At 34.8% G+C, this 72089-nt stretch overlaps 1 protein-coding gene across 1 annotated transcript; it reads right to left on the bottom strand.

Annotated features, from left to right (window-relative positions):
- Positions 1 to 39222: 39222 nt before the first annotated feature.
- MANEA (mannosidase endo-alpha) lies at positions 39223 to 62385 on the bottom strand. Its single transcript, XM_049772170.1, has 4 exons — positions 61809 to 62385; positions 45598 to 45707; positions 41323 to 41399; positions 39223 to 40177 (listed from the first exon to the last, which is right to left on the bottom strand). The coding sequence occupies exons 1-4, from the start codon at positions 62350 to 62352 to the stop codon at positions 39535 to 39537; spliced, it is 1374 nt and encodes a 457-aa protein (XP_049628127.1). The 5' UTR covers positions 62353 to 62385; the 3' UTR covers positions 39223 to 39534.
- Positions 62386 to 72089: the final 9704 nt, after the last annotated feature.

Raw genomic sequence — 72089 nt, 5'->3', positions numbered from 1 at the left:
TTAAAAATTAATTAAAAAAAATAGCGGGCCAGAGCGGTGGTGCTAGAGGTAAGGTGTCTTCACCAAATTCAATCCCCCGCATTCCATATGGTCCCCCTCTAGCCAGGAGCGATTTCTGAGCGCATAGCCAGGAGTAACCCCTGAGCGTCAATGGGTGTAACCCCCCAAAAAAGAATAAACCAAACCAAACAAAGAAATACTACAACAATAAAAAATAACTAAAATATTTTTCATAAATTTTGCCTGGAGAGATAGTACAGCGATAGGGCTTTTGCCTTGCTTGCAGCAATTCCGGGACTGATGGTGGTTCGAATTCCAGCATCTCTTATGGTCCCTTGAACCTGCCAAAAACGATTTCTGTGAGCAGAGCCAGGAGTAACCCCTGAGTACCACTGGGTGTGACCCAAAACCCAAAAAAATAAAAAATGTAAATAAGATATTAAGATACAGAATATACACAGAAAACCCTATATCATATCTAAGTAACCTCTTAGAAATAATTCACCAATAGGGAAATTAGGGTATATACAAAAATATTTAGTATTTCTAAATAAAAATAATAAATTAAAAAATAAATAAAAAATACAAGCCATTTGAAATAGTACCCAGAAAATTCAGCAAAAGAAATGAAACTTATACATTGAAATTATTAGAATCTACTGAAATAAATAGAGGAAGGAACCAGACATGCAAAACACTTTTTGTTTATTGATTGGGAGAATCAGTTATGTCAAAATGACCTACTTCAAAATTATTACACAAATTTAATACAATTCTCATTAAAATTCCAATAATGTTCTGTGAGGTCATGAAACAAACTCTACTTTTAAAAAATTATAGGTCATTTCATTTCTTGAATTTGATCTGTACTTTAAAACTATAAGAATAAAAATTATGTGGTACTGAGCTAAATATAAACATTCAGACAATGAGACAGAACTGACCGTACTGAAATAAGCCTTTAGACATTAAAAGATAATCTACAACAAAAAAAGCTAAAATCATGAAGTGGAGCAAATAAAGTCTCTTCAACACATAGTTTTAGAAAACTGGATATCCACATATTAAAAACTAAAGCTAAAAATACATTTTACACAATTCACATGTCAATATTAAGTGGATCAAATACCTAAGACTAGACACATATCTATAAAATATAAAGTGAAAAAAATCTCTTTAGGACAAAGGAAAAAAGATAGGACCTCACAGATTTACTTCACAATCTCACCACAGAAACAAAAAGACAAAACTAAACATATAGGATTACATCAAATAAAAAAGTTTGCATGATAAATGATACTTGAGCTAAAATTAAAATATACCTTACTAAATGAAAAAATATTTGCATATCATATTCCAGGTAAAGGGCTAATAATCAAGATTAATAAAGAACTCACAAGGATCAACTACAATCAATAACATCATAGAAAACTGGGAGCAGGAAGAAACAGACATTCATCAAAGAAGACCTATAGATATATAGGTAGATATATAATAGATATATAAAATTTAATAGCATTAATTTTTAGTCTGTAAATTCACATAATAAACTAAAAAGAGGTAGTATTTCATATAAGTGAGAATAATGTATATCAAAATGTCTGGCAATAGGTATCATTGGCAGAGATATCATGAAAAAGGAATTGCTATTTTATGTTGGTGGGTATATCATCTGATTCAACTCCAATGGAACTGTTTGAATAATTCTTATAAAAGTAAGATTATAGGGGCTGGAGCGATAGCACAGCGATAAGGCATTTGCCTTGTGTGCAGCAGTTCCAGGATGGACCTGGTTCAATCCCTGGCATCCCATATGGTCCCCCTCACCAGTAAGATTTCTGAACACATAGCCAGGAGTAACCCTTGAGCATCACTATGTGTGGCCCCAAAACAAAACAAACAAAAGTAAAATTACAACTTGCCTATAACTTAATATTACCACTTTTGACTCTTATACCAAACATAAAACATTAATAAAAAAGGATATATGTGAAATATTAATTATAGAACTTAATACACAGACAGAATATTATGCACGTGTAAGAAAAGATGATTTCTTGTACAAAACTGTAAGTTGAGACCCCACAGAATTGTCTTCAAAGTATGGCACCCGAACAGAGATAAGAATAATTCAAACCAACGAGTGGAGTAAAAAAATTCTCAGTGTATTGAATAACAAAACTTTTATCACCATTTCAGCCCCCTCTTGCTGCACTGAATGTGCTGTACCAGCTTCTGGATTATTATTATTATTATTATAACCTTCCTTATGAGTTGCCTCACACTGCTCTAAGTTATTTACCAACATTTTTCAAGGTGAACTGAACCTTGGCATAGTCATGCCATGCACATGTCCCAATTGGCTCACTTTGGTCCACCAGATCTCATGGACTGGCTCTTGGGGTCTGGATTCATGAGAGGTTTTCTTTTGAGTCCTCTTTGAGGAAAGTGAATACACAGATGGCAAAATATGAAGAAAATGAGACAACACAGTGAATGTATGGGGAAACACGTTCTGGCAAGCATGTTACAAATTTTAATCTCAAAGCTTTGAGTATTTAAGGGGTAAAAGCCAGTTATAGGTATTGAGAAAAATGTTTACAATTACAAATCAGAGTTTAAACAATAAAACAATAAAACAAGCTATGGGTGTAAGCAGTGAGTTCTGAGTTACAACGAAAAAGGTCACAACTCAAGGCAGTTCCTTGCAAACTAGCTTCAGATGAAGATAAGGAATTAGTCAAAAGTAGAAAAAAAAATCTAGGGATTCTATTTTCACTGGGATGTGCTCTATTATTTTAGAGGTCAAGTGAAAGAAAGAAAGAAAGAAATCCACTAAGGTATTGTTCTTATTTTCTGGGAAGTCAATAGCCCAAAATCTGCAATCTGGCTATGCCCTTGTATCCCAGAAGCAGAGGCTGCAAGGACAATTTGAAAAGGGAGAAAAAAACTGTCTTTGATATGGTTCTAAATATTATCCAGATAAAGGGGTTTTAATCAAGGCTAATTTTGCCTGTGAATAAAAGTATTATTGTTGTTGTTGTTTTTGAGCCACACCCAGTGACACTCAAGGGTTACTCCTGGCTATGTGCTCAGAAATTGCTCCTGACTTGGGGGGACCATATGCAATGCCAGGGGATTGAACCGCAGTCCGTCATAGGTTACTTTGCAGCAAGGCAAATGCCCTACCGCTTGAGCCTCTGCTCTAGCCCTGAGAATTATATTAAGGCCAAATAATATGAAGGGAATATGTCAGTACCATGACATGAATTTCAGAAATCTCTTTGAAATTCCTCAATTCTTCACACAGGGGTAAATCTTCTGCAATTGGCCTTTTCATGGAATTCCTTGTGGTTACCAGTTCACCACATCAGGAAAATTCAGAAATTTTATCAGACAGGTCTACTGGATCACCCCTTATTGGAAATAAGAAATTATTATCAATGGTGTAGACACCCCAAGAAAGAAAGAGTGCTTTTATAGTAGTGAAGATTTCTTACTTAAAAGACTTTCCTAAGGCAGAATAAGCAAAGTTGTGTTAAAGATGTCTGACAACTGTATATAGACAAGAGTAAAGAGTTCTCACTCAAAAAGACTTTCCCAGGGTCATTACAGGTTCTGGCAGGATGGTCAATGCAGCAATGGATAAACTAGTTCTGGCAATTCAAGTCTTATGTACTGTTAAAGGTTTCAATGTTCAAAATGACTATGGATTCATGATCAGAAATGACATTAAGCAGGTGTTTTTGTTCACAGGACTGCTATTAAGAGAAACAACCCCAGGAAATCTTAGTGCAGCATTGGAGATGTGGAGGTTGTGGATCTTGATGTTATTAAATGATAGAATGGTATAGAAGCTTTTAAAGTAAATGGGCTAGGGAAAATACCAGTGCAAGGCAGCCTGCTCCCAATTGATGTAGGTTCCAACAATTCAAACTGTGGCCACTCCCAGTGAAGAAGAGCTTGCTGAAAACTCAAAACAGTGTCCCAGATGTTGGTGACCATCACCCTTCTGCAGAAGGTATTTTTTGAGAGGTCTGAGGCCCTTCCACCAGCTGCAACCAATTGAGGGCACTGATCAACTGTGTATTTGTGGATGTGTGTATAACTGTTATGTTGTAAGCAAAACCTTTTCTCTATCCCTCTAACAATATCCTTTTTGACTCAGAACATTTCCCTCCTGTATATTTTCGGGTTCATGAAAATAGATAGTGACCACTTGCAACTGAGCTGACCAAATGAAGTGGCTTCTTCAAGTGAATTTTTTACTGATGATTCCAATCAGCAGTTGCAGGAGATCATCATCAGCTGACTGCTTTTACCAACAGATTACTTATTCAGCTTATCTCTATTCAATATTTTCCCCATCTGTGCATATTTTTAACGAATAGAAGAGGGTTCCCCCTTCTTGTCATACACTTCAATCACATTACTTTTTCCTTTCACCTTTTCTGAGTTAATTAGCACAAGTACCCTTAATTACATCAAGCTAACCCTCAGGTGACACGTTAGACTCTAGCTAATAAAAGTGGCAGGGAAAGCAGCAGAAGAGAAGCGTAGCTGACTCAGTAAGATTAAATAATGCTGGCTGAAATGTACTTTTCCCGCCATTCTCTCATATCTTGTGTGTGACTACAAACTGAGACCACACAGAATTACCCCCACAAAGCTTACCTTGACAGTGTTGAATGGGAGGGGTCTTTAGAACTCTGGTGGAGAAACTCAGTGGGCATTCTTATGATGGGTGTGGTGTTGGATGAGGTGTACATGAAACTGTCATTAATAGTATTGTAAATTATAGTACCATGATATAGTGAGGAGTGGAAATTATACAAAAATGGAAGAGATAGAAAGAAAATAAAACATAAGGATACTGTGCCAACTGAACATTGATAATAATGGGAATTTCATCTTGTTTTTGCCATTTAAAAAGCAAGGAGAGTAGTAATTTTAGGGAGAAAAAAATGAAAGAGAAGAGGAATAAGTGGTGACTGAAAAGAAATAACTGAATAATGGTGTTAAAAGGAATATGCGTTTAGAAAGAAAAATTATGTTCAGAGAAGTGTTTTGTAGAATACTGGATAAATAACAGAGCTAGAGTATTTTTGTGCTTCACAAGAAATAATGATAACACTGGAATTAAATAATTTAATAAATAAATTTGCTAGCTGCACTGAAAAATGAGTGAGAAAGAAACTAATATCTATTATTGACATTAGCAGAAATAATCACCACCTTTATGTGCTATGTATCTTATTGCCACAATTACATAAAATATATTAAGAGTTAATTGGTATTTTAATTCTGTAAGAATGCTTCTCTTTGAATTGTCTGAGTGATTTTCACTATAAACATTTGATGTAATTTTAATAGACTATATATAGTTTAAAGAAATGAAAGTTGTTTCCAAGCACTTTTTAATTGTTATTACAAAATCTAGAAATAAACCTTAAAAAAAAGGTTAAAGTTACTTACCTGGTTTTTTTTGTTGTTGTTGTTGTTGTAATGATCTATGGATTTTGACAAATGTACAGTTTTAAATGCACCATGACATTTGTTGACTTCATTTTCAGTGCTCATAAAAAAATCAATATTTGGGGCCGGGCGGTGGCGCTGTAGGTAAGGTGCCTGCCTTGCCTGCGCTAGCCTAGGACGGACCGCGGTTCGATCCCCCGGCGTCCCATATGGTCCCCCAAGAAGCCAGGAGCAACTTCTGAGCGCATAGCCAGGAGTAACCCCTGAGCATCACAGGGTGTGGCCCAAAAACAAACAAACAAACAAAAAATCAATATTTTAGGTGATTAAATTTTCTTACATATAATACATATAATTTGTATGTATTTATAATATTTACATATATATTATTTATATGTATTTATAATACATATAATTTACAATTATTTTTAAAATTTATGGTGAGGGCCCCTATTTTTATGTGCCATATAAAATTATTTTAATTTTGGTTATTTTTTCTTGATTTAATTATTCATTCTAGAATCTAGAACATTTTGGGGAAGAATTTAAGAACACGAGAGTGAATTGGATTATATACAAGAATTCTCCTGCTATAAACAAGTGTTTACAAAAATTTGCTTTGATTTTTCTTCAGAATGTGTCATAAATAAAAAGGAGAAAAAAGAGAGAGGGCTATATAAAATTTTCTATCAAATCTACAGTGTCATGTTGGAAATTCTCACTTCTTAACATTAATACCAGGATAGTCCCTTCCATAAAATCCTACTTTAAAACTTCAGTCAGCAAATGTCCAGGCAAGTACAGAATCAGAAATTACCATGGCTTGATTTCTTTACTTTAAGGGACATTGCTCTTTTACTGAAGATTAGCATGTAAGATTAAAATTATATACCTGAGGGTCTGTGTTTGTACTTTCTTTTTTGGTAGGGGCATACCTGGCTTTACTCAGGGATTACTCCTGGCTTTGTACCCTGAAATCGTTCCTGGCAGGCTTGGGGACCATATGGGATACCAGAAATTGAACACATTCAGATGTGGCATTATGCAAGGCAAATAGCCTACGGCTATTCGATCTTTCTGGCCCTGTGCTTGTATTTTTAATTCAATTCAATTGAAAGTAAGTTTTTATATTAGTTCCATGCTGTTTTGATTGCATTGTAGTACAGTTGACATTGAGAGAAGTGATGGCTTCCATCTCATTATTTTGAGGACTATTGCCATTTTGATGATATTAATATTTCCAATCCATGATCAAAGAATGTTTCCATTTGCCCATGTTCTTTTTTCTTTCTTTTTTATTAAATAATATTTTTTATTTAAATACCTTGGTTACAAACATGATTGTGATTGGGTTTCAGTTATATATGAGGACACCCCCCATCACCAGTGCAACATTCCCACCACCAATATGCCAAATTGCTCTTTCACCTCTTTAGTTAAAAGCTAATTTCTAGATATTTGACTTTCTGAGGCAAAATGGTAAAGGGGATATACTATTTTTTTCCTTTTCTTTGATTTAATTATTTGCATATAGGATTACCACAAATTTTATATTAATTTTGTAGCCAGTCTCAAAAATATAAAAGGGACAAGAAAAGCCTCTTTAACAATCAATGTTTGGAAAAATGACTAGCCTCATGAAGAAAAAAATGAACTTAATGAGCTGAATGTAAATGAGCTCTTCCTGATGCCATGCACAAAAGTTCAATCAAAGTGGATTAAATGGTTCAATATCAGACCTAAAAAATAATATAGAGAGAAAAACATAAATCTCTCCATGACATTGAACTAGAGGCATCTCTAAATATTAAAAGCTATTGTCCAGGCCATTGGAATAATACATAAACAAATTGGACATTAGCACTGGGTTACAAAATTGTTCATTGTTAGGTTTAGTTATACAATGTACACAATTCTTCAGCAGTGCATCCTTCCTATCATGGATGTCTTCCATTTCCCTTCCTTCCCCCTTCCTCAACACTGCCTTACTTTAGTGCAGGCAAATTTCCTTTGCACTATTGTTAATGGAGGACTGTCTTGCCTTTTAGTTTCTCAACTTTCAGCATTGTATTATTATACAGTCAGTGATTCCAACTATCATTTTCCTGGTAGACACTTCAGTACGCTAGCTGTACTCAATGATGGTCTTTGTGGTGAGCCATCTACCCTTTGATAGGCCTCCTAACCTTTGTCTTTATTGTCTCAGATATTGTTACCATACTATCTCTGTTATTTTCTTTGTTTGATTGATTGTTTGTTTGTTTGTTTGGGGGCTATACCAAGTGCACTCAGGGTTTACTCCTGGGTATGCACTCAGAAAAAGCTCCTGGCTTGAGGGATCATATGTGACACTGGGAGATTGAACCTCGGTCTGCGTGCAAGGCAAATGCCTTACCACTTGCGCCATTGCTCTGGTCCCTGTTTATTTCTTATATCCCACAAATATGTAAGATTATTCTATGTCTATTCATTTCCCTCTGGTTCCTTTAACTCAGCATAATAGTCTGGTTAATTTCACTCATTTCTCCATGTGTTTACATTTATAAGAAAATTTTTTGACTTCACTTTTTATAAATACTGCAAAGCATTTCTTTGTATAGATATACAAGTTAATTATCCACTCATTGTTGTCAGGCACCTTCATTGTTTCAAGATTCTGGTTATTTTAAATAATGCTGTGCTAAACATAGGAGTGAAGAGGGTATTTATTGTTTGTTTCGGTATTTTTGTTTTGGGTCATATCTGGCAGTGTTCAGGTGTTACTCTGGGCTCTGCAATCAGAAATCACTCCTGGCAGGCTTGAGAGATTATATGGGTTGCCAGATATCAAAGCTAGGTTGGCTGCATGCAAAGCAAATGAACTACACTCTGTACTATCGCTCTGGCCCCAATTTTGTATTGTGTTTATGTGTTCCATGTTATATCCCTAGGAGCAATATTGATGGATGATATGAAAACTCAAATTTTATCTGTTTGAGGAATGTCTATTTTTTTTCCAAGAAGGCTGAACCAGTATGCATTTCCACCAATACTGAATAAGAGTCCCTTTGTCTCCATATCAATGTCAGCACTGGTAGATCTTATTTTTGGATTGTTTGGTTGGTTGGTTTTTGTGATGTGTGCTAGTCTCTATGGTGTGAGATGATATAAAATTGTTGGTTTTATTTGAATCTCATATGATTAGTGATAAAGGCATTTTTTCATGTGCCCTTTGGCCATATATATTTTATCTTTGAGGAAATGTCATTCATTTCTTCTTCCCATTTTTGTATGTGGTTCAATTTATTTCTTGTAAAGTTTATTCAGTGTCTTGTAAATATTAGATATTAACCTATTATCTAATGTGTTTTGAGTGTATAGTTTCTCACATTCCATGTGCAGCCTTTGTATACTATTCAATATTTCCTTTGAGTATTTCTGAGTTTAATGCAGTCCCATTTGTTTATCTTTGCTTCCAGTTGCTTGTTTATTGGTGTTTCAGCACTGAAAATGTCTTTAGCTTAAATGCCAAAAGTACTCTTCCTACATTTTTCTCTATGTAACTTATGGTTTCAAGTCTGATATCAAGGTCTTTAATCCATTTTGATTTGACCTTTGTGCATGGTGTTTAGGTAAGATCTGAGTTCATTTTTTTGCATGTAGTTGACCAGTTTTCCCAGGATTACTTGTTAAAGAAGCTTTCCTTGTTACATTTTTATTTTCTTCTTTATCAAAGATTAATTGTTCATAAGCCTGTGGGTCCAACTCAGGATATTCAAGTCTATTCCAATGATCTAATGGTCTATCATTTCAGTATCATGCTGATTTAATGACAACTGCTTTATAATACATATTAAATGTGAGGACATTGATTTCTACTACTTTCCCCCAAGAATTAATTTAGCTATTTATGGACACTTACTTATCTCTACTAATCACAGTGGCATCTGATCCACTACTTTAAAAAATGTCATAAGGGGCTGGAGAGATATAACAGTGGTAGGGCGTTTGCCTTACACGTGGTCAACCTGGGACGAAGCCAGATTCGATTCCCAGCATCCTATATGGTTCCCTGAGCCTGCCAGGAGTGAGTTCTCAATGTTTAACCAGGAATAACCTCTGAACATTGCTAGTGTGGTCCAAAAGCCAAAAAAAGAGTCATATAAATTTTTCTAGAAAGTTTTTATATTATTCCTACCAAACCATGAGCAGGATATTTGTCTCCATTTTCCTGTGTCCTCTTTTTTCTTGAAGTTGTTTATTTTTTCTTTTATTTATATAGATCTTTCAATATATAAAAGGAAAGTACATAATTTTCTGAGGCACAATTATGAATGATAATTTTTATTTTTTTTCTCTTATTTGTGAATGGAAAGCCATGGGTATTTTTGTATTAAGTTTGTGGCCTTTACTATACAAGTCTATTGTTGTTAGACGATTTTTTGTAGAGTCTTTAGAATTTTATAGATATAGTATCATGTCATCTGTGAACAACAAAAGCTTCAAACTTCCTTTCTTATGTGGATACCCTTGATGTCTTTTTCTTGTCAAATTGCTATGACAAGTACTTCTAGTACTATATTGAATAGAAGTTGCAAGATGGAGAAACCTTGCCCTGTGGAAAAACTTGGTTGTATTTTCTCATTTAGTATAATATTGAGGCAAGTTCCTTTAAGTGCCATCTAATTGAGTGTTTTGAACATGAATGGGTGCTGGACCTTTTCAAATGCATTCTGAGCACATTAATATAATAGATTTTTCTTTTATTGATTTGGTATATAATAATGATTGACTTGTGTATGTTTAATCATCATTATATTTCTATAATTCATCCTGCTTGGTCATGGCTTATAAGCTTCTTGATGAGTTGTTATATTCGACGTAATAATCATTGCAATCCCAAAAATCCAGAATGAAAATTTTAGGAAAAAAATTAGCATCATTAAATAGAAGTTTCCCAAGATAAAGAATGCATGCATAAACATCCTGGCTGCCAAAAGAGTACCAGATAGAAAATATTCAAATAAAATACTCAAATCATATTATACCCAGAATCAATTAATACATATAGGGACCCAATACTGAAGGCAGCAAAATAAATAGGTAAATTTTACACATGAAGCATTCTTAATATTTACAGAGGATTTACCAAACACAATCATCAATGCCCAAAGACATTTGTGGAATATAGGGAAAGAAACTCAATGAAAGGATTGTTTTGTCAAGGGTACTTCACCAGCTAAACTTACCTTTAGATTTGTAAAAAAAGATACACATATTTATGGATAAACAACATTTCATAAACTTTATAGTTTCAAATCCAACTTTGAAAAAATCTGAAGGGTCTTTAAAGCAAGACATACCCAACAAACACAATAAACAATCAAAAAATGACACCCAATTCCATTACAATTATCTCTCAATGTCAATGGACTAAATTTACCAACTAAGAAACACAGAGTGGAAAAGATGGATAAAAAATTGAATCCAACATTTTGGTGCATATATAAAACATATCTGAATAATCAGAGTTAATATTGACTAAAAGCCAATGGCTGGAAAACAATTATTCAAGCAAACAGCTCCCTTAAAAAGCCTGGGGTGGCTTAACAAACATCAAAGACTCAGGCATTAGGCTTAAAAAGGTTATAAGAGTCAGATATGGGGATTTCTTACTAATCAAGGGATTTGTCAACCAAGAAAATATCACACATATAAAAGCATATGCACCCAAATATGGGCTAGTAAAATATTTAAAACAACTGCTGATAAATTGAAAGAAGGACATCAGTAGCAACACAATAATGGGAGAGATCAACATCACCTTGTCACTCCCTAATAGGCCAGCCAGTCTAAATCTTAGCAAAGATATACACGCTAGGAAGCAACTAATAGATGAGAGTGTCTTAGTATATATAAAAAGGGCGCTTCATCCCCCAGAAAACTGGATATCCTTTGTTCTCCAATGCACAAGGGACACTTTCCAAGATAGACCACATGCTGGGCATAAAACATACCTCCATAAAATTAATAGGATAGAAATCATTTCTTTTATTATCTCAGACCATAAAGCAGTGAAAATATAAGTGAATTACAAGCAGACATGAAGATTTAACTTTAAAATCTAAAAGTTAGTTCACTACTAAACAACCAGTGAGTCAGAGATAAAATCAAAGAGAAAATCAAATGATTCCTGGAAACAAATGAGAGTAAAGACACAAATTATTAGAATATGTGGGACACAACGAAAGAGGTAATCAGAGGGAAATTTATAGCTTTACAAGCACTCATAAGAAAGAAAGAAAAAGCCTATATAAATAACATCTATGGATTTGGAAAATGACCAAAAATGGGTTAAATATAAGAAAAGATATGAAAATAATAAAGCTTAGTGCAGAAATTAATAAATTGGAAATCCAAAAACAATCCAAAAAATCAATGAAAGCAAGAGTTGTTTCCTTGAAAAAGTGAACAAGGTAGATAAACCACTAGCAAAACTCACAAAGAAAGGGAAAGAGAGAAGCTTAGTAAACAATTAGAAATTAAAAGAGGGATATTATAAAAATTTAGAGAAATTTAAAGGGTAATCAGAGACTACTTTAAGAATTTCTGTGCCACAGAAGAAGAGAATCTTGAAGAAATGAATACATGTTTGACCACCTACAATCTTTCAAGGTTGAAACAAGATGATCTGGAAAACCTGAACAGTCCTATCAAATTTGAGGAAATTTAAATGCCAATCAAAAGGATTCCCAAAAACAAAAGCTTAGGTCCATATAGATTCCCTAGTGAATTCTTTCAAATCTTTGAAGAACTTCTACTACCAATTCATTTTAAGCTCTTCCCAGAAATTGAAGAAAAAGAAACATTCCCAAATAGTTTCTATGAAGGAGCATCACCCTGATACCAAAAGCATATATAAAAACACCACAAAAAGAGAGAGACAGAGAAAAAGAGAGAATTATAGGCCCATGTCCTTGATTAACAAGAATTCAAAGATCCTCAACAAAAATACTAGTAAACAAAATTGGACATCATTAACTAAGAAGTTTCTGCACTTCAGAGGAATTGAAGACAAGAATATAAACATAAAGTGCAAAGCAGAGGACATTATTTTCCTACCATTCATTTGACAAAAGATCTAATGTAAAATATATATAAAGCGCCAGTAGATCTTTATAAAAATAGATAACTAGCCCATCAAGAATTGAAAGAAGAGATGAAAAAAATTCTTCAAGAAAGAAATCAAATGATATGTTAAATAAAAGATATGTTAAAATTGATATATTTCACTTTTCACTGTACAGAGTAATGCAAATCAAAACAATGAAATGGCACCTCACACCAGAGTTCATTGCTCAACTTCAAGAATAACAACCAGGGGCCAGCATGGTGGTGCAAGGGGTGAGGTGTTTGCCTTGCCCACGCTAGCCTAGGACAGACCGTGGTTCGATACCCTGGTGTCCCATATGGTCCCCAAGCCAGGAGCAATTTCTAAACACATAGCCAGGAGTAACACCTGAACGTCACTGGGTGTGGCCCGAAAAAAAAACAAAAAAACAAAACAAAACAAAACAAAAACAAAAAATAGCAACCAGTGTAAATGTAAATGGAGGGAAAAACAGACCCTCATTGCTTCCAATGAGAAAGAAAAGAAAGTGGAAAGAAAGAAGAAAGAAAGAGAAAGAAAGAAAGAAAGAAAGAAAGAAAGAAAGAAAGAAAGAAAGAAAGAAAGAAAGAAAGAAAGAAAGAAAGAAAGAAAGAAAGAAAGAAAGAAAGAAAGAAAGAAAGAGAGAGAGAGAGAGAGAGAGAGAGAGAGAGAGAGAAAGAAAGAAAGAAAGAAAGAAAGAAAGAAAGAAAGAAAGAAAGAAAGAAAGAAAGAAAGAAAGAAAGAAAGAAAGAAAGAAAGAAGGAAAGAAAGAAGGAAAGAAAGAAGGAAGGAAGGAAGGAAGGAAGGAAGGAAGGAAGGAAGGAAGAAAGAAAGAAAGAAAGAAAGAAAGAAAGAAAGAAAGAAAGAAAGAGAAAGTAAAAGAAAGAGAAAAAGAAGGAAGGAAGGAAGAAGAAAGAGAAAGAGGGAAGAAAGGAGGAAGGAAAGGAGGGAGGGAGAAAAGGAGGGAGGGAGGATGAAAGAAAGACCAAATTTAATCAAGTGTGTGACTGTTTTGGTGATTCAATTATAAAAAATAAAAAATAAAAGATGCTTGCTAATTGCTCTAAATGTTCTAAATGTATTTGCTAATTTGCTCTTAATACCTGTTAACAGAAAAATGGATCATATATATGGAGAAAGAGATCCAGAAGGAGTGTGCAGAAATTGTGTTTAATAAGTGGTCAGCTTGGAGGCTGGGAAGGAGGTGCCAGGAAGGGCACGAGTGGGCGCTGAGCCAGGGAGCAGCGAGCAGACCTGGGAAGGTGGTGAGGTTAAGAAGGAGGCGCTGGGGGAAGCCACGCAGGCCGCAGAGCCAGGAAGCAGTGAGCAGCCCCAGAGAGGCAGTGAAGCTGGTAAGGAGGTGCTGGGAAGGGCACAAGTGGGCCGTTGGAGGGTCACCATAACAGGTAGCCCAGGAGGACCCTGAGTCCTGAGAGAGAGGCCAGAGTAAGCTCGAAAATTTTCGCCAACTAGCCAACGTGTCATAGGCAGCCCCGAGGGGACAGAGAGCCAGGAGGAGCAGTGACTAGAGGGCCAACAAGGAAGCACAGGCTGACTCCCAGGTGGAGGAGGTGACTCATCTAGGCTCAACGGTACCCTCTTCCACTGTGGCCAGGAGCGGAACTGCACTGTCTGACAAAAAGGGGGGAGATAGACCAGGCTTTACTGGAGGACGTGGGAGGGGCAAGGCTCAGCAACAAACCTACCAGTAGCAGTACTCCAGAGAAGGGACCCAGCCCCAACACACAGGTGGCAAAAGTAGTCTGAATTCAGAAGGCACTGCATTCTAAGCCACACCAGTATATGCAAAGGAATATGGGTAGATCAAGGAAGACCCTGAATTCAGAGGATATGGAAAGGATCCCTAATAAATTTCCAAGTCCTCCAAAATGCAAAGACCCAACAGAGGAAGATCTTAAAGTAGCCATGAGGAATGAAATGCAAGCCATATTAAAGGTAATAAAAGAAACATTAGCCAGCGAATACAAGAAATCCATGGATAAACAAATCAACCAACTAAAAGAATTGTTACAAAATATGAAAGACTCCATGCAAACAGAATTAAAGTAATTACATAAAACCGTAGAAAGCCAAAAGAGCAGAATTGCAGAGTTCGAGAATCACATAGAACAACTCAAAGATAAACTTCAAACAAAAGACAACAAAGAAGCCAACAAAGAAATAGAAGGTAAAGCACTGGAAGTAAAAGTCCAGTATTTAATGAACAAAGACAAAAGAAACAGTCTAAGAATTGTAGGTATACCAGAAGGGGAGAAAAGAGGGAAAGTGGAAGAACAATTATTCAGGGAAATAATACCAGAAAACATTTCCACCCTATGGAAAGATGCAGCTGAGCAAATCCAGGAGGTGAAAAGAATCCCCAATAAAATAGACCCTAACAAACCAACTCTAAGACACATAGTAATTCAAATGGCAAGAAACAAAGAGAAAGGCGACCTACTTAAAGCAATAAGGAAGAAAAAATCCCTCACATACAAAGGAAGGAACATTATAATCAAACCAGATCTCTCATATGAAATAGTTCAAGCAAGAAGACAGTGGAATGACATATTTAAATGACTGAATGAAAGAAATTTTCAACCTAGAGTCCACTATCCAGCAAAACTCTCATTCACATGGGAAGGAAGACTAAAGTCATTCTTAAACAAAAATGAACTCGCATTATTTGCGCAAACAAAACCGACACTAAATGACCTACTCAGAGATGAATTACACAATCCAAACCCCCAATTGTAACAATAACCATCCTAAAGAACACAACTGCACAACAGCCCTCTCTGTCAATAATCTCTTTAAATGTTAATGGACTAAAATCTCTCATTAAACGACACATAATAGAGAACTAGATTAGAAAACATAAACCAGATTTTTGCTGCCTACAAGAAACACACCTACAAGTACAAGATAGGCACAGGCTTAGAATAAAAGGATGGAAATCAATTATCCAGGCCGATAGAAATCAAAAAAGCAGGGACGGCCATTCTGATATCAGACCAAATTGCATTCAACCGCAAGAAAGTGATCAGAGACAAAGAGGGTCACTACTTACTAATCAGGGGAACACTAGACCAAGAAGTGCTAACACTGGTTAATATCTGCACCTAATGCAGAGCTAGCAAAATATGTACGGCAACTGCTTGCAAAACTGGAGAAACACATGAAAGGAAATGTGATAGTAGTAGATCTTAATACTCCACTATCGCCACTGGACAGATCCACCAGACAGAAAACTAACGAAGAAATAAGAGCCTTAAATAAAAATCTAGAAGAACTAGGGCTAATAGACTTATATACGGCCCTCCACTCCCAGAAAGCAGAATACACATTCTTCTCGAGTCCACATGGAACCTTCTTCAGAAAAGACCATGCCTTAAGATGCAAATCTAACCTGCATAAAATCACAAAGGTAAAGATCATTAGAAGCACTCTGTCAGATCATTATGCAACAGAGGTCAAAATTGACTGTAAAAAGAAGCAATGGAGAAAATCCAAAACCTGGAGATTAAACAACATGCTGCTCAAAAATAGCTGGATCAAAGAGTTACTCAATGAAGTAATAAAACGATTTCTTGAGACAAACGACAATGAAGAAACAACTTGTCAAAACTTGTGGGACACAGCAAAAGCAGTAATCAGGGGGAAACTCATAGCAATACAATCCTATGTCAGGAAAGAGGAAAGCAACAAAATTAGCAGTTTAAAGAACCATCTTAAGGAGCTGGAACAACAGCAACAAAGAAATCCAAACACAACCAGAAGACACGAAATAATAAAAACCAGAGCAGAAATAAACAACCTAGAAACTAAGAAAACAATACAGAAAAACAATGAGACCAGGAGTTGGTTTTTTGAAAGGATAAACAAGATAGACAAACCACTGGCAAGACTCACCAAAAAAGAGGAAAACACCCAAATAAGCAGGATCACAAATGAAAGGGGAGAGATTACAACACAATCCCAAGAAATCCAACACATCATGAGGGCATATTATGAACAACTATACTCAGTTAGGCTAGAGAACCCAGAAGAAAGTGATAGATTCTTGGAAAAATACCAGCTTCCAAGACTAGAAAAGGAGGATTTAGAAAGCCTAAACAGGCCAATCACTTCAGAGCAAATTGAAACAGTAATTAAGAAACTACCCAAGAACAAAAGTTCAGGCCCAGATGGTTTTACATGTGAATTCTATCAAACATTCCAAGAAGAATCACTTCCACTGATCCACAGGCTCTTCCAAACCATTAAAAAGACAGGAACCCTCCCCAATTCCTTCTATGAGGCTAATATCACTCTGATTCTCAAAGAGGGCAAAGATACCACCAAGAAAGAAAACTACAGACCAATCTTACTAATGAACATAAATGCAAAAATACTCAACAAAATCTTAGAGAACAGAATCCAGCACTGTATCAAAAAGATTATACACCATGACCAAGTGGGTTTCATCCCAGGGATGCAAGGATGGTTCAACATACACAAATCAATCAACATCATACACCACATCAATAAGAAAAAAGACAAAAGCCACATGATCATATCAATCGATGCAGAGAAGGCATTTGACAAAATCCAACACCCATTCATGTTGAAAACACTAAGCAAAATAGGTCTGGAGAGAACCTTTCTCAATATAGTTACAGCTATCTGTGAAAATCCACAGCCAACATTATCCTTAATGGTGAAAAACTGAAAGCATTTTCACTAAGGACAGGAACTAGGCTAGGATGTCCACTCTCTCCACTGTTATTCAACATAGTCTTAGAAGTCCTATCAATAGCAATCAGACAAGAGAAGGGAATCAAAGGAATTCAAATAGGGAAAGATGAGTTCAAACTATCTCTTTTTGCAGATGACATGATGATATACATGGAAAACCCTAAAGAGTCCACATTAAAATTCCTAGAAACAATAAACCAATACAGCAAAGTGGCTGGTTACAAAGTCATTTCTCTATACAAATAACGAAGAAGAGAGAGACATTAAGAATACAACTCCATTTAAAATAGTTTCAAAAAACATCAAGTACCTAGGAATCAACCTTACAAGGGAAGTGAAGGATTTATACCTGGCAAACTTCAAAACACGTCAGAAAGATATTGAAGAGGATCTTGGGAAATGGAAGAACATCCCATGCTCATGGGTAGGTAGAATCAACAAAGTCAAAATGACTATGCTACCCAAACTGCTATATAAATTTAATGCAATCCCCATCCAAATTCAGACATTACAACAATCAACCATAAAATTTATCTTGGACCACAAAAGACCCAGGATAGCTAAACACATACTAAAAAACAGGAACCTGGGTGGCATCTCTTCACCTAACCTGAAGCTATACTATAAAACCATAGTGATAAAAACAGCATAATACTGGTACAAGGACAGAGCCTCAGACCAGTGGGTTAGAACAAAATTTCCAGACATAATCCCCAGATATACAGTCAACTAATATTTGACAAAAGAGCCAAGAACTTGAAATGGGACAATGAATGTCTTTTCAATATATGGTTTTGGTACACCTGGAAAACCATCTGTAAGAAATTGAAAATTGACCCATAACTCACCCCATATACAAAAGTCAACTCAAAATGGATTAAAGACCTTGAAATCAGACCCGAATCTATAAAGTTTAGTGAGGAAAAGATAGGTAGAACACTCGAAGACCTATATATCAAAAAAGTCTTTGATGATAGAATGCCAATGGCAAGAACTTTAGCATCAAACATAAACAAATGGGACTACACCAAAGTAAAAAGTTTCTGCATGGCAAAAGAAACCCTACTTAAGACAAGAAGATAGTTAACTGAATGGGAAAATATCTTTGTACTCAACATATCAGATAAAGGGATGATATCCAGAATATAAAAAGCACCCAGAAAGCTGTGCCCCCCAAAACCTAATAAATCCATAGAAAAATGGGACAATGAAATGAATAGATACTTCTCTGAGGAAGACTGAAAGATGGCCAATAAACACATGAAAACATGCTCACTTTCACTCATCATTAGGGAAATCCAAATCAAGACAACAATGAGGTACCACCTGACACCAACCAATGAGGATGGCTCACATAAAATATAATGGGAACAGTCTCTGTTGGCGAGGATGAGGCATAAAAGGCACTCTCATCCACTGCTGGTGGGAATGCCCCCTAGTCCAACACCTATGGAGAATAGTCTGCAGAGTTCTAAAAGAACTCAGAATTGAGCTGACATTTGACCCGGCAATTGCTCTCCTAGGTATCTACCCCCAAGTTGGAAGGACATTCATTCCAAAGTATGTGTGCACCCCACTATTTATCGCAGCACTCAGTATAATAGCCAAGTCTTGGAACCAACCTCGATGTCCAACAACAGATAAATAGATCATCAAGATGTGGTATCTATACACAATGGGATACTACATGGCAGTCAGAAATGATACAATCACAGACTTTGCAGCAATGTGGATGGACATAGAACATATTATGCTAAACGAAGTAAGCCAGAAGATGAAAGATAAACACAGAATGATAGTACTAATCTGAAGCACGAACATACACCTTATATACAACTAATACTCAACAATAAAATAAAAGGGCTTAACAGGGTAGAAACTCCAAACACGGTAACAGTCAACATATACCGGCGAGCAGTGCATGAAAGAGGAACAACACAAACCCTTGACTACACATTATACCACAAAGAAACCAGCAACAGCAGAAACAGTAGCATAGAGAGAACAGGTATGTAATCAGCCTTCTACTACAAAGGCCCATAATAATCCCTTAGGTATCTTATACAGGATTACAGGTAAAGAATACCAGGGGAAATCATTGACTCCAATGAAAGCATTTCATAACACTATGTTTTAATGCCTTAATCTTACTATATTTAAAATAACCTCTCAGCTTTTCTGTCCACAGGCATTCTTGGATAGAAAGGCTGGACAAACTAAGATGGCATCTCGGGTCTCAGTCACACGAGATACCATGCCCAGCTTGCACTACGAGAATGTACCAGTAAAACTCTTTAACATACCCTTTATCTCTAGGTTATACCTTCTTTTAGGACTTGAAGCACGTGACCATCAAGACCACGACGCAGCAACTGTGACCTATAGACTTATACTACAGGCCCTACTCATCGAACACATTCAAGCAAACTAGCATTTCTTTGCTCTCTTTTTCACTTCTCACTACTTTCTTTTTCTTTTTCTTTTTTTCTCTTTTTCTCTTCTATTCTTTTTAACTTATTTCTTCTTTTCTGCCCCTTCCATATACTTTTCCCTTTTCCCCCTTTGGAAATCTGACTATCCCTTCACCCCTCAATTCCATCCAGAATTCCACCTTATTAAAACTCTTCACCCTCTGTTATTAATTCATTAGGTATCAAGACTAACCTCATACCCCAACAAACCAGTACCCAGCACTTAAGTGAAGGGACAACCAGTCAAACCCACACCTTGTCCCCTGCAAGAAAAGGCAACCAACTTTCCTGCTGACTCATGCTTCGTGGTCCTCCTTACCAACCCTTCCTAATGTGGACTGTTGCTTGAAACCAGATTTTGCTCTAAAAGTATCCCCAATTCAAGAACTCTTCCCAAGACCTCCCTGCCGCAAATCTTTTGCCAATCTCAAGAAGGACAGGGTGTGTGATGAAAAGATGCCTGGGAACCCACGCACCACAAGAAAATCTCAAAAGACAATGGAGAAACCTATACTTCAATCGTAAGTATAAGACCTGTATTATACTACCTCTTTACCTGCTTTTCCCAAGATGTAAGGTAATCTCTTGCATCACTTTGTTCCTTTAATTACTTTTTAATTTCATTTTTTAAAAATCTTTTTTCCATATATATGTACATATATATGTGTGAGCACATATATTTTTATTTTTATTTTTATCTTTTTTGAATGTGTGACCTGTTTTTATTTTCTTCTCTTTTCACCCTCATATGCACTGTATGTAGCACCATTTCTCCCTGAAAATGCACATTAAAAAAAGGGGAAATATTACATATAAAAACGAGCTCTTATCTACTAGGGATAAGAACTCATACTTGTTTACAATACAGGGGCTTCTCTCACCTTGAAAATATGTTACATGAACTCAACTTAGACCCCAGGTGATTAGACATCAACCGTCCAGCCTTGAACCCTGGATCCCAGACACAGAAATGACACAGTTCTTCACAAGAGCCACAGGAAACAAATCCCATCTGGGACATCCTTAATACTGCTCGGACACCAACAAGTGCCAGTCCTAATATTATATCCTGACAACGAGGAAAATGGGAAAAACTTGACCGAAGAGCAAGGTATCCTACCTCACCACCTAACAATAAGACAAAATCAGAAGACTTGTCACCCTTTGGTCTATCCAAATGCCAATATTGCGATTTACAGATGACTTGCTGACAGAACCGTGACCAGACTGTATGTATCCTGGGGCCAATAAAAAAGCCCTAGTCTAGGGTTTGAGCTACGACCTGCACAACAACCATGATCTCTAGTTCCAGAGGTCTGTCTGAGACAATTGCAACGGAATGGGTCTTCTGGAAACATAACGAAAGAGGCTATCCCAGGCCCTGTCCTAGGATCAGCGCAAAGACCAGGACCACCAACTACAGAAGACGGATGAAAACGACACTGAGGGAACAGAACTTCTAGAACCACAAAGAAAGACTTTATCATAAGTTCTACTCCTTGACCTGTGCAGATACCAAGATCTCTAGATACAGAGAGCTGATTTTATCACCCACGACGGATCATAAGTCTTCCATACACCACAATAGCACCAACGGGAGAGTAAATGACCCTAAAGGAATCTATAGTTAATCCCATGACAATATACTTCAAGAGTGGAGAATCCCTTTATCTCTTAGGCCAAAGAAATTCCTTTTCGAATGACCCCAATATTTACTGTGCAAGTGCAGGAGGGAAGAAAAAAAAAGCACAAAACAATTTTTTATTTATTTATCTGGATTTTGTCGATTTCTTTTTTGGTTTGGCTATTGAAGTTGTTGTCTCCATTTATATTTATTTATTTATTTATTTATTTTCTTCTTTTCTTTTCTTCCTTAATGTGCTCTGCCACAATTTTTTTATCTAAATACCATGGCTTTTATGTGGTGCTTATCTTTATATCTTTTTTTTTTTTGGAGTGCTCACTGGATATTTTATTTGACACTTCTTTTTGTACTCTTGTGGTGTTTCACCTTCTTTTTCCCCTTCATCTCTCAAACCTAGGATGAGAGCCTCTAGAAGGACGCCGCCCATTTTCGGAGTATTTGATTTTTTCCCCAGTTTATTACTTTTCTCTTCTTCAAACAAAACCACATAACTTGAACTATCTAGTCTCAACTCCCAGTTAGAGGGGGAAATAAGTGAGCTATCAAGACCAAACAGGTGTATGACCACTAAGTAGTAGTAAGCAAGGCACAGAGGGGACCACTTATTCTAGCAGCCTCAGGGATGAGGAAAGAGGATATGGGAGGTAGAAAGGATCGGAGGTGGAGGGAGGACAATTTGGTGATGGGAATTCCCCTGATGTACCTAAATGTACCTATGTACCTAAAATATTATTGTTAATGATATGTAAGCCACTATGATTAAAATAAAAATTATATTAAAAATAAAATAAGTGGTCAGCTTATCCCCTTGAGGCTGTTGAGGTTAGTTTGTAACCTGGGCATTCCACAGCCTCCCTCTACCTCATTCTGTGTGACTGACCATACTGGACAGAAGTAAACAGTGCCCATTTAATTGGTTTTATTTTGATAAAATTGTTACAACACAATAATGTTTGAGGCTCAAACCTATGACATGAGCTTTATGTTTTAGGGGAAAAATGTAATACTTGACTTGGATATATAAAATAAGAGTTTCTTTATTTTTGTGCTGTTCTTACTACAGCAATTGATACTAGGAAGTCAGCTTGATTGACAGCTCCTTGCAAACCATAGCAGTTATCAGCAATGCAGGCACATGGGTCTGGCTGACATTTTCAAACTTAGACTTATAACACATAAATTCTTAGAGAATTAAAACTTAGGGCTACTCTCCCTTGGATTGGATTCAGTTTTTGTTAATTATAATCCAATTTATCTAACTTGTAATCTGTTTCCCAAAACTTTGAAATATGAACACCTGCAAGTAATATTGACATACTAAAGCCCAAGCTGCACTGGAATTGGTGAAAGTTTTTATTGTTAGGAAGGCTGTTGATCCAGATATTCCTGTGAAAAATATAAGTATATTTTATAAGAAAAAATAGAAAAATGCTGTCTTCTGAGATTAATTAACAGTAAAGGGATATCTTAATCATTTTATTGATATCTGATCATTTTTATTTTGAATTATTTTACATTGTATATTTGGAAGTAGCATAAAAGTATGATAAATGAAAGTACTGATGCCAGATTACCCGAATTTTTGTTACAACTCCAGAAGTGACTAAATAGTTGCTCTTGCATAATTATGTAATCACTCTGTGTTTCAGCTTCTAATTAATATAAATTCATAGTGATTTTAATGCTGCCTCTAATCATAGGGATATGCTCCACCTTTATAATTTAGTGTAGCTTTGGTCAAGAATGATGGTTTTCCTTCAGCTTCCTTTTTTTGTGTTGTTTTTTGTTTTTGTTTTTGGGCCACACTCAGTGATGCTCAGGGGTTACTGCTGACCTGTGCTCAGAAGTCGCTCCTGGCAAGAGGGACCATATGGGACACTGGGAGATTGAACCTAGGTCCGTCCTGGGTCAGCTGCGGGCAAGGCAAACACCCTACTGCTGTGCTACCCCTCTGGATCTTCCTTTTCTTATTTATTAATTCCATACCCAAACTGCATTTCATTGGCTTATCCCTCTGTAGAGATTATTTGTTAAGTAGTGAAATTAGGTCTAGGATTCAATCCTCCTCTTCCCACCCCATTCCATGAATTCCACAGAGTTTTCAGTCTGAAGACCAATGTACCAAAATTGTCTCAATGGCTAGGTTTGTATCTCTTCCCAGTTTAGTATTAAAGCTGTGAATCTGGGTCATTTTTTTTTTTTATATATAGTAGCAGTTCTTGGATGGGGCTTAGTCTGATATTTTAACCTATTTATATTAAAATACCAGTACAGAGCATTAAATATAATCTTGATTTTTATTTAACAGTAGTTTATTTGTAGTTTATTAGTTATACAAATATACTTGTGGCTATGAGTAAATTATTCTTTTATTACAAAATCTTGTTTTCTAAATTTTATAGCATGACAGTAAGTAACTATTCTCTGAAACTAATTTAAACGTTTTAATTTTTGTTAATATAAATTTTTAATAATTAAGTTTTTTGTGCTTGTACATACATTTAAAATTCTACAAGTATTTTGATTCAATGACATATATCAATATTTTCTCTATTAAAATATTTTACTGTACAATTGCTGGTTTACATAAAACTGCATATGTTTGAGGGCATAACTTCATATCTCTTTAAAGTATATTATCACACCATTATTACCACCATGATTTAGATCTCTTCACCACAATCTGTAGACTCACCCCTTAACTTTTACATTTGTGATGAAATTCCATCCCCTTCTAGTAATCTCAATTTTTCCTCTTAATCCTAGAATTTGCTTCTATTCATTTATATTTGTTCCTTCTTTGCTTCTCCATACACCATAGAAGACTACTATTACATGGTATTTGATTTCCTTATTCTGTCTTATTGCCCTTAAAAATATCTCTACCATTTCTAACCTCATTATTGTAAAAGATAAGATTTTATTTTTTTTATTTTTTGAAATGGTTAAGTATATTACATTTTCTTTCTTCACCCATGTATCATTGGGAACTTAAGAAGTTCCCACATCTGTAAACAGTATTATGGCAAAGAATATAGATATGCATGTGTTTTGAAATTAGTGGTTTTGCATTCTTTGAACAGATATCTATGTTTTAAATTGCTGAATAATATAATAAAACTATGTGTAATCTACATAGTGTTTTTATAGAAGACATCTACATAGAGAAATCTCCCTACTGTTTTTCATAGAAGCTGAGCCATTTACATTCCCACCAATAGTATATGAGTGTTCATTATCTCCACACTTCTGCCAACTCTTAATCCTATTCTTTTCCTTATATTTTAAGATTATTTTGGTGAAGCAAGGTTGTTTTATTGAAACTTATTTATAAAGAAGCTGAGAGAGAGAGAGAGAGAGAGAGAGAGAGAGAGAGAGAGAGAGAGAGAGAGAGCTCTATGCTCCAGAGAGTGCGTAAGGTTCTCTAGAGTGAAAGTAAGTAAGCCAAGAAACAAAAACAAGCAAGCAAGATAAGTGATCAAGTGAGAACATGGTGGGGGCTGATGGATAAGAATCTGTTGTATTTGACAATGACCAGTACTTGCTCCTGATTCTACAGTCAATAATTATTCTCGGTGGTGTTCAGGGGAACATCTTAAATGCCAGATATAAAACTCAGATAGTCTGTGTGCAAGGAATGTGCTTTATTTGCTATATTATTGTGCCAGCCCCCATTTCTTTTTTAAATTTAGGTCTGCTTCAGATATATGGCATAAATATCTCATTATTATTTGAATTTACATTTCTTTGTAAGTCAAACTGTTCAAGTTAAATTACCTCTGATATCTTTTTATTTATGATGTGGATTCTGAATAGTCCAAAACTATTTGACTGGTCAAGAGTCATCTTGTAAAGAAAATAGACCTTAACATAACTTTACTAAGGTTACATCTATATTGAATTAATAGTCTTATTAAGTTCACAGCCACTAGAGAACTCTAATATACAAATTCAATTTTCATTACAACTAAAAACTTTGAAGAGATTGATAGATATAATGCAATTATTTTGATGCAGTTGTGGCTGAAACAATGATTCAAAGTTTGGGAGCATATATAATCCCACAAATACAAAGCTAGCTACTTTCTTTACTAAAACCAACTTTTCTAATTTTTCATGAAATAGTCTAAAAACAATTTTGGAAATTTTGGATGATTCAATCTACTTCTCTGCATTATTATATATCATATGAAGATTTTGATGATGTTATTTTTAGGCTTTATATTTTTTGAAAATTTTAAGATACTCAATTGAAATTTCAGTGACTAAATACATTTTCTTTTCTTTTGAGGGGATGTCTGGGCTACATCCAGCAGTGCTTAAAGGCTACTCCTGGCTGTGTGCTTAGAAATTATTTCTGGGGGGCCTGGATGACCATATGGTATACCAGGAATTGAACTTGGGTCAGCCATGTGCAAGACAAACACTCTACCCACTTTCACTCACACCATAGTTAAATACATTTTCAAAATCCAGATTTACTCTGAAAAATTAATTATATCTATTGAGTAATCAACCTCCCTAGAATTAAAATTTCTTCCCTGTTTGGCAAATGAGAATATCTTAATTTTTTATAATTTTTTTAAATTTTAACAGTGAAGATTATAGAACACTAGATTCAGACATTATTATTATTTGCTATTATTGCAAATAAAGAGAAAAATACAAATGTGATGGGTTATTTTAAGGAAGACATCTCATTTTGCTACTTTAAGTATTTCAATTTCATTAAATATTTACGAGAACATGTTTATAGGATGGAAAATAGCATCAAGAAGAATGGGCAAAGGCAAAATAATAACACATTTAGAATTTGTAAAGCAAATAAACAGGAAGTAAATTATTTAATCCACTTCCCAATACCCTAAGTAAACAGTAGGGGAAGCAGAGAAACAAATATTTTATATAAAAATTAACTGGGAGACTGGGAAATAGTACATGGACTGTTGTGTAATATTTGTATAATATTGTGTAAATTTCAAAAGACCCTAGAATTACCTTTAATACTTACCTCTAGAAATGAATCAGGTAATAGGATGTTTGAAAGCTTACTGAAACACTTTATGTAGACTTCCTCATTCAGTTCTTTCTTACAGGACTATGAAATTGTTTTGCTTTCTTCAGAATTGCTTAATCATGTTTATAAATTTGCTCAAACTGAAGTTGTTTGAGCTAAGAGGCAGCAGGACAAGTTGAAAGTTTAGAGAATTTGAGAAAAAATGTATATACCATAAGCTGTATTTCTAAATTTCTGCCCTGTATACTCCCATTCCAGATAACATGGCTTCTAGAACCTAGGAAGCAAACTAAAGATGGAAATTATCTTCTTCAGATGATCTGGATAAATTAAGAGAAACAATATAATAATGCTGAAAATAAGTTTCTCATTGTCTAGATATCACCATCCACCCCAAATAAAACATAAAAAATAATGGTGATTGGAGCACTGCCACAAGTGCCCCCACAACCCTGTATTGCATTGAAAATAATCACTGAACATTCATGGATGTGGCCCCAAACAAAGAAAATAAATTATTCAAATGAGCATCCCATGTAAAAATTAGATATAAGTTCAACTCAGAGATCTTTATTAACATTTTACTGTCCACGCTGAGATAGCAGTGGACAAGCAAGTGTATATGACATTTAAGAACATTATTAATGGGATCAGAGTCCCCAAAGAAACAAACTTTAAATATAACCTGAAGAGAAACAAAATAAATATACAATTTTTAATCTCTTCAGTCTTAATGTTTACATATAAACCAAAATATTTTTTGCTTTTCATTTGGGACTGGCTCTCTGCTCAAGGCTCAATTCTGGTGGCAATCAGGGTACAATATGTGAGTGATCAAAACAGGATCAGTTACTTGCACGGCAAGCACTTTAAGCCATGTACTATTTCCCAATTCCTTAATTAAGATTTTTACAAAGAAAGATTATTATAAATGAGGATTCATGTAGGGTTAAAGGAAAATCACAACAAATAAAAGAGTTGAGGTGAATAATTAATATAGCAGAGACATTTTTATCAGCCAATAACAAGAAGAAAAATCTTCATAACATATGGAATGTTTCAAAAAGAGATTTTGTTTTTAATAACAATAATTCTAAAAGCAAAAAGCTAATCCGACAAGTTTCTGTCTTAAAGAATATTTGGGATCTAGATGGATACACTGGAAGTTCTCAGAACTCTCTGGACTGGAATCACTCATGACTCTGTGCTTTTGGATTATTTTGTGTTGATACTCAGAACCGCATGAGGTGCCAGGGAAAAAATCTGGGTTGGCTACATGCAAATCAAGGACCTTATTTACTGTGCTATGCCTTCTATCCAAAAATAATAGCAATACAATGTTTTCTAGTTAAAAAATATCTTTTGTTATTGTTTAAAATCATGTTCTCAATTTTCTGTTCAATTTTACTAGCAGTGTTCTGAATATATTGCATGGACACACTTAATTCTTTCTTTTCTTTCTATTTTGGAAATCATTCAGTGATATCTTAAATAAATTTTTGTTATCTTCAGAGATTTTCTGCAGAAGATGCAAGGGTCATTTTCTCAAAGATAGACATTAATTCATTAGCAGATATGTGAATTATTTCTGTTATTCCAAGAACACAACGATCAGGGCAGTTAGAGGCATAAAGAAGCAAGGAATGTGAGGAGGCATAATAGCATCTTACGAGAAATAGGAAATCCAATATCTGCTCATCATTTCTCTGCTTTCTGTAATGCTGGAACTGGCTCAGTGTGTGAAATCCATAATTTAACTGCCATATTTCATTTAACTTTGTCAATGTTCAGTTTCCATGTTTGCTTTGAGGGTGTGTGCATGTAGAAACTAGCTGTGGTTAGGTCAAATTTTTGGCTTTGTGCATAAGCATCACTCCTAGTGTTGTTCACAATACTATTTGTGATGAGGGTATCAAACCACCCAGGAAGATTACCTGCAAGGCAAATACCTTACCCACTGTAACAATCTCCCGTGATCTAGTTTCCACATTTTGGTATGGTACATGACTTAGTCAATGATCTTACTGAGAAACAGTAGTTTTTGGTTTTGGGCCACACCCAGTTATGTTAAGTGTTACTCCTGGCTATGCACTCAGAAATAGCTCTTGGCTTGGGGGAACATATGGGACACTAGGGAATTGAACCGAGATCCATCCTTGGTCAGCCCCATGAAAGATAAATGCCCTACCACTGCACTATCGCTCCAGTCTCAGTATCTCAGCTTTTTTTACAGCAGATTTTAGAATAGTGAATGAAACAGGTCACTATTATTTTTGAGATTTGTGAAAAAAATTAATGAATATTCTTTTCTTATTAGTATGCAGGGAATGAATTCTTTCTTAAAACATGTTTTTAAATAATGAGATATTACTGCAGGTAGTTAAGTCTAAAAATTCTCTTCACCTATATTTTATGTACCTGCTATCTCTTTTTAATCCCAATATCCTGAATCCTTTAGTTGAAAGAGACTGTCACACTTCAATGAAGGATCCTTCATAAACTGCAAGTGCTAGTTTGAGAAAGCTGATTTGAGAAACCCTGCTGTGTTTCCATGGAAACTACCTGTAGTTTTAAGAAAAAATTACTCCAAGACATATTTTAATCTCAAATGCAAGAAACACAGAACTACAAATTCTTAAGGAGTAGGAAAGTAGATTATGCTAATTTGAAGAGAGAACGATTGTTTTCTGCAGGCTTCCAATCTCATTCTAAAATTACATTATATATGCTGAATTTACCAAAATATTGTAGTTTTATTTTGTAAGTGGCTCAGGCATATTGATAGAAAAAATTAATTTTATTTTATTAAAACCATTGTGATTTACAAAGTCCTTCATAGTTGGTTTCAGACATACAACGAATCCTACCACCAGTGTTAACCTCCCTCCACCATGTTCCATGAGCGTATCTCAACCACCTGCATTTGCCCCCAGCCTGTCACTATAACAGGCCCTAAGTTTAGATTGTTACATTTCGGATCTCTTGATTTTATTGTTGTTGACTTTAGCTTGGATATTTAGTTCTGCACTTTTTTATTTCTACAATGCAACTGAACACTGACTCCTGGCCCTCATCCTTTTTTTTTTTTTAATCCCTTCTTAATTTTATAGAAAATTGCAGAAATCTGAGGTAGTTCACAGTGGTTTTTTGGAGATATAGGTCGAATATCCTACTTTCAAAATTACAGTGCTATATTATGACTTCAAATGACTCCAAATATAGTGCTCATCATGACAATGTCTTGAAAATTATTATAATTTATTCATTTTCCATTTGATTATGCCTGATGATCTGATCTAATATTTATGTCCACAGGAATCATTGGAAGAGTCTACTACATGTCATAGACTCACTACAGTGCTCATTCATTGACGATGTTTTTGCAATTTATTTTCAATTCAAGCCAGACAACCGTGATTTCAAATCAGACAACTGTGACTGGAACTTTTACTGGCACCATGAAAAAAAGACTTTGGGGTTAGACAACTCAGTATGTCTAGACCTCAAAGTTTTACGGCAATATGCTTCATGGGTAGGGACACCTTGTTTTAGGCCACAGGTTTTTATTTTCTATTTTCCCCACTTTTGCGGTGCCTATACAAAAAACTGCCACCCCTTTTAATCTTTTAGATGGGGCTCTCACCTTTTTCAAAGAACTTTGAGGCAAGGATTGCTTTGTTATATCTCATATTTTTGCATTTTTCTATAAAATTTAAAAAGGAGAAAAAAGTAAACATTTTTTTAAAATTAAAAATCCCTCTCATTTCCTTCTTAGAGAATAAATGAAAAAGCCATTTCAAAGGAAGAGCATTATAAAGGCAATTTTTTAATTTGCATAATGAATGAAAATTTAGCACAGACTCATCCTGTGGTATTCATTCTCAGGTACTAAATTAAATAAATATCTATAAAAATTACTGGATAGGCAAGCATGCAATAAATATGTCGAACAAAATGTACACTTGTATATGAGTAGAAATCCTATATGGCTTCTATGAGTTGTAGTGTTTATGATCAAAAATGAGAAAACATAAAAAAATAAATAAAAAATGAGAAAACATGTGGTATCACCAAAGTCTTCCTTGGAATGCTGGTTCAATTACAAGTTAGTTGGAGAAAAGTGTATTTCTTTTCTTTTCTTTTTTTTTCTTTTCTTTTTTATTTTCTGCCCCCAGAAAAGTGTATTTCTAAGGCTTAGCAAATATAAGGTCTTTTATTTTAAGTTTTGAAAGATATTTTTAACATCCAGGAAAAATCAAAGTCAACCAGATGATTACTGATTAGGCAATTAATTTTATAAATGGCTTAACCATTTATGTTTTCTTAGTGAAAGTCTATTTTTTCTACAGTAGTAGTAAAATATCTACCAATGAGAATTTCTTTAATATTTGAAGAAATATTAAGTTAGTTTAAATTAAATGAAGTTATTTAAAATAAATTTTTGTGGACAGGGACAAGCAGATTGGAAAGAGAAAATTTCTCAGAGGAAAAAATATGAACCAATCAGATCTCTGATAATCATAATTTTCTTATCTGGAGATTATTCCCATACCCCTTCCCCCTTATTTTGGTGATGCTATCCTCTTTTTTCTTTTGGAGACTATCATTTCTTATGGAAGTAATTAAGAACTCCTATAATTGTTAAGAAATTGGCCTGGCTTCTAAGGATTTAGTGGTAAACAACTTATGTAAAATTTTTAAATATATAAATACAATTCTAGAAAACAAGTATGTAACAGTACAGTAGTAGATATTTTTGATGAAAAATAAAACTGATTCATGAGCTAGGTCAGAACAAGGGTTTGTTCCTCAGCATGCATATACATATGGCCTCTGAGGACAAAGTAAGGAGTATCAATCACCTGAACACTGGGAGTGGTCGCCAAATAAAACCACACAACAGAAAGAAGCAGTATCTGGTATAGCAGTGGGTTAAGCAATGGTTCATTATCATAAACAGCAGTGATATATTTTAATAAGTGATTCATTTGTTTTGTAATAGAGCCAGTACTATCTTATGTATTGTCCACTAGTATTGTCTTATGTATTGTCCAATAGTGACAATGCGGTTGCTACACAATGCCTGCAAACAGGGTTCCTTCACCTTATCCCAATATGTTCTCCCCAGTAGAGCACGATGTTACAAATTCGATCACAGTTCGTTTCCACTGGGAATTGTCAAATTTCTTACTTTCTCTACTCTCAACAAAATAGTATGATCACTTGATGCTCAACTTTTCCTTTCTGACATCTCTCACTTAGCAGATTCCTATAATTCCACCCAAGCAACAAAAATACATAATTTCATCTTTTCTCATAGTATATGGTGTGTGGATATATATGTATATATGTACATGGGTTTACAGATATCAGCTACAGTCAATGCTGCATTATATATAGGTGTGCATATTAATGTTTTTTGTTTATTGGGTATAAATGCCTAGGAGTGTGATTTCAGGGTCAAAGGAAACTCTATTTATATCCTCCATTTTATTCCATCTGTCTCCACCTCTCAACACTCTCTCCTTCTGCTAACTATACTCTGCGGCCAAGGATGATGTAGGCACCTCCTCATTAAAACACTTAATTTCTCATGCAGTTATTTTAGATACCACATTTAAATGATATCCTGTATTTATCCTTTCTCTTCTGATTTACTTCATTTAACATGGTATCTTCCACTTCTAAATGAATCATGCAATCAGTTGCAGTGAATTGCATGATTGCATAATTCTATATCTGTGCAGTATTCCATTATGTGTATACATACTTTATCTTAATGATCCACTCACATTATGTATTATGAATTATATATCATTATATATGACACAATGAACATTTAAGTTGATTCCATATCTTAGCTATCGCACTGAACAGTGCAATGAAGTACAGTATGCATACATTCTTTTGTTTGAATGTTTTTCTCTCCCATAGGTAGTGGATGAGAATTCCTTTTAACATGACCATAAACAGATTGTTCCCAGTATTTTTGATATGTGTTATCTTTATTCATGTATGATGGCATCTCATTATCACCTTTATTTGAATTTCCCTAATAATGAGTGATGACGAGCATGTCTCCCCCTATGCCTGTTAGTTTTCCTTTGAGAAGTGTCTGTTAGTTGGAAATAATGTTATCAATTCACATTGAAATTGTTTCATTTTTAATTTGGTTGAATAACTTCTAACCATTATCACTTTATTCTATGATTAACATTGCTCCAATGAGAAGGAAAGAGAAATAAGTGACCTTGGTTCCATTCTGGTCTGTTTTTCCAAGAAAAATGGTAATTAAAGTAGTAACAATCATATAGAGCTTACTTATTAGAAAACAAATTAAGGATAATGATGCAAATAATGAGGACAAGAATGAAAATGAGGACAGGAATGTGCTTTTATGATTTATGCACTTCCAATGCTTCCATGGTATGGGAGAAAACAAGAGCATCAGTAGATAATGCTTAATGTAAGGTAAAAAGGAGATAAATTTTAATTTTTTAAAACGTTTTATGTCCAAATCCTAGCCATTTCTCCAGTTAGTTTTCTATGAGAACATTTTAAACCTCTCAGCCTTGAGATCATAAAACAATCTTACACTTTCATGACAATTCCCTTAATATTATTTCTTATAATAGTAAATATTGATTATTTAATATAATTTAAATATGTATCATTAATATTTAATATTGTTAATCACTATTTAATCAAAATATAACATATAATATAAATGCATAATCAGTATCTAGTATAATTTAAATAATAATTATTATATTTAAATGCACATTCCAAAAAAAACATTACAAAGAAATTTTCCTACAGATCAAAGTCAAAATTTTGGACTGAGTAAACAGTCATTTCAAATTAAATTACTACCTACCTGGACCTAATTTGAGCTGGCAGCTCAGCAGGAAAATTCTCCCTATGTCACAATCTTGTATTTGTGCCCTGATTAGAATCAGATTAATTGGGAGAGGTAATAAGGAATATTTGATTGGAGAAGATTCTGAGAAGCAGTAGGGTTTAGGGAAATCCAAAGCATTTGACAGAAAGTAAAGAAAATAGTTTCAGAGTGAAACTATTTAGAATGAACAAAGTTGGTACTAATTATAAATTGTGCCAGAGCTTGCTGGAGCATTTTAAATAGAAATACTTTCAAAATAAGACCTTCCTTTCAGGAGAAACTTAAGTCCTGAAAATAGGTTTTGTGACTGTGAAACACCACTAAATACAATGTTCTAAAATATACTTACACTCAAGAATTTAAACTAAAGATTGAAAATTCATCTAGTCTTTACTTCTGGAGATCATTTTCAATTCTACATATTTTATACCAAATGTAGAATCAGGAAAAGCAAGATTAATTTTAATCAAAAAATTATGATTCTTTTACCTGAAAGAAAAAAAAATCAGGTTAATACATTGCTGTCTTTTTTGTTTTTGTTTTTTGATTTTTTGGGGGGTCACACTCAGCACCCGTCAGGGATTACTTCTGGGTCTACACTCAGAAATTGCTCCTGGCAGACTCAGGGGACCATATGGGATGCCGGAATTTGAACCAGCATCCTTCTGCATGCAAAGCAAACACCCTACCTCTATGCTATCTCTCCAGCTTCTGCTGTCTTTATAATTTTAAGTAATTCTAGTTCCTTAAGTCTAGAGGATATTATGTCTACTCAAAGTCCTAAAAATGTAGCAGTTCTATAAATCTGGTGAAGAGGTAATTTTCATATCTGGGAGACCATGCTAATAGTTTTCTTTAGTTTCCCCATCTATTAAATGGGGCTATAGTAATACCTACCTTATAAAACTTTTATAATAGCTTCATTAACTTCACAAGATAGTTACATATTTTCCTGCTCTTTGATCTCAATATTTTGCTAAACGTAACATTTTTAAAACAGAAAATGCACTAGAAATTTTCTTGAAAATAAATATTTACATTTTCTTTTTTTTATCCCCCTCAATATACATTTTCTAAGCAGTTTTAAATTTAGAAAATTTTGTGTTGAAAAGAAGCCTCATTTATTTTTTTCATGATAATTCAAATCACAATGTGGTCAATAAATATTAATGGCTCATTTCTATTTATGGTAACATCCCTCAAAGATAATTCAAAACAGAATGGATAAACAATTATCTTAGAAAAACCACACACTACAAAATCTCTATAATCTTGATATTTAAAAGTGAAAGTCAGTTTATTATATTTGTATCTATTTTCACATTTTCCAAATCACTATCCTCTGCCCATGTGAATAACAAAACTCAGTGAATTGTGACCACATATAATCCCCCAAATATGACACAACTGTGTTATCGTGTATATAATTATGGCAGAGATGAAGGGATTGTGAAGATATAATTGAGATCCCTAGTAGCTCACACTAAGTTACTTAAAATGTAGATAACCTTGGTAGGTTAACCTAATAAGATGGCCCAGATGTAAAAGAAATATGTTAGAAAAGACACAACAAGATTGGGATATCAATGAGACTAAAACTGTCAATTAAAGGGCCAGAGCAATATCACAGAGGTAAGGCATTTGCCTTGCACGTGGCCAACCCTGGATGGACCCTGATTTGATTCCCAGTATCCCATATAGTCCCCCAAGCCTACCAGCAATGACTTCTGAGTGCAAAGCCAGCAATAACCCCTGAGAGCTGCCCAGTGTGGCAAAAAACAAACAAAACAAAAACTTTCAGTTAAGTGTATTTTTCAAAAAACTCTGAATTTGGATATAGACTCAGCATGGTAAATCATCAGAGCTACTTGTCAACTTTATCACACACCTTTGGGACCCTGTGAAGAGGATTTGTTAACCCATATCTGTTAGGTGATTCAGAAAACTGAGGTAAAAGATTGTGGGTTCCTTTAAGCTGATTTGTAATTTATTTTAGGCAGTAATATAAACTAAATTTCAGAATTCTTGAAATGTAATAAGCATTAACTTATATATATAGCATAAATTCTATAGTCACCAGTTTAATTGCTGAGGGAGAAATATGTTATCCACATTTAACGTAATACTTAACTCTTCCTCATCTGATTTCTGCATCTGATATGCTCTTTTTTAGGAAAAAGGTGTTTTGATATATGTTTAGAAATTTTCTATTATAAGAACTCATTATACTGATAAATGAGAATATCTTTTTGGATTGAATTCCCATTAGAATGATACAATTTCAGGCTTAAATTTAATTTTAGTGTAACTTTGGTAAATAATTTATAAAAATAATTCATGACAAGACAAAACTGACTTAAGAGTAGAACATTATCTTTTATTAAGAGAGTTATTTGTGATTTGTGGGTTGCTGATCCTAAGCAATCTGTTTGGACTGTTAATTCTAAATGAGGCAGCTATTTTTCTATGTATAATTGTGCCTAATTTATTGTCAGAATCAAATATGTCCTCTAAGGTGGCAGAGAAAAATTAGGTAATCCTAGTGACAATTGCTCAAATGATTAGTAGGCTTCTCTTCATGAGTACAACTTAGAAGCAAAGGAAACGCGTTAGACATTTGTCTGAATCTTTAATGTTACCCTTTTGCTTTTTAATTTTTCTTAGATTTTGGGGCCACATCTGGTGGCACCTCAGGCAACTTTATAAGGACTCTGGAATCAAACATAGGGCAGCCATATGAATCACAACTGTATTATCCCATTGTACTATAGCTCCAATTCCAGTCATAATGTTTAACTTAAACCTATAGCTCCAATTCCAGTCATAATGTTTAACTTAAACATTGACTGATTGAAAAAAATGCATGGATGTGAATTTAGGTAGTTTCTCTGGGTGGCTTGTTAATGTGTTGCTGTAGGAAAAGTTCAAATTCTAAAGGATGACCAATAAAAATTTTCCCATATTAAAGAAAACATACACAAACACACACTATGTATACATATATATGTATTTACATATTAACAAAGAATATAAAGTTAAAGTAAACAATGTTATAAGTGTTGCATATTTCAATAGGGAATATATGAGTGGCAGGCAAACACTTTTATTCAGAAATTAAATAAAACACATGTCATAAATTTTAAATGTAAAGAACAATATCATGAAAGCTTTTATTAGATAAAAGTTAAACTCTACATAACAAAATAGTAACCTTTTAATTATACATTCCTAAAACAGAAATCAATGTTAATAGCTAACTAAAACAAACATTCATAAAAACAGTTTTTGACAATATTAATCCTTAAAGGGAACAGTAAAATATATGATATACCGTAAAAAATCAAACTGATTAAAATCATAAAAAACTCCAAGATTTATGACATGTAATTTCTGCTTTTTAAGTTATTTTATTAAATTTAAACTATAACTTTTTTTAAGTTTGAAAATCAATTATATTTCTAAATGGTAACATAGACCTAGGACTTTTACAGGTCTATTGACAAAAGGCAGCTTACTGAATACCTGAGAAAGACTTTGAAAGCATTACTATTTAACAATTACAAATGTTTTAGAGATGTCTCCTAATAATTTTATAAAAACAAACAAAAATAATACATATGAGCAAATCATCATGGGATCAGATTCTAAACACTCTTGAGAATAACTTTCTGCAATGAAGACAAATATGCTTTAACTACTTTGAAATCTGATTTACTATATTACTGCTTGGTTGAGGTAATATGTTGAGAACAAAGCAAAGCATGGAGTTCAAGAGTCCTGTATTACATTATCTATAATATATTCAATTGGGGATTTATTACATAGTTGGCCAATCATTGGTCAACTATTATTCCATTACAGGAAAACAGTAAAAAAAAAAAAACAAGAAACCCTTTATTATGCTAATAGAAAGAAAATGAAGCTCAACTCATTAATTCTAGTGTTCTCTGCAGTGAAGCATTGAACACTTTGGTAGAATAACTTCTAACATGTAATGGGAGCAGTTTAAAGAGTGGTGTATGAATGTTGAAGATCTGCAGACTTTGGTTTAATACCTTCCCTTTAACATCCTAACCACTTTAAAGTTATTATTTTTAGTTCAAATGCATAAACAGTGAAAAAGCTCTAATGTGTGCTATAAAAGGTAACTGCAGCATATTTAAATTTTATTCCTTAATAACATGATGGTTAATTAAATGTAAGAAAGAAATTCCACAGGCCATATAGAGTCCTATTATAAAGGTATTTTATCACCAGTGATTAATTCTAGTAATTTTTTCTAGAACATATTTTTATTGTGGAAATTTACCATGGCTGGTCAGTAACTAAGCTATATCAAGTTTGTAGATTATAAATATGTTTAATATTATTCATAACTATTTACAAAGCCATGATGTTTTACTTCAACCTACCACTTAAAGTAACTTTTTCTTCTGATGGGCTGTTTGATAAATTTCTCTAATATTTTATATTATGAATAAATGTATGTAAGAAATGTTATTATTGAAATAGCATATATGATCTCTTCTAGAGTTCTAGTCATAAATTTTAACTATTATAAACTATATTATCTAGTTGAAGTAGAGACTCATTTTTAACTTATGGATGATTGATTTCTTATAACAACTGATATATATATATATCATAAATGTATGTTTCTGAAAAATATAGCATACAATATATTCTAAAATGTTATCTTTTTGTTTGCTTGTCTTACTTTTTGGGCTGTCGTCAGCTATGTTCAAAGCTTACTCATGGCTCTGTGCTCAGGGAGTGACTTTTGACAGTGCTTGGGGGGCCATATGGTATGAAAGGGATCAAATCCAGTCAGTAGGCAGGTACCCTAATGCTATATTATCTTTTTTTCCCTGAAATAAATTCTCTTTTTAATAAAATTATTTACACCATTAAGTGCAAGACTTAAAACCAATAAAAATGCTTTTGGGGAATAAATTTAAAATATAAGTAAACTTTATGAATTTTGGTAAAATCATTTAAATATTAAAAATAAGTCAATACAATGATAGCTAAAGTAGAAAAAAAACTGATACTAACAGTTGGTCCCTTTAAAATATTAACAAGTTAAGACTAGCAAAAAACTTGCTCTTCAAGTTGCTATACTCCCTTGAAAACTTATTTTGGTTACTTGTCTTGATGTATTTTTTGCATGACCATTTCCACTCTGGAAAAGTTTGTGTTCTTTTTTTGAACACACACTTCTCTTCGCTCCCTCACATCTCTCTAAATATGTACCAGTGAAACTATTTTTGCTTTACTAAAAATAAAAAATATAGAATCAAATAAAGATTGCTCAAAAACCATTATTGGACACTGTTATCCTCAAGCTATATTTTCTTGTTCACTAAGGCATAATTATGAACCTTTATGAAATAACTTTTCACACCTTCTAAATATGATTTTCAATACTATAGTTTAAATATCACACATAAAAACATTATGCACACAAAAGGTAACAGAACATGTCAAACTGATACAATTTATGCTGCAAGAAACCAAGCATTTCTAACACAATATGGTTCACATTAGAAAGTAAATGAAATATGTACTTTTATCGTTTAAATTGGTCTTTTCTTTTAAAGATATATACCACATGGGCGGGAGCAGTGGCACAAGTGGTAGGGCATTAGCCTTGCACATGCTGACTTAGGATGGACCGAGGTTCAATCCCCTGGCATCCCATATGGTCCTTCAAGCCAGGAGCGATTTCGGAGCACATACAAAGTAGCCCGAGTGTCACTGGTTGTAGCCCAAAAACCAAAAACCAAAAAAAAAAAAAAACAACAAAAAAAGATATATAAAAAATGTACACACAATTCTAGTTATTTGGGTTTTGCATACAGGCAGAATTTAACTGTGTACTCACTACTTATCAAAATATAAGCATTTATAAAGTAAAAAAATAAATGGTTATGAAACAAAGTTTTAATTCAATAAATTATGACCCAGGAACAGTATTTATACTTCTCTTAGTACAGCACTTTGAAGGGCTTGTGATGAGCAGAGCAGTGCATACTGATTTTGATCTCTTTCTCCTCCACTTAAAACAAAAGGCAGTTATTTAAATGAGGTGATAATTCATAATGATAACATTTTGATGAATGTATTAAGAATTGACTTAAGTGAATGCATAGCAGGCAGTTAGTGATCTGATGCATAAGTAGCTCTTTCCTTACTGTACTTCTCAGACCACTTGCGGGTTAGTTCTAGATAAAGATTGGGTTTATGAGGCCGATAATCAAGGTATACCGTTTTACTAGTTCTTCTTGGAACAGCCTTTTCGATCTGAGTTCCTTCATGCCACTCATTAAAAGAGGTGATAGAAATTAAATTGGGCTGGTGTCTGAGTGCCGACTGTAGAGCATGTTCATAATATATTCCATTGATTCGATTCCGAGTGTTAACAGCATTCCATGGACGGATGCTTGTATCTATATATCCTGGACCCACACTTGGGATAAATAATAGGTCAAATTTATTGCAGAATAATTTTAATGACTCCCAATTACCATATGATGAACCATAAGTAAAACCATTTGTGGCAAAGTATGTGTATATTCCATCAAAACCACCACGATGAATATCAAGTGCATGTTTGTGTTCTACAAGAAGTGCAATAAATAATCCATCATATGGAGAATTGCGAATGCTCTTGTGTCCTTGGGCAGTTAAGAGATGGGCCCATTCTTCAGGCTTGGTAATATAGGAATCATAGATATAAAACATAGGAAGAGCTTTTCCAGTGTTAGTCGTGTACCTATAAAAGGCTGGATGACTTCCATATCTAGAGTAAAAACATATGGGAAAATAAATATTTACAACATATTCTATCACAATTGTTTCTCGAGTACTAAAAGGAAGATATCATTGCAACTTCAGCATACAATTCACCAATTTTCAAGACTTAATTATTAAAGTTGTACATTTAATTTACACATTGGGAAACCAGATAATGAAATTGGTATTGATTATACTGGAGTATAATTATACTTATACTGTAGTTTACAAATGATGACTTACAACATTATGAAGCCCATTTACTGGGCATATGTTCAAAGGAATAGAACTGTGAGGGAACCTAAGTTTGATTTCCTCTCCAACATTGCCATACAGGTTACTAGAAGAAATCAATTCATTTTTGATATGAAAATAAACATACCATGGCTTTTTTTCAGGGGGCACACCTGGCAATGCTCAAGGGTTACTCCTGGCTCTATGCTCAGAAATCACTCCTGAAAAGCTTGGGAGATCATATGGGATGCCAGGAATTAAGCCCGGGTCCATCCTCGGTTGGCCAAGTGCAAGTCAAACTCCCTACTATCTCTCTGGCCCACAAACACATGGCTTTATATTATCAGTAATAGCTCACCACTGCTGACAATATGCCTCAAAAGATTATCAGTAAAATTCTTGAATAAATAAAAAGTGCTATTTAATTAAATTTTATATTTGGACCTATTGCTATAAAGTAGATCACATTCCTTAGCCCAAATATTCTTAGAAAATAATAGCAAATGACTATAAATTTAAGATGATAATGACTGAAATAAATAGCCCAATAAATATAAAGAGCCGGAAAAAATAAAAACCCTTAATTGTCCTATTCAGAAGTGAATGGCAAGGAACTTCAGAAATGTAATTTAAGGGCCCGGAGAGATGGCACAGCGGCGTTTGCCTTGCAAGCAGCCAATCCAGGACCAAAGGTGGTTGGTTCGAATCCCGGTGTCCCATATGGTCCCCCGTGCCTGCCAGGAGTTATTTCTGAGCAGACAACTAGGAGTAACCCCTGAGCACCGCCGGGTGTGGCCCAAAAACCAAAAAAAAAAAAAGAAAATGTGATTTAAATGTATTTCCTTACAACAGTAAATAATCATAACAGCAAATTATCAATAGATAACAACAGTAATTATAAACACAGAAGAAACTTACTTGTCTATAATATACTTGATATTTTTGTACATGTTTTCATAATTTCTATCTTTATATGGTTCTATGTGAAAAGTGACCTAAAACAAACAAAAAACTAATTTGAGAGAAATTATCCATGATGTAAAACTAAAATGTATCTCATATTTTAATACAGAAACTGATTTAATAGTCAAAAGATACTTGTTGCACACAGAATTTCCTAGTAAATAACATTTACCAAAGATAGCATTTAACATTTAGCAAGAATTTTCTTGGTTCTATAATATGTTAAACATTCATATAACTGGTCATAATTCTTATGTTATTATTTCAAACTGTAACTACTGTTACTATTATTACTATTTCAATCTAAGTCTTCCTTTCCTAAAGGAACTGATCAAAGATTAACAACTTGTTACCTAGTCGTTTGAGAGATACTATGGATAATTTGAACTCATATTCTAGATATATGAACTCTATTTATCTATGATCCTGTAAAATTATTGGGAAAAATTAAAATAGTCCATATTCAAGCCTTCCTTCCATTCTTATTTGGGGGGGCATATCTGGCTGTGCTCAGGCTTACTCATGTTCAAAGATCACTCTTGGCAGGTTTGGGATAATTGGGATGAAACCTGGTTCAACCACCTACAAGGCAAATACCCGAGCATAAGGAAAAGAAGAAGGGAAGAAAAATCTAGATTATATATTTGGATATGACCATTTTTTTTGTAGTCAACAGTAATGCCTTTTTTATTTTGGGGAGGCTACACTTAGAGATAGTGGTGAATGAACTGGATACAATCTAGCCTTTTATGCTTTCTCTTTGACTAGCAAATGTCTTAATTCATAAATTACTCTAGCATTTTATAAAATAATCAATTTTATTTTCATTCAAATATTTAACAGAAAACAATATCCACCAATACTACGAGAGTAATTTTGATATGTGTACTGAGACATTTCTGTATATCTACCAGAATAGAAATCAATAATTAAAATAATTTTATTATCATATTATGTGTTTGAAACATCCTGTATTGTTGGAGACTATTCCTGGCTCTGCTCAGCAGTGACACCTGATGGTGCCTTTGTGGTAACTATATGTGGTGTTGGGGATTGAAACCATGGTTAGCAGGATGAAAGGAAGTAGGTACTTAAACCCCTATACTATCTCTCAGCCCATCAAAAATCCAATTGTTGACAAGAAAAAGTTATCTGTAGCTAAAAATAGTTGGTGTTACTAGTCATAATTTTTTATTTGCTTTGTCTAAATAACTAGTAAAATAGATGGTGCTGGTGATATGTCTCCATTTAAGATAAATGACAACACAAAAAGCCTGTAGAACAAAATATTTATACTGACCAGTGGTTATTAAATATCTCTGAGGAAGTATAAAAAGTTTACTGATGTTGATTTTAGGGTTCAATTAAACTATGTGTGAAGTTATATTCCTACAATATTAACTATTTTGTTTGACTTTTATCTTATTTTATTTTTAGTGCTACAGTAGGTACTTCCTGCAATTCTGGAGTAGTGAATCATGTGTTACCAGAGATCAAACCCTGCAGGGACCTTGAGTAATATCTTTTTTCTTTTTAATTGTCTATTACAATAAAATATATTCCACACTAATCATTCATACCAGATTTTGCAGAAATTTAAAATTAGAATTTAAGACAAAGATCTTTCCTTACTTTTAATAATTTCAGAATTGTGTTTCTAATCAACAAACTAGCTGAATTCATTTCTGTATTATACTATGACTTACTAGGGTAGTCAGTTTATTCAGCATCTCTGTTATTTGTTTTACTTTAAACTTAAAAATAACATATGTATTTTAAAACTCATGTAATATTACCATGGATAATTCTTAAAAATATCATTGTGTTTTCCAATCATGATACATATGCTTTTATAGTGGAAATACATATAATATCTTTCTTTTGAAAGTATGGAAGCACAGAGTAACACAACTTAAAAGACTAGATAAATAAATGCAAGATAATAAATACTGTATATTTCTAATTTAAAATCACTTTGAAGGTATACTTAATGATAAGATGTAGATTTCCACCTTATATTTGGAAAAGTCTGTTAAACTAATATTAAAATATTTTTGCATTATTATTATACTATGTATAGGAATCCTATAAATACCCCTTCAATTCATGCAACTAGTTCTGTCCTTTTCAGTCTCTTCCTACTCTGCAGTAAAAGTAAACCTCAGAAAACAAAAATCTGATGATAATGAGAGAATGATAACAGCAACTGGTAACATAAAATTACCCATTTAATTTTTTTCTTTTTTATTGTGGTATTATGACTCATAATAGTATTAGTGATTATTTCACACATATGACAGACAGCTTAACACCACACTAACCACCACAGAGCCTGCTTCCTTCTACCAATGTTACCAAGACACCACTCAAAGTATCACCCTCCAGCTCAGATCTCTAAATTTTCAGTTCTTTAGTCCTTATACAAAACAATCACATAAACAAACATATACATATACAATATATAAATATATGTAAATAACATACACACAATAAACAAACATAAATAACATAAGCACTCATAAACAAAACAGTATGAATATTTTGTGATATGATGTTGGAAGGACTATCATGCATTAGTCAATCAAGATGAAGAGATGGAAAAAACTCTTTATGGGGTGCAGAGACAGAGAAGTGAGTCAAACTGTCAAGATCTCTCTCATCATGCTTGGACATAAACCAAGCAAGAACAAATGCAGGCTGGAACTCATGCAAGTAAGAGATAATACACAGGAGTGTAACTCTCACAAAATAATTACACCATAACAACAGAGAGATCTTGCACATCTGTTCTCAGTGAGTATTAGTTTTCCTTCAGAGGAAAAGCAAGTAGTAATCCAATATTAATTTATTCAAGCAAGATATTAAAAATCTGAGAAATCCTAGTCCTAAATATCCTTATTAGCACCCAGAATACTAAAATAGGAATTATAAGACAGGAAAGACAGAGACTTATAGATATACAAAAATTTCAAAAGGCTTTAAAGAGAACGTGCTCAGTAGAAAGTTTAACTATAATCGCCTAGATCTTAGTCCGCTAACACCAACAGTGAACTGGCTACAGTTGAATGTCACTTATTCTGTTGCCTCATCCTTGTATAAACTGCCATATGCAACTGCCAGAGCAAGCTCCTAAAAACAAAAGTCAGGAAGATATGAAGTGTAAGTAAAATATATATACAAAATTATTCAAGAATTATTCACAAGAGAGTAATCACAGGATTCAATATATCTTAAATTTTTTTGTTTTTGTTTTGGGGCTAGTGCTGCTTGGAACCAAATCCTGACTCATTGTTATGGGGTCAACTTTCAGTGGTGTTATAAGACAATATGGTGCTGGATATTAAACTTAAGTCTTCCTCATACAGAGCATGTGCTCAGAATTGAGCTGTCACTTCAGTATTTCTTATTTAATCCATGACATTTTTGCTCATTTTACTTATACAGTGCTTATACTTTGCTCTTCACTAAAAATGTGCTTTATATACATCACATGATAATTCAGATTTTATTATATATTTTCTTTTGCAATATTGGGATACAAAGATGTAAGAGTTATATCCACAGGCTTTCAGATTCAGCTTTCATACTCTTGAAATAAGTCTTAAGATTCTTGCTAGTAGGCTTTCAGATAACATCCATTCCCTGGACCAGGGATGTGAATCAAAGTAGAATACATAGTTTGCAGGTACGAGACTCTGGAAGAGCATGTCCATTTGAGCACTAATTAGTATAAACCTTTTGTCCCCTAAACACTGTCAGGAGTCCCTGCCCCATCCCTTTGCCCCAGTATGTTTAGCTGTCCTCCACAACAGGGAACACCAAATAAAGGTACAAGGTCCCAGGTAGAGAGTTCAAAGGTTGGAGTTATGTTTTTAATGTAGAGGCCCTGGAATCATTCCTTAGCAGCAAATGCACTGACAAATTCTAAATCTGGCCCTGAAACCAAAAAAAATGATTTAAATTTGCAGTCGTAAAGTAAAATTCTGGAAATGTATCACATGGTAATGATTATTTTAGTTTATAATGCTATATTGTATATTTTAAAATTACTATACTAATATTAAAATTATTATCATAAAGAAACCAAGTTTGTAACTGTATGGTGATGGATGCTAATGCTAACCATAATGATCACTTCATAATATTTATCTAAATATTATGTGACACAACTAAAAGTAATATCATACCATATATCAATTAAATGCATTTCAATTAAAGATAACAGAATACCTTCAGTTTATATTTATGAGCTTTATCCAAAATAGTTGGTACTAAGTTATCAGTAGGTAATCCATTCTCATCACTTGTGTCAGGAGGGTACCAAGAGAGAGCTAAAACACCTAATAAAAATAAAGAAAAAAATGAAACGAAATATAAATATAGACACAGAATGACTATATGTATTCTTAAACTTAAAGGCATACACACACATATATATACACACATATGTATGCATATAATATATATATATAAAAACTCTTTCCTGGGTATCAGTATCTACTAATGAATAGATTTTATGTTTCAGATTAAGTTTTAGGTTTATAGAAATACTTCACAGAAAGTATATTTTCTATGTATAACTTGCTAACTACGAGGTTCCACGTTACATATATTTATCATTATTAATAATAGCTTTAAGCTGTATTGACTCATTTGCTATAATTGAGTAAAACAATATTGATCATTATCAACTAGAATGTACAGTTTACCTTAGAATCGATTACTAATCATTAGTTGTTGGGTTGTGATAAGTATAGTATCATGTACATGCTTATCATAGTTACACTATTATACATTATATTACCATACAGACTATTTTACTAAAATCTTTTTGTCCTCTGTCTATTAATCGTCACTGTTTCTCCTCCTCCTCCTCCTCCTCCTTCACTTTCACTTCAAAGAAAATGGACCGATTTACTATCTCTATATTTTTGCTTTCTAAAGAATAATATACACAGTATATATAAACACATATATACATTTTTCATATTAATATGTTCTACTTAGCACTGTGTAATTAAGTTGCTTTATGTATCTTAGGATCTGCTATTATTTTAGTTTACTTTTCTTTTTATCATTGTATAATATATCATTTCATGAATGTTTCTGTACATATTTTTTGTATTTTGTATTCAGTAAATTTTAAAAGGTTATTCAAGAAAATGACAAAATTTTCTTCTTGAAGTACTAATTTAACCTACAAATATATAGCCAAAGAGGACATATTTTAAACCAAATAATGCATAGTATCATTATCTATATATAAAATACATCACATATATACATAATAATATATTTAATAAAGTAATGTCATAAAAATGGAACTGATATCAACATCAGTCAATAGACACTCAGGCTGGGGGAAACATGGCATTAAAAGAAAAAAACATAAAGTTATGAAAATATGAGGATTAAAAACAGAGGCAACATGGATATAACTCAAATGGTACACAATATGCACTAGATGAGCTCTATTCCAAGAAATTCCTCCTTAATGGCTACAATGAGCACATTTTGCAATGCATAGCTTTTGAAGCAGGGTTTGAAGCAGGACACAGCAACTCTCAGCTCTAAACATGGGGCTTAGCTTGTTATGACAGTGTTTGCGGAGGTCAAATGCGTCCCACTTTACGGAGCCTTGCTCCTTCCTGGGGGGCGTGCCCCATTATTTGAGAACCACTGCTAAGGGCATTAAAGTCAACTGCAAAGGCTAAGCAAACGCTATGCTGAACACATGCTATGCCCAGGTTTGATCCATGGCACAAGATGATCCCCTGAGCAACAACACTATGAAACACAAACCTGCACAAAAACTATGGAATTATCGCTGTGAATTGATTAAAATGTTGACATTTTAGTAGGAAAAAAATAAGTAGCATTATAAGAATTTTGAAATAATGCAGAAGAGACTTATAGCAAATTAAAATTTATAGAGTGAAGAAAGAAAATATAAATATGTGTTTTAAATAAAATAGAGAAGCCCGGAGAGATAGCACAGTGGTGTTTGACTTGCAAGCAGCCGATGCAGGACCTAAGGTGTTGGTTCGAATCCCGGTGTCCCATATGGTCCCCCGTGCCTGCCAGGGGCTATTTCTGAGCAGACAGCCAGAAGTAACCCCTGAGCACCGCCGGGTGTGGCCCAAAAACCAAAATAAATAAATAAATAAATAAATAAATAAATAAATAAATAAATAAATAAATAAATAAATAAATAAAATAGAGAACTTTTAAATCTGGGAAGACTTAAACATACAAATTTACAAAACAGAGATCACACATAATGTCAATACAAAAAAAAAGGTCTTTGTAGAATACATACAATCTCAAATAAATAAATTAGCATTATTTTTATTTTTGCAGGCCTCCCTAAAGTCTGTGGGTTCAATATTATTGTACCAACTGAGTCAGATGGTTCAAATCTTTAGCCCCTTCAGTGATGTAAAATTACACAGTGGTGCTTGAGTGCTACCAGAAACACAAACTGGCAATCAATGTTCAGGAACCTCTGGGGCTAAACCTGGCCATGAGTAAGAGGACACTTACTCATGGGGATAAAAGCTGGAATCACATTTATGTCGTCCAGCCTCTTGAGCTATCTTGGGAGTTCCAGTTATAATCTTAAAAGGAACTAGAGAAAAAAAATAGCTAAAGAATATATAGCACACTGCAAGCAGATTACTTAGTGTAAACTCTACACTTTTTAAAAGGGAAACAATACTGTTGAAAAATAAAAATGCCAGCCAAGAACACATGATCTAGCAGTTAACCTTTGTGTATAAAAACTAAAATAAAATAAAGGTTTATCCAGAAAAACAAAATCCAATGGCTTGATTCATCATCAGTAAACCTTTTACGAGAATTTTAAGAGAATTAATTTTCAGAAAATTTTTAGGAGAATGAAAATGCAAATGAAGATACAATTCAGCCAGTTTAAAACAGTGAAGTTATATACATAGTGATTAAGTGGAAAATGTATAAAATAAGAAAGCTATCTTTAAATTAAGAGGATATGCTAATTATTCAACTACAGTATAAGTAAAGTAAAAAAAGTTTACTATAAATTGCTTTATAGTAAAAATTTTATTATGTAAATACTTTTTATCTGTATAATTTAATAACATTTTATTAAATATAAACTATGGTTTAATGTAAATGTTATTTGATTATATATTATACTTTATATGTAAAATAAATTTATATATTGTTTTATATAACACAAGTTAATGTTACATATAATTTTATACAATATATAAAATTTTCTAGTAAAATTTATGATTGATTTTTACTATTAATTACTATAAATTTTACTATAAATTCACAGCAAAAAGAAAGGATGGTTGAAGATATGACTTAGTAGTAAAGTGCCTACCTTCAAAATTTAAGTTCCTGTGCTTGATACCCAACACAGTTAAAAAAAATGATAAACCTTTTTTTTTATTTGTTTTTTGGGTCACACCCGGCAGCGCTCAGGGGTTAATCCTGGCTCTAGACTCAGAAATTGCTCCTGGCAGGCTAGGAGGACCATATGGGATGCCGAGATTCGAACCACGGTCCTTCCACATGCAAGGCGAACGCCCTACCTCCATGCTATCTCTCTGGTCCCTAAACCTAACATTTTAACATAAAAGGGAGCAGAAAATGGGTAGAACTATGATGATACATCAAAGACAAGTTATTATCATTCTAAAGTAAACACTTTATCTGGGTTATTTTATATAAGCACTAGAATATTCAAAAAACTAATGTGCATGTTAGATCCACAAAATATAAAGGATAAAGACAGCAAATCACTATATAATAAAAATTTTCAGAAAGAAGAAAACTTAAAAGTAAATAAAAATTTTAAAAATAAAAGAATTAGTGAGCTTACATAATTATATTAACTCAGGCGAAGCAAACTAAATTGATCAATAAAAAGACATATCAGTTAAAACTTAGCTGAGCAAATATAATACCAAAATATGTTAAAAAATGAGAGAAGTTGAATGCCTGTCTTGAATACAGGCAAGGGTGGGGGTGGGGGGCATTGATGGTGGGAATGATGCACTGGTGAAGGGGGGTGTATTCTGTTTATGACTTGAAACCCAACTACAATCATACTTATAATCATGGTACTTAAATAAAAATTTTAAATATTTAAAAAAAACAAATATATGCAATGTATGCTGTCACTATGAAATTCACTTTGCTTAAAAGACATACTCACGTTGAGAAATAAAGTAATAAAATTTATTCAATGCAAGTGTAAAGTGAAATATTTGAAGACAGGTATTCATATCAAAAATCAAATAAACAAAACTAAACACAAAATCTAAGAATTGGTGAGATTCTATAATGACTATGGCACTTGCCTTGCACCGAAGCAACTGCTCTGGAACAACAGTGTAAATTTACCACTTAACAAATTTATGCTATCTTATTTTTTTTGTAGTGGTTTTGGGGCCACACCCAGTAGCCATCAAGGGTTACTCCTGGCTTTGTGCTCAGAATTTGCATGTGGCAGGCTCAGGGGACCATATGGGATGCCAGGGATTGAACTCTGGTTTGTCCAGGATTGGCTGCATGTAAGGCAGGGGTCTCAAACTCAATTTACCTAGAGGCCACAGGAGGCAAAGTCGGGGTGAGGAAGGGCCGCATAAGGGATTTCACACACACACACAAAAAGTCCTCAAACGTCATTATTAACAGTTTTAATTATATCTTCTGAACATTGAGTGAAGATCATGAACAGTTCTGAACATGGCATCTTTTGCCTATTCCATGCTGCAAGAGACTTGACAGCACTTCTTCTCACAAATCTGAACCACATTTGGCTTTAGAGAGGAAGCAGTTGAGACCCTCAGTATGGCTTGAAGATGATCATCATTAAGTCTAGACCTGTACTTTGACTTATTGAAGTTCAATGTGGAGAATAACTTTTCACACAAATATATTTTCCCAAAAAGGCACATGGTGCGCTTGAACATTCAGAAAGCTCAGGGAAGCTGGGGGGCAAGTCTCTCAAAAATTGCCCACGCATGTCTGCTTTTCCACTAGTCTCCCTGAACTTGGTTTTGAGATCAGAGTTGCATTGCATGTCAAAGAGCTCCATTTGAAGCACAGGAGGGGCATCTTGCACATAAAAGGAAAAGGGATCCACAAAAATTTGGAAAGTGGCTCTGTACTTTTTGAAGTCTGTAAATCTGTGATCAAATTCCTTCTCCAGCTTAAAAATAACATCAACATATTTCTCACCACTGAATGGTATGCCTGCATCCACAAGTTCCTTGCAATCTGGGAAATGGCAAAGGTTTGTCTGAGAGGCCTGGGATTTCCATAACACAAGTTTTGTGAAGAATGCTCTCATGTTGTCATAGGCAGCACTAATAAGCTGCCCCGGGCCTTGTAACATCTTGTTTAGTACATTCAGCTTATGCGTGATGTCGACAAGAAAAGCTATGTCATGAGCCATTTGTGATCACTCAACTCAGAAACAGCATTCCCATCCTTCTCCATGAAGGCTTTCACTTCTTTTCTCAACTCAAAAAATCTTTTCAGGACATTTCCCCTGCTGAGCCAATGTACCTTGGTGAAATAGAGCACATCTCCATATTCTGACTCCATTTCCTCTAAAAAGGCATGGAAACTCCTGTGCTTTAAGCCCCTGGATCTGATTTGGTTGATGCATTTCACAACAACAGACATCATATTGTCACACGGCAGGCATTTACTGCAAAAGGCCTGCTGATGGATAATGCAGTGAAGAGCAATGGACTTCTCTTCTCTTCTCCTCTTCAAGTTTTTTAAACAAATGCCACCAGTCAATTTTTCCTCCCAGTCATTGATGGCACTCCATCAGTTATTATTCCAACAAACCTCTTCCATGGCAAACCTGCATTCTCAATGGCATCACACAGATGCTGAAATATCTTATTAGCAATGGTCTGTCCATGCATTGGAATTATTGTGAGCAGCTCCTTTGTCAATTCAAAATTGCAATCAACACCACGGACATAAATTGTGAGCTGCACAGTGTCTGTTATATTTGTGCCCTCGTTATGAGCAACTGAGTATGCTTCAAAACATTTGGCTTTCTCACACAGTTGATGATGTCACTTGACATGTCAGAAATGCTCTCTGCCACAGTGTTGGCAGAAAGGCTAATTTTGCTAAACTGACCTTTCTTTTCTGGACAGATAATACTTGCAGCCTGTAACATGCATTTTTTTTTTTACAAACTCTCCTTCTGTGAATGGTTTCCCTGCCTTAGCAATCATCTCACTAACCATGTATCTAGCTTTGACTGATGCAACATTCTCTTTGGTTGCTTTCCTGAAGAAATCTTGTTGCCTCATTAGACATGCTTTAAGACTGGCAACCTGCTTGGCTCTCTCATTTCCTTGATATTTTGCACATTCCTCAGCAAGTTTAGTTGAATAATGGCGTTTCAAGTTGTATTCCTTGTGCACTGCAACTTTCTCTGAACAAAAAAGACATGTGGGAATGCCCCTGTGTACATCTCCCACTTTTCCTGAAATTGTCTGTGCTCGTCATCAATCTTTCTCTTCACTGCAGGCTTTGATAAAGTCAAGATGAAGGTATGACAAAATCTAATTCTGTAATAAACTTCTCTCCCATCTCTCCCTTCTCTCCCTTAGGCCTCCGATAATGCAAGGAACAGTGGACAGGAGCAGCGGAAATAATGTCTGCACTAGGCGCAAAGTATTCACAATTATTCGCTTACTGAATATTCCCAATAAAAAAATCACTTTAGTAAGAAAAATAATCACAAAAAATCGCAATAAACATTTGCATACCCCGAACGGAACTGCTCGTGGTATACGAATGTTTAATGCGATTTTTTCTTACTAATGCAATTTTATTGTGATTATTCAGTAAGCAAATAATTGTGAATACTGCCATATTTGAAGGCCAGCCGCGGGCCACAAAATGTTGTATGGAGGGCCACAAACGGCCCGCAGGCCGCGAGTTTGAGACCCCTGATGTAAGGGAAATGCTCTACTTCTGTGCTACCGCTCCAGCCCTCTGCTATCTCCTTCAAACTTTTTTTTTAATACAGATGAAGAAAAAAATATTATAGCCAATAAGTTCTTGAGATGAAAGTCAGGTAATTTTCCTAACCAAAAAAATATTAAAACAATATCCCTGGTACACATAGACAAAATCTCTCCACAAAGTATTAAAAATCAAAATAAATATATTTTAAAAATTATGAAACAAATAGAACCTATTCCTGAGAGTTTAGGATGACTTAACATTTGCCACTAAATGTTAAAAACCTTATTAGCAAAATAAATAAAAGAATTACATGATCCTGCCAACAAATGCAGAAAAAGCATATTTACTCTACATAACATGTTCATGATTAAAAACTCTAAGATACCGTAAAGATACTACACACCTCACCATATTAAGGTGATGATATATAATAAGTCCATAGCTAACATTATAAGCAGAGTAGATATATGAAAAGTGTTTCTTTTAAGATCCAGATCAAGAATAAAAACATTAATAGCCATCATCATGGAAAAATACAAATAGGACTTTACTAGTGGCATCAAACTACCTTGCAAACCATGAAGTGGATAAAAGATTATCAATTCCAATTATCACAGTCACAGTTGACCCTAACTGCATTCATCACTCTTTGTGTCAAGTTTCCTAATTACTCTGGACAAGAACTGGGTGCTGAAAGGGGATAGAGTGTTATGCATGGTATCCCTTCATTAGCAATACTGCAAACCAGAGTATTAAAAAAGAAGAGAGAAAAGGGAGAGAAAAAGAGAGAGAAAGGTGTAAAATGACTCCCAGAGGCAGGTGTGGGAGGGTGGGTATGAGGGAAACTGGGGACACAGATGGCAGGACATGCGCACTGGTGACGGGTGGTATTCATTTTATGACCGAAGCTCAAACATGAACAATTTTGTAACCTTAATGCTTAAATAAAGGAATTATATATTAAAATTTGTGAGTTCAGTATACAATTAAAAAGGCATAAAAACCATTTGCAACAAATAAAAAAGATTGAAATGCAGTAATAATAAATTCAATACAAAAAACAACTTTACAAAATGTCACAAAAATATTTTGAAAAATATGCACTTAAGTTGGAGACATTTTTTCTCAAAATGATATTTGAATAGCCTTAAATTGATCAAAAGGTCTTCAATGTCACTAATAATTAGGGACACCAAATAGAAATGATATTATCTTGTTCTGTCAAAATGGCTATTATCAAAAAGGCAACAAATACTAGATGGTGAAAATGTGGAGAAAAGGAACTTATGTCATTATGGTGGTACAAGAAAAAAAATGTATCCTCAAAAAATTGAAAAAAGTACTACCATACAATCTATTAAATCCCATTAAATAATTGTGGGCATTTTCCTAAGAAAAAATGAAAACATTAACTTGAAATTATACATGAATCATATCAATTGCAACATTATATATAAATCCAAGTTAAGAGAAACAATCTTACTGTCTATCAGAGAATGAATGAATAAACCACAACATGAATGTGTGCCTATATAAACATGATGCTATCATTCAAACATAAATAAGCAAATAGTTTTTGACATAAGAAACAACAGGATCCTGAAGGCATTATGCTAAGTGAAATACATCAGAAGAAAAAAGTGAAGTACAATCTTAGTTATAGAAACTTAAAAAACAATCAAGTACAAACACATAATTGTCAGAGGCAGCAAGTGTAGCAAAGTCCTGGCTGATAAAGGACCCCACCCCCTCATAATTACCACTGCAACCAGAATCATACAATGGCTTGAGGACTCTAGAGTCCTGGAAACTATAGGTTATGAAGTCAGCACATTTCTGTCACTGGACATTAAAAAAATATGCCTTCAAACTCAACTTCCTAACCAGCTGTATGGGTATTCTTGGAGCCAGGCCACACAACATCTATGGAAGGCTACTGAACAGAAATTCCCTAATGGTAAACTGAGCTTACACCACCTCTGGGTACTCCTAAATGCTCTCCCTGCACGTTTTAAACCACAGTCCAGTTCTCCAGGGCCAACGTGATAAAGTTGCTGCTCAACACTTTCAATTGAAACACTCCGATTGGGAATTCAGCACTTGGCCACCCCCAGAAAGCTATGAAGGCGCTCATCTAGCTACTCCTCCGAATTGCTCTAGACTGGCACAAATATACCCTCTGAGACTTGTGATATTAATCCCCTTAGACGTCACATAGTCAATTAAATTCCACCTCCTGCCAGTACCTCATGGTGTGTTCTTCTGCCAAAGAGTAGAGACTTCAGTCTAATTTCAGACTTGAACTAACAGGGGCTCCCCAGATGCTTCTTGGATCTGCATGTTGCTGGCACTTAAACAGCTAACACTGAGATAATAAGTGTCCTGGTTGCTGCCAATGGCTTTTTAGATTATGCTGATATAATCAGAGCCAGCCAATTGTAATAGCAAATTCTAGTCATTGTCCAGGCTCATTGAAACTAAGGGCTATATTATGCTTATTAGCACAAGTGGCAAAGGATACCCCAGTTACTGCCCAGACTCCTAAAATTAGCACCAGAGGTGGGGAGAGGTATTATGGAATATTAAGTAACCTGTCTCTTATAGGCTGGCTGGATCTTTGAACTACAAGAGAGAATGAGTATGATATCTTGAAACTGAAGTAACAGGCAACTCTGGGCATTCATTAGTGTGAATCCTCCAAACACCTCCAGACCACTGAACCACGATGTTATAATTAATGCCAGCTGTCTTATCCCAACCAGCCATTCTCCAGGCACAATTAAGCTTAGAATCCCAGGTTCCTACTCCTATGCAGTGCTTCAAAACAACTAAAGATATAATGGGGAAACAAAGGTTCTTAATCACAAAAATGAATTGGAGGTGGGGAAGTGGGTCACACCCAGTGACACTCAGGAGTTACTCCTGGCTATGTGCTCAGAAATCACTCCTGGCTTGGGGGACCATCTGGGACTCCAGGGATAGAACCATGGTGCGTCCCGGATCAGCCGTGTGCAAGGCAAATGTCCTATCAATATGATGTACTATTGCTCCTGTCCCTCAACCACAAAAAGGGATCAAGATAGGAGCCTGGAAAAAACTCCAAGTACCACAGAATTAAGTAAGCTACCTGAAAAATCAATAGTCTTAAAGGTTGATGCTCAGTGAAATGAAGAGATATATGGAAAAGAACTTCAGCAAAGACAGAAAATTGAGGAAAAGTGTAACAGTGTCTCCAAACATAATAGGAAATTGAGCAGAGTGGCATCAGAGTGCTGATGATGACACAGGAGTGGCATTTAGCCCATGGATAAAAAAGCCTAGAAAGAGCTAGGCCTTTTTTATTTATTTATTTTTTTATTTTTAATTATGAGAACAAAGATGCAAAGAAAGAGGACAAGGTAAAGTTACAGTGGAAGGACAATCACCCATAACATAATTCTCAGAAGAAGTCCCCTTGCTGATATCTTAACTTTGAACTTTCAGCCAAAGAACATTAAGACAAATAAAACAGAATCCATGTACAATTACTTGTCCCTCAAGTCCCCAGATTGTAACACATTATAATATTTCTTAACAGCACACAAGGCAATCTAAAGCCATAAAACTTAGTTAACTCCTTAAACATTAGAGGCATAGTATTTTTTTAATTTCCATGTACATGCATATTAGCTTAAGTTAACCTCAAATTTTAAGTGGTTTTTTTTTTAAGGATTAGAGTTAAAGGAGCACAGTAAAAACGGTGTTAGAGTGGCAATTGTTGTTTGCATAGGCCCACCAAAATATGAGGGGAATGGAAAGGAATAACCTTGGCCTAAATACAAAGAGACCCGATCCCTGAAGTTTCTGGAAATAGACCAACTCTAGGCTCTAGGCTAGGCCTCCTAAGCTCAATGACTGTGCATTTCTTCACTTTTCAGCTGCACCTTGAGCCAACAAAACAACTAACTCTAGTCACCCAGCGACAACAACACACAAGAAACAACTCCAGCCTGCAAAAGCCTGAATGGAAAAGCAATGCAGAATACCATCACACTTAGAGAAAATGGCAGTATTCCTGAAGACCCAGCCAATATTAACGAGCTATATTACTTTAATAAGTTTTTTTAAGCAGAATGTTAAAGATAATCAATAAACTCAAAAAAGAAAATAACCAGTGGAATGCATAGTCAATAAAACTCAAGAGACTCTGAGAGTAAAAAAACTTAAAAAAGAAATGATAAAAATAAAAATCCTCAAGTAGTAAAAATGAAAAAAAAAATCACTGAAAGGCCTTACCAGCAGAGTACTAATTGCTGAAGACAGAAACAGTGAGCTTAACAATGTTCAAAAAACCTCCAAACAGAAAAGGATGGAAAAAAAGTCTAAAAATAAATGAACTGACAAGAGAATTTTGGGACAACTTCTTATGTTGGTCCTCTTGAAGAACATAAGAATCATCAGTATTACAGGGAAGACAACACCTATGAAGAATCAACAGTCAAAGATAACACTGCTCAGAAGTTGCCAAAGCTGAAAAATGTGTGTGCCCAAATCCTGGAGGTCCAAAGGGTGCAAAAAAAGAGAGATCCAAATAAAAATACTCTAAGGCACATCATAAACAAAGTGAACAAAACCACTGACAGATATAGATTACTGAAGGCAAGGTCAAACAAGGAGATCAAATACAAAGGTGCATTCTGTATATTTACAGCAGACTTATAAAAGGAAATCCTCTGAGCCTGAGGACGGTGATGGAAGATAGTGAAAAAACTCAATGAAATGAAAACCTCATCAAGAATACTTCATCTGGCAAGACTCTCAGATCTGAAAAAAACAATACACAACATCATGGATAAATAATAGGATGGTTAAACTTACAAAAGCATCAAAGCATAAATCAATAATAATAATAAGCCAGAGTCAAACTGGTGAACTCAAAATAAAGAGAAATAAAGATAAGAGAACACTTATCAAAAAAAGAGAAAATAAAAATATTTTAATAAAATAACATTAAAAGTTATCTGTCATAATATCAAAAGAAATGTCATTTGTATCACTGGAGTTCCTGAAAGAAAAAATAGTAAAAGGGTTCGAGTTCACAAAGAAATAGTAACTTGGAACTTTCACTGTTCCCATTGGATAATTTAACCATATGGAAAATTGATAAAGAAATAATACTTAAATAAAAAATCATAGCATATATATTTACTAAGATATTTAGGACTCTCCACTACCCTCAAAAGCTGAACATGCATTATGCTAACCTAGAAAAACAAACATAAAACTAAAATTCAGCAAAAAAAAGAAATTCGTAAAACTTATGGTATGGTCAGATGAGTGGATCAAGTTGTTGAGCATATAATTTGCAGATGGAAGGATGTGTCCTGTATACCTAAAACTACATTTCCTCCTCTGCACCAAACAAAACCAAGCAGAATGGGTGTCTCTTGAACACTATTAGCTAGCACCACCACCCATTATTTTATTAAAAGTATAGCAAAATTAAGCTAATAGAAGATTAACACCAAGAGCTGGTTCTTCAAAAAGATAAAACTGACATTCTTAGCTAAGATCGTTTTAGAAAAGTTAGAGGGGCCAGAGTGATAGTACAGTGAGTAGAGAATTTGCAAATGGCTGGGTTTAATCCCTGGCATCTCATATAGTTAATTGTATATAATATTTCAGATCAACAAAATGAAAGATAAAAATTATCAATAAAAGAGGAAGCTCTTTGACACAATTTTATAACCATTTTTGATTATTTCAAAACTATAAAAATGAAAATTAAACAAAAATTCAATATACATAGTATACATATCACAGCTCACAAAATACTGTGTAGGGGCTGGAGAGATAGCATGGAGGTAAGGCGTTTGCCTTTCATGCAAGAGGTCATTGGTTCGAATCCCAGCGTCCCATATGGTCCCCCGTGCCTGCCAGGAGCAATTTCTGAGCATGGAGCCAGGAGTAACCCCTGAGCACTGCCGGTTGTGACCCAAAAACCACAAAAAACAAAAAAACAAAAAAACAAAAAAACAAAATACTGTGTAAGAAATATAAAATATTCCCTCTAATCTCAAGTAAAAAATAAAAAATTTTGTCCTTATCAAAATGATTCAACATAGTATTGGAAGTCAAATTAGGCAAGAAAAATATAGAGATTCAAAATAAACAATAAGTAGAATTATTTGCAGATGATACATTATAAAAAAAAAACCTAAAAGACTACTAAAACAAATTGTTAAAAGTAAAAAACCAGTAAAGTGATGACAAAATATAATAAGATGAAAAACATTTACTGTATTTTTTCACTAAGTAGAAGAAAAAATAGTACAATACCATTTTCATTTTTTTTTCTTTTTTCTTTCTTTCTTTTTTTTTTTTTTTTTTGCTTTTGAGCCACATCCAGTGACCCTCAGGAGTTACTCCTGGCTATGTGCTCAGAAATTGCTCCTGGCTTGGAGGACCACCTGGGACACCAGGGGATCAAAACGCGGTCAGTCCTAAATTAGTGTGTGCAAGGCAAACGCCCTAATGCTTGCGTCCCTGTACAATACCATTTTCAATCACAGATACAAGAATTATGTAACCAAAATGAACTGAACAAAGGACCTTAAATGCTTATACTTCTAAAAGTATATTAAAAAAAGTATATTAAAAAATACTAACAATGTAAAGAGTGACCATTCTACACTAAGCATATATCTAAATATAATAAAATTCTTTTCAAAATCCAAATAACAGACCTGCAAGTTATTTGAGTTATCTGAGTTAAAGGTCTATTGCTGTGTATTCAGGATGCTCAGGTTTTATTCTCAAACTTTGTATTCTCTTAAGTATGGTTCATAAAGATTTGCAAGCAATATACCATGCCGAGTCTCTCAGATCACTGCCAGATGTGATTTTCAATACCAAAACAAGAGAAAACAAAAACAAAAAATTTAATTAAAAAAAAAACCCAGACACGTTTTTCAAGAACATAAACAAAACAGTATTAAAAAAGAACCAAGTAGCTAGTACAGTCCTAAAACAAACAAACAAAAAAAGAAGAAGAATGGAGAATAATTTGCCCATCCTCGGGCTTCACAAAGCTATAGTAATCAAACACTACAGCACAGCAAAGACACAAAGTGACACACCAATGGAATAAAAATGAAATTAAAAAAAATCAATACATGGACAGTTAATAAAGGATCTCAAAGCCTAACAAGCAGACAGAAAAAGATTCTGCTTTATCAATGGTGACGGGGAAGCTGGATATCCACTACAAAAGATTAACACTAGATCAGTGTCAAATAATGAGCAAAAGTTAAATGAACCAGACTTTGATGTTAAAACTAAGGTGTAGCATATTTTAAAAAATGCCCGAATATATTTATTCCATGATGTATTCTGGTTGCATCAATGACAAAAATAAAAAAAAAAAAAAAAAAGAAAAGAAAAGAAAAAGAAGACAAAGGGTCCAGAGCAGTGGTGCAAGTGTTAGGGCATTTGCCTTGCACATGCTAACCTAGGATAGATGGCAGTTTGTTCCACAAGCATCCCATATGATCTCCCAAGCCAGGAGAGATTTCTTTTTTTGTTTGTTTGTTTTGTTTTTGGGCCACACCCGGCAGTGCTCAGGGGTTACTCCTGGCTATCTGCTCAGAAATAGCTCCTGGCAGGCACGGAGGACCATATGGGACACCGGGATTCGAACCAATCACCTTTGGTCCTGGATCGGCTGCTGGCAAGGCAAACACCGCTGTGCTATCTCTCCGGGCCTGCGATTTCTGAGCACATAGCCAAGAGTAATCTATGAGCGTCACTAGTTGTGGGCCAAAAAATAAAAATAAAAATAAAACAAAACAAAACAAAACAAGGCCCCCACAATATTTTAAATCATGAAATTAGAAAAACTGAAAAGCTTCTACAGTGAAAAAAATGTTACTCAAAGTAAGAGAATTCTGATGAATATATATAAAAAATCTAAAAATAATATACCTGCCAAAGGGCTAGTACACAAATATGTCAGGAATTCAGAGAATTCAACATAAAAATCAACAGTTCCATCAAAATATAGAGGGGAACCAGCAAAACAGACACTTCAGAGAAAAGAGAGATGATCTAAGAGAATATGAAAAGGATACTCATCATGGTTTATAACTTAGAAAATGTAAGTCAAAATGATTATGAGCTATCACCTCATGCCTGTGGGGAATCATAGTTATCCAAAAGACAAGAAGAAACAAATGCTGATGAGAATAGACAGGAGGGATCTGCTTGTCTACTGTACCTGGTTTAGTGTACAAGAGAATCATTGTACACTGATTGTGAGAATATAAATTGGTGTTACCATTATCAGAAACAATATTCCTTTTCCTCAAAACATTAAAATTAGAAATGCCACAATATCCAGCTGTCCTATTTTGGGATATTTACTTAAAAATATACAAAAACTAATTTTTAGAGATACTAGCACACCCACCATGTTTACTGCTATACTATTAGTAAATAACTAAGAATTGGAAACTACCTTAGCAACCATTAACAGACAATTGATCAAGATGTAGAAATAAAGGGCCAGAGCAGTAACACGGAGCACTAAAGTGTTTGCCCTTCTGGTGCTAGCCTAGGACAGACCACGGTTCGATCCCCAAGAATCCCATATGGTGCAAGCCAAGAGCGATTTCTGAGAGCATAGCCAGGAGTAATCCCTGAGCATCACCAGGTATGCCCCCCCCAAAAAAAACCCTAAGATGTAGAAATAAATACACAATAGGATATTATTCTTAATAAAAAGGAAACGACATTGAAATTCTATCATTTGTAACATGGATGATCTAGATTTTATGCTTAAAGATAAATCACACAGAGAAAGATGAACAGCACAATTTCAATAACGTGGAACTTCTATAAAAAATAAAAATGAGGGGCCTGAGAGGTGGCACAAGCGGTAAGGTATCCTCCTTGCCTGTGCTAACCTAGGATGGACCATGGTTCGATCCCCAGGCGTCCCAGATGGTCCCCCAAGCCAGGAGCAATTTCTGAGTGCATAGCAAGGAGGAACCCATGAGCGTCACTGGGTCTGGTCCAACCCCCTCCCAAATAAAGAATAAAAATGACTTTTATACAGCAAACCAAACTATAGAAGTAACCAAATTATTCACAATGAAAAGAACAACATTTCATAAACTGGTTTAAAGGAATTAAGTGTATGGAAAAGAATATAAGTTAGCTACACTTAAGTTGAATATAATACAAATAAATATTAACTCATAATTATGTACCCCTGAATTCTGTATCATAAACTAATGTAACTTCAATAATAAAGTTCAAATATTAAATGAACAAATACACAAGTTTAAATTAATTTTAAAAACTCAATTAAAAATAATGCAAATATCAATGAATCATTTTCTACAAATCATTAATATGTACATATATTTTATTTTTTAAATAAAATAAAAAAATAAAATAATTACCAATCAAAGCTGAGGATATTTGTTTCATGTGAGTTTCAATAACAGAAGGATCCCGAGAGCTGTAACTTCCCAATTCAGGGTAAAAATTAGAGCCAATGTCTTCTGGAGGACTGTGTTTCCCCTGTGGATAATTATCACCTATGCTTGAGTCCCAATGTGCCAAGATTGCATGGTTCCAATGTACGTATTTACCATCAAACTGTGGATTTCCATACCAGCTATAGTAAAACACATGTAAATAGTAATTCGGAGGTGACTGCTCCTCCAGGTAAGGTTCAGAGACTTTAGAATCCTTCATAATGACTTCAAAGGCTTGTAAATTCTTAGTATTTGTTTCAATGTTGACTTTGTCACTCTTTTGGGGATAAAAAACTTTTTTCAGATTAGATGTCCGTTTACTGAAAACTGGAAGGAGGTCAAGTCCAAAAGGATCTCCAAAAGTATCTGTATTTGGTCTCAACATTTTCAGGCCCATCATCAGGAAGAAAATAAATAAAACAAAAAATGACAAAATGATGCAATTCCTTCTTCGAAACTTTGCCATGATGACATACTTTGAACTCCAAAATGGTAGCTATCTGCAATTTTTGAAAACGGTAATTAGTAAGTGAATGGTATTAGTAGTATTTCCTAATGTAGTCAAAGTAAAAAAAATCCATAATTTGTTTGTTTGTTTGTTTTGGGGCCACACCCACTGGTGCTCAGGGTTACTCCTGGCTCTGTGCTCAGAAATCGCTCCTGGCAGGCACAGGGAACCATATGGGATGCCGGGATTTAGACCACCATCCATCCTGAATCGGCTGCTTGCAAGGCAAACGCCTTACTGCGGTGCTATCTCTCCGGACCCCCATAATTTTTTTATATTAATAATTTTTATTTTGACTGGAGTAGATTACAAATCACTCACAGTAGTATTTCAGGTACATAGTGACATTAAATCAGGGGCATTCCCACCACCAATGTTGTTTTCCCTCCACCCGTTCTCAGCATGCATCCCATATCACCTCTCCTTTGCCCCCCATCCCCGGGAGCTGCTAGTATAAGTGGTCCCTTCTGTGTCTACCCTGTTGTAGTTGGGTATCGATTCAGTTAAGTTGGCTTTGAATTTGGTGTTAAAATCCATAAATTTTATTACATTGAAAAATTAAGTACAGTATATTAAGTAGATCATCAAATGCTGTTGTATGAAGAAGAACCTGTACATGTTAACCAAACAATTACATCTTGTTAGATAAAAATGTTAGATTTTATGTAAGATTATGAACAATTTTACTTTAATTATTGGGATAGAGGTTACATATGTTTAATAGGGAGGGGATATTTTTATGCATGGCTAGTAAAATTTTCTAAAATACAAAAAAAATTAGATTAAAAGGTTAAAAAGTAAATATTCCACAACCAAGGTCTAATACTAAAAAAATTTCAATTTAGACTTTTAATTAAAGCAAATACTTTACAAAATAAAAAAATCAATCTTAATAATATTTCTGAAGTGGAATAAATGAAATAAATAGAGCAGAATAAAAGATCCTAAATCAGAAATTTGCAGTTTAGAAAAATCTTATTTTAATAAATTTAAGTCTTTTTGAAAAGTTTGTAAAAATGAACTTATAGCTTATAAAACTGATACAAAATGCTTATTTAAATATACATGTAAAATATCGTACATGTGCACCTGAACAAAATACTGAAATCTAATTTTTATTGAAAATGTATTATTAAAAAGGTAGTTGGCAAAAATGTGAACACTGAATGTATGCCTAAAATAACTCTTTAAAATAAGGGTCAGCCCTATAAGTGCTGGAGGTCACTTATGTGATATTCTTCCCAGTGAAGTAAAAGATGTGTACTTCAGTTACAAAGGAATTAAATTCAGTAAAACTGTACTAAGCTCTGCACCTCAAGAAATAAGATGATTAAAGATACTTAGTTTTATAGTTTGGTTTTGATCCTGGTTTATGGATCAGACCCAACAATGGTCTAGTCTTTGCACAAAGATTACACATGGCAGTGATCAGGGGACCTTATAAGTTGTGACAATGGGGTTCAAATGCAGGTCAGCAAGGCAAGCATCTTATCTGCTGCACTGTTTCTCCATTCCCTAAAACACAGGTCTTATGTTTAAAGTACATAGAGTCCATGGAAATGACAAATGTGTAAAGAATTTAAAGAAGGAAAATAACAAAATAGAAAAGATTCATAAAGGAATGTCAGATTAACAAGGGACTAAAGGAAATTTCTTAAAAGTACAGTGAAATATAAACTGGCAGGCAAAGGGAGGGGAAAAATGGCCCTGTGAGTGGAAACAATATACTCAAGAATTTAAAAGAATTCAGAAAAAAAACAATAATTGACATTTCAACAGGAACAAATTAAAAGCAAAAGGTAAAGGGGATGAAAGAAAAGAATTGTCAATACAGAAGCCAATAATTCTATGTTGAAGTAAAATCCAAATAAAGGCATTTCAAATAAATAAATTGGTAAAGATTTTAACAGCAGTAGACGAACTCTATTGACCTTATTAAAGGGGATTATTTCTTCACCTCAAGGGAATTTTTATTTTATTGAAAAGATAGAGATATGGTAAAGTGAAAATGTACAAAAACGAATAAATTTATACATAGCAGTGTTTGTGATGAAAAATATTTTTAACTGACAAAATGTGATTTTTTGGCTATAATAACATGTACAAAAAGCATAAAAGATATAGCATACATATGTCTACATAATAGTGTGCTTACCAAATACACAAAGAAACAAAACAAACTCAAGGCATGTAAGACTCAATGAGGGGGCTGGAAAGAGCATAGCTTTTATAGCACTTGCCTTGCACACAGACCATATAGTCCCTAGAGCCACTGATGCCTGAGTATAGTCAGGAGTAAGCCCTGAGCACTGATGAGTGTAGCCCAATAACAAACAAAAAATAATCTAATGAGGCTGTTATGTACATGGAGGTGAGGAGAAAAAAGAAAAAAAATGGGTGAATAAAAATGGGTTATTAAGGATTGGGAGAATGAGTGTCTTTGAAAATAGTCTTTTGTACAGTTTTATCTTTTTGAATTATGTTATAATTCAAATTGAAACAGATATTAACCATTAAAGTCTAACTAAGTTTTATGCAATGTTACAGAGCAGTAATTCATTTCTTAAAGTATTTCTTTTTTTGTTTGTTTTGTTTTGTTTTTGGGCCACACCCAGTGACTCTCAGGGGTTACTCCTGGGCTAAGAGCTCAGAAATCGCTCCTGGCTTGGGGGACCAAATCGGACACTGGGGGATTGAACCGCGGTTGTCCTAGGCTAGTGTGGGCACTTGTCACTGCTCCAGCCCCTAAAGTATTTCTTAAATTCAATCACAGTATGAGTTAAAAAGTTGTTAATAGTTGAGTTTTACACTAGAAATTGTGATTGCATATGATTGTTAGGGATATACCCAGGAACATAAAAGCACAATACAAAACTGCCCTCTGCACTCCTATGTTCAGCACAGCACTATTTTCAATAGCCAGAATCTGGAAACAACTCAGAAGCCTGAAAACAAATGAGTGGCTAAAGAAACTGGTACACCTACACAATGGAATACTATGCACCCATTATCTTTAAGTTTATTTCTAAATGTGTTATTCTTTGTAATGACATTACAAAATATTTATATTTGTTTGCTCATTTCAAACATAAAGGTATACAATTTTGAGTTTAAAACAATAGTTGAGTTTTAGTTATACAATGTTCCAACATCCATCCCGTAATCAATTTTTCATTTCCCATGACAGTAATTCTTCAGTTCATTTCAAAAATAAGTGAATTATGGGATTAGGAGTAAATTCAAACCTGGGCATTACAAGTTCTACACTAATCAAGATCAGATAGAGCCCTTGAGGAATGCAAGCACCAATATATAGGGAGGTTGTGTTGGCAGGAGTCCAAGGGATAGACAGTAAGCTCAAAGACATGAGAATGCATAATGCAGAGATGGTTTATTTCTTAGCTAGCTAAGGGTCCAAGAATTACACATGACAGCAGGCTTCCAGTCAGGGACCCAAAGACACTATTCCACTCAGGTTATATAGATGTTTAGCATCAATCCAGACCCACCCAGTTACTTTCCTATTGGCACCTACCACATTTCAAAGAATACACCTTCTATTTCAATGGGTCCCTTTTTGTACTTTCCATTAATAAAAATAATTATCACACCATTATAATTTACTAAATCTATCCCAATCACCAAATCATAATTAACAATGCCATCTTAAACAAAATAAATGCAGATCACTGTGATTCAAAGTATATGTTCTAAGGCCTATGTTCAAATCCCAGATGTGCTCTCTCCTAGCTATTTCACCTATACACATTACCGATCATTTCCTGCATCTTTTCTCAAATGTACGAGTTATTCATTCATAATACTTTTCTTTTTTTTTTTTTTATTTAAACACCTTGATTACATACATGATTGTGTTTGGGTTTCAGTCATAAAAGGAACACCACCCATCACCAGTGCAACATTCCCATCACCCAAGTCCCAAATCACCCTCCTCCCCACCCAACCCCCGCCTGTACCCTAAACAGGCTCTACATTTCCCTCATACATTCTCAATATTAGGACAGTTCAAAATGTAGTTATTTCTCTAACTAAACTCATCACTCTTTGTGGTGAGCTTCCTGAGGTGAGCTGGAACTTCCAGCTCTTTTCTCTTTTGTGTCTGAAAATTATTATTACAAGGGTGTCTTTCATTTTTCTTAAAACCCATAGATGAGTGAGACCATTCTGCGTTTTTCTCTCTCTCTCTGACTTATTTCACTCAGCATAATAGATTCCATGTACATCCATGTATAGGAAAATTTCATGACTTCATCTCTCCTGACAGCTGCATAATATTCCATTGTGTATATGTACCACAGTTTCTTTAGCCATTCATCTGTTGAAGGGCATCTTGGTTGTTTCCAGAGTCTTGCTATGGTAAATAGAGCTGCAATGAATATAGGTGTAAGGAAGGGGTTTTTGTATTGTATTTTTGTGTTCCTAGGGTATATTCCTAGGAGTGGTATAGCTGGATCGTATGGGAGCTCGATTTCCAGTTTTTGGAGGAATCTCCATATCGCTTTCCATAAAGGTTGAACTAGACAGCATTCCCACCAGCAGTGGATAAGAGTTCCTTTCTCTCCACATCCCCGCCAACACTGTTTATTCTCATTCTTTGTGATGTGTGCCATTCTCTGGGGTGTGAGGTGGTATCTCATCGTTGTTTTGATTTGCATCTCCCTGATGATTAGTGATGTGGAACATTTTTTCATGTGTCTTTTGGCCATGCGTATTTCTTCTTTGTCAAAGTGTCTGTTCATTTCTTCTCCCCATTTTTTGATGGGGTTAGATGTTTTTTTCTTGTAAAGTTCTGTCAGTGCCTTGTATATTTTGGAGATTAGCCCCTTATCTGATGGGTATTGGGTGAATAGTTTCTCCCACTCAGTGGGTGGCTCTTGTATCCTGGGCACTATTTCCTTTGAGGTGCAGAAGCTTCTCAGCTTAATATATTCCCATCTGTTAATCTCTGCTTTCACTTGCTTGGAGAGTGCAGTTTCCTCCTTGAAGATGCCTGTAATGTCCTGTAGTGTTTTGCCTATGTGCTGTTCTATATATCTTATGGTTTTGGGGCTGATATCGAGGTCTTTAATCCATTTGGATTTTACCTTTGTACATGATGTTAGCTGGGGGTCTAAGTTTAATTTTTTGCAAGTGGCTATCCAATTGTGCCAACACCACTTGTTGAAGAGGCTTTCCCTGCTCCATTTAGGATTTCCTGCTCCTTTATCAAAAATTAGATGGTTGTATCTCTGGGGAACATTTTCTGAGTATTCAAGCCTATTCCACTGATCTGAGGACCTATCCTTATTCCAATACCATGCTGTTTTGATAACTGTTGCTTTGTAGTACAGTTTAAAGTTGGGAAAAGTAATTCCTCCCATATTCTTTTTCCCAATGATTGCTTTAGCTATTCGAGGGTGTTTATTGTTCCAAATGAATTTCAAAAGTGTCTGATCCACTTCTTTGAAGAATGTCATGGGTATCTTTAGAGGGATGGCATTAAATCTGTATAATGCCTTGGGGAGTATTGACATTTTGATGATGTTAATCCTGCCAATCCATGAGCAGGGTATGTGTTTCCATTTCCGTGTGTCCTCTCTTATTTCTTGGAGCAGAGTTTTATAGTTTTCTTTGTATAGGTCCTTCACATATTTAGTCAAGTTGATTCCAAGATATTTGAGTTTGTGTGGTACTATTGTGAATGGGGTTGTTTTCTTAATGTCCATTTCTTCTTTATTACTGTTGGTGTATAGAAAGGCCATTGATTTTTGTGTGTTAATTTTGTAGCCTGCCACCTTGCTATATGAGTCTATTGTTTCTAGAAGCTTTTTGATAGAGTCTTTAGGGTTTTCTAAGTAGAGTATCATGTCATCTGCAAACAGTGAGAGCTTGACTTCTTCCTTTCCTATCTGGATTCCCTTGATATCCTTTTCTTGCCTAATCGCTATAGCAAGTACTTCCAGTGCTATGTTGAATAGGAGTGGTGAGAGAGGACAGCCTTGTCTTGTGCCAGAATTTAGAGGGAAGGCTTTCAGTTTTTCTCCATTGAGGATAATATTTGCCACTGGCTTGTGGTAGATGGCCTTCACTATATTGAGAAAGGTTCCCTCCATTCCCATCTTGCTGAGAGTTTTGATCAAGAATGGGTGTTGGACCTTATCAAATGCTTTCTCTGCATCTATTGATATGATCATGTGGTTTTTATTTTTCTTGTTATTGATGTTGTGTATTATGTTGATAGATTTACGGATGTTAAACCAGCCTTGCATTCCTGGGATGAAACCTACTTGATCGTAGTGGATGATCTTCTTAACGAGGCATTGAATCCTATTTGCCAGGATTTTGTTGAGGATCTTTGCATCTGCATTCATCAGTGATATTGGTCTGTAATTTTCTTTTTTGGTAGCGTCTCTGTCTGGTTTAGGTATCAAGGTGATGTTGGCTTCATAAAAGCTATTTGGAAGTGTTTCTGTTTGTTCAATTTCATGAAAGAGTCTTGCCAAGATTGGCAGTAGTTCCTCTTGGAAAGTTTGATAGAATTCATTAGTGAATCCATCTGGACCTGGGCTTTTGTTTTTCGGCAGACATTTGATTACTGTTTTAATTTCATCAATGGTGATGGGGGTGTTTAGATATGCTACATCCTCTTCCTTCAACCGTGGAAGATTATAAGAGTCCAAGAATTTATCCATTTCTTCCAGGTTCTCATTTTTAGTGGCGTAGAGTTTTTCAAAGTAGTTTCTGATTACCCTTTGAATCTCTGTCATATCAGTAGTGATCTCTCCTTTTTCATTCCTGATACGAGTTATCAAGTTTCTCTCTCTCTCTTTCTTTGTTAGGTTTGCCAGTGGTCTATCAATCTTGTTTAGTTTTTCAAAGAACCAACTTCTGCTTTCGTTGATCTTTCGGATTGTTTTTTGAGTTTCCACTTCGTTGATTTCTGCTCTCAGCTTTGTTATTTCCTTCTGTCTTCCTGTTCTTGGGTCCTTTTGTTGAGCATTTTCTAGTTCTATTAGCTGTGTCATTAAGCTACTCAGGTAAGCTCCTTCTTCCTTCCTGATGTGTGCTTGCAAAGCTATAAATTTTCCTCTCAGTACTGCTTTTGCTGTGTCCCATAAGTTCTGAGAGTTTGTGTCTTTATTGTCATTTGTTTCCAGGAACCTTTTTATTTCCTCCTTGATTTCATCTCGGACCCACTGGTTATTGAGCATGAGGCTGTTTAACTTCCAGGTGTTAAAGTGTTTCTTCTGAGTCCCTTTGGAGTTCACAAATAATTTCAGAGCCTTGTGGTCAGCGAAGGTAGTCTGCAAAATTTCTATCCTCTTGATCTTATGGAGGTATGTTTTATGTGCCAGCATGTAGTCTATCCTGGAGAATGTCCCATGTACATTGGAGAAGAATGTGTATCCAGGTTTCTGGGGATGGAGTGTCCTATATATATCCACTAGGCCTCTTTCTTCCATTTCTCTCCTCAGGTCTAGTATATTCTTGTTGGGTTTCAGTCTGGTTGACCTGTCCAGTGTTGACAAAGCCGTGTTTAGGTCCCCCACAATTATTGTGTTGTTGTTGATATTATTTTTCAGATTTGTCAGCAGTTGTATTAAATATTTTGCTGGCCCCTCATTCGGTGCATATATGTTTAGGAGAGTGAATTCTTCCTGCTCTACGTACCCCTTGATTAATATAAAATGTCCGTCTTTGTCCCTTACAACCTTCCTGAGTATAAAGTTTGCATTATCTGATATTAGTATGGCCACTCCAGCTTTTTTATGGGTGTTGTTTGCTTGGATAACTTTTCTCCAGCCTTTTATTTTGAGTCTATGTTTGTTCTGACTATTCAGGTGCGTTTCTTGTAGGCAGCAGAAGGTTGGATTGAGTTTTTTGATCCATTTAGCCACTCTGTGTCTCTTAACTGGTGCATTTAGTCCATTGACGTTGAGAGAAAGAATTGTCCTGGGATTTAACGCCATCTTTATTTCAAAATTTGGTGTGTCTTTTGGGTAGTCTTGTCTTAGATTAGGTCTTTCAGTTTTTCTCTTAAGACTGGTTTTGTGTCTGTGAAGTTTCTGAGCTGTTTTTTGTCTGTGAAACCATGTATTCTTCCATCAAACCGGAAAGTGAGTTTTGCTGGGTATAGTATTCTGGGTGAAGCATTCATTTCATTCAGTCTTGTCACAATATCCCACCACTGCTTTCTGGCATTGAGCGTTTCTGGTGACAGGTCTGCTGTAAATCTCAGGGAAGCTTGCTTGAACATGATTTCCCCTTTTGATCTTGCTGTTTTCAGAATTCTGTCTCTATCTGTGGGATTTGTCATTGTGACTAGGATGTGTCTTGGGGTGGTTTTTCTGGGGTCTCTTTTGGTTGGTACTCTTCGGGCATGCAGGATTTGATCACATATATTCTTTAGCTCTGGAAGTTTCTCTTTAATGATGTTCTTGACCATTGATTCTTCCTGGAAATTTTCTTCCTGGGTCTCTGGGACTCCAATGATTCTTAAGTTGTTTCTGTTGATCTTATCATAGACTTCTATTTTCGTCTGTTCCCATTCTTTGACTAATTTTTCCATTGTCTGCTCATTTGCTTTAAGTTTTTTGTCCAATCTCTCCTGCTGTATGGAATTGTTATGTATCTCATCTTCCACAGCACCAAGTCTATTCTCAGCTTCTGATACCCTGTCCCAGAGCTTATCCATTTTGTCATTCACTTCGTTTACTGAGTTTTTCAGGCCTGTTAGTTGACATGTTATTTCAGTTTGGAGTTTTGTCATTTCTGCCTTCATATTTTCTTGGTTCTTATTAGTGTTCTGTTCAACTCGATCCATGGTTTCTTGGAGTCTGTTGAGCACCTTCCATATTGCTAGTCTAAAGTCCTTATCTGAGAGGTTGATTAGTTGTTCAGTCATTATCTGGTCCTCAGAATTGTCATCTTCATTCTCTATGTCTGATGCTGGCCTGCGCTGTTTCCCCATTGTCACATTTGTATTGTGGGTTTTTCTACGTGTTGTAGTGGTATTCATTGTCTATATGATGTAGGCAGCACACTCCTCTGGCTCCTCCCTTTCTGGATGGGCTGACTTGCCTCTAAGGGAGGGGAGTCCTCCGTGGATGAAGCCTCACACTGGGTCAAATCTTAGGCCCGAGCATGTAACAGAGAAGACAGTCCAGAGAGAAATGTTTGCTTCTGTGATATAGCGCCGTTCTTAGTGTGATTTTTCCTTCTTGTTGCAATGGAGTTCTTTCCTTAGAAAGAGTGCACGGCCGCGTAGCGAAGCGGAGCGGCCGTGCTCCTCTGAGCCTCTTTTTGCCCCACTCGCAAGAGTTTCACGCAAGAGGACAGTAGACAGACATAGACAGGTCACACTCACAGTCTTTCACAGCTGAGCCCCACTGGGCCGGTGTACTTTCGCGGATTTTCCCCGCCTGGTGTCACACACAGGGAGCCAGCTTTTGCAAAGGATAGCCGGTTTTTATGCTCTGAAGTCCCTCCCTGAAAATGGCGTCTGGGCGAGCGAGGTTTCTGGAGGCTCTTTTTGCCCCACTCGCAAGAGTTTCACGCAAGAGGACAGTAGACAGACATAGACAGGTCACACTCACAGTCTTTCACAGCTGAGCCCCACTGGGCCGGTGTACTTTCGCGGATTTTCCCCGCCTGGTGTCACACACAGGGAGCCAGCTTTTGCAAAGGATAGCCGG

This window comes from Suncus etruscus, chromosome 4 (genome assembly GCF_024139225.1).
Source record: "Suncus etruscus isolate mSunEtr1 chromosome 4, mSunEtr1.pri.cur, whole genome shotgun sequence".
NCBI lineage: Eukaryota > Metazoa > Chordata > Mammalia > Eulipotyphla > Soricidae > Suncus > Suncus etruscus.
This window is presented reverse-complemented; position numbering and strand designations above follow the sequence as displayed.

Bases quoted from the DNA above. Each gene is read 5' to 3' on its own strand.
- MANEA (XM_049772170.1), bottom strand. From the start codon at position 62,352: ATGGCAAAGTTTCGAAGAAGGAATTGCATCATTTTGTCATTTTTTGTT. The intron at 45,708-61,808 runs GTAATTATTTTA...TATTTTTATTAG, and splicing joins AATATCCTCAGCTTTGATTG to GTGTTTTAGCTCTCTCTTGG. The intron at 40,178-41,322 runs GTAAGTTTCTTC...TTTTTACTCTAG, and splicing joins ATCAAGTATATTATAGACAA to ATATGGAAGTCATCCAGCCT.